Source organism: Amborella trichopoda, chromosome 5, assembly GCF_054954075.1.
Source record: "Amborella trichopoda isolate Santa Cruz 75 chromosome 5, AtrichopodaSantaCruz75HAP2 v2.0, whole genome shotgun sequence".
Classification (NCBI taxonomy): Eukaryota; Viridiplantae; Streptophyta; class Magnoliopsida; order Amborellales; family Amborellaceae; genus Amborella; species Amborella trichopoda.
Window position 1 is genome coordinate 5426750 of NC_142340.1, and position 72089 is coordinate 5498838.

At 34.7% G+C, this 72089-nt stretch overlaps 2 protein-coding genes across 4 annotated transcripts in view; both read right to left on the reverse strand.

Moving 5' to 3' along the window:
• Nucleotides 1-22875: 22875 nt before the first annotated feature.
• Nucleotides 22876-43831, reverse strand: LOC18443489 (acid phosphatase 1). 2 transcript variants are annotated; one of them, XM_006853678.4, is made up of 5 exons: nucleotides 43524-43831; nucleotides 43186-43381; nucleotides 40870-41691; nucleotides 29864-30073; nucleotides 22876-23248 (listed from the first exon to the last, which is right to left on the reverse strand). In XM_006853678.4, the coding sequence occupies exons 3-5, from the start codon at nucleotides 41343-41345 to the stop codon at nucleotides 23071-23073; spliced, it is 864 nt and encodes a 287-aa protein (XP_006853740.1). In that variant the 5' UTR covers nucleotides 41346-41691; nucleotides 43186-43381; nucleotides 43524-43831; the 3' UTR covers nucleotides 22876-23070. The 2 variants fall into 2 exon arrangements, with proteins under 2 accessions (XP_006853740.1, XP_088723196.1); XM_088867070.1 differs by having other exon boundaries at nucleotides 43209-43381; nucleotides 43524-43730.
• A 26286-nt stretch (nucleotides 43832-70117) lies between these two features.
• The window catches only part of LOC18436530 (NAC domain-containing protein 75), a 5504-nt gene continuing 3532 nt past the window's right edge, over nucleotides 70118-72089 (reverse strand). Inside the window, exons 5-7 of one of the 2 annotated variants that reach the window (XM_088867073.1) lie at nucleotides 71096-71194; nucleotides 70691-70773; nucleotides 70118-70424 (exon numbers count right to left, since the gene is read on the reverse strand). In XM_088867073.1, the coding sequence (XP_088723199.1) occupies nucleotides 70421-70424; nucleotides 70691-70773; nucleotides 71096-71194 (186 nt within the window). In that variant the 3' untranslated portion in view covers nucleotides 70118-70420. Of the gene's footprint in view, nucleotides 70425-70568; nucleotides 70774-71095; nucleotides 71195-72089 lie in introns of those variants that run through there. The other variant, XM_088867072.1, reaches the window with a different exon arrangement.

Genomic DNA, 72089 nt, shown 5'->3' on the forward strand with positions numbered 1-72089 from the left:
TTTGTGATTGTTTATTAGAATAAAAAGAGTGTATATTTAAAAAATTGGATCATACAAAGGGCCCTAACATGGTTTTTGAAGATTGTTGCATTATATTATTGTACAACTGTAGCATGAAATCACTACCCTTTATTTATTGCTACTATAGAAATAATAAAATTAATTGAAAAAAATTGTCTAATAAAAAATCAAACTAAATACAAAATGTTTTATTCCAAAACATGCATTATACTAATTTAATTGTGCTCAAACTAATTTATATAACTAGAATCCATCATTTCATCTACTCTTGTTACATATGTTAGTTTAGTATCACTCCTAGTAATATTAGATTCGCATTTTTTTTTTCTGGAGTTCATACATTTTCATTTCTCTTAGCAATAATCTACCACATTACAATAAAAACCAATAATAATAATAATAAAGAAGCACTTAGTATAGAGGAGTGGAAGTTCTAAAAATGAAGTGACTGCATTAGAGAGAATTTTATTCAAGGGAATGGCAATTTTTGGAAAAAAAATAATTCTAAAGAAAGGTGTAGGCCAAATGAGCGAAGTACTATATGAAAAAAACACAATACTAAAAAAAGATGTAGGCTAAATGAGGGAGGTCCTGTGTGAAAGTTATAAGCTGATAGATTTTTGCTGGTACTGCTTTATACTCTTATGGTGAATATACAATAAACGATTGATATTTTTTATTTTTAAGAGATATTTTTCCATTTCTAACTATCTCATATGCACTATTGTTTTTATAAGATGGGCTTTGTGCTGCCTAAATTTGAAAGTATTTGTAATACTTTTTTTATTTTTACACAGTCATGTCGACATCTCAAAAGAAAATTATTGATTTTTTTTTCAAAAACAAATGTTGAGAGGAGATAAAGTTGATGCTGTTGAATGCAACAGGATTACAACAAATGATGAGAGGAGATAAAGTTGATGTTATTGAATGCAACACGATTACATTGGTAGCCTTTTTTTAGTCTCCTCCAAAGAAATATACCTTATCTTCTCACATCCATAATTTACTTATCACTATTTGTTTTTAAATAAATGGCATTAAAAATTTAACATCTCTTATCTGAACATAAATTACTTAATGGTGCATAACAAAAGAACTTTATTGTCCATCTCTTCACGATCACAACAAAAACATGTACAACCACAAGTTCATAACAAATGTATTTGATACAACCATAAGTTCATGAGACTTTACTCTCAAATGAATGTAGGGAATACTTTCATGAGGAGTAATACACACATACACGCACACTAGTGTGATGTACCGGCTTCGCAAGTCCCATTAAAATGCTATGAATGTGGTTTCTATAAGGTTGTAACTTTAAACAATCAAATTAAAGAGCACCTCCAAATTTTATCATAACATGTAATTTTAGTGTAAATAATTCTTAAGATTATCTAAAAATCTATTTTAATACCTAATTATAAAATTTTAAACTCCAAAAATGGTTAATATCAAGTAGATCTATAAACATATGAAAATCTTGAAAATGGACGGTCTAGATAATGTGTTGCAAGATGTTCTAGTTTTGAGATTCAAATTTTTTTTTTTTCAAATTCAGATATCTCGATGTCAAGATGATCAATTAGAGGGTTTTTCAACATTGAAACAAATGGATTTTTGAGGTGCATCTTTAATTCTACATTTTAAGTTTGCTACCTTATATAAACTTTTTCCAAATGCTATTTGTACAATGTGATATTCATATAAATAGTTTGAGAATAATATATGGATGAGAAAATATGAATAGGTCTGTCTATTTATGCTATGGAATTGAATATTAGAAATTATCTAGCAAAGTAAGCACATTATCTATGTAATGTTTTAAAATAACACATTAAAATTAGAAAATTATCAAATATATATCTTAATCTTCGCCTAATTGGAAAAATAACCCTAAATTTCATGAATCTCATTCACAGCCTTTTTCATCAATTTTGGCATTTTTTTTGTACCAAAATACCTTTCAAGGTATTACTGTAATGACTACTATATTATTATACTTTAAGTACCGTCATGACCACGTCAAGTATTACGGTACTTTAAAGACTGCAATGCTCAAATTTTCAGTATGATGTGGCAAATGAGGGAGAAAGAGACCTAGAGAGCATTACGGTTTTTAAAGTACCGTAATGTTTAGCTTGGTCAATACAGTATTTAAAATACCGTAATGCTTAGCCTAATCATCATGGTACTTAAAATATTGTAATGCGGTAGTCACTACGATAATAAGACTACCGTGAAAGTTATTTTGATAAAAAAAATGTCAAAATTGAAAGAAAGGGGTGTGGACAAGGTTCATGAAAATTGAGAAATTTTTTTTCCAATTAAATAAAAATTAAAGCATAATTATGATAATTTTCCATTAAAATTTGATGCCTAAGATAGGCTCTATATACCCCTTTTCGGGATTTGAACTCCTTTACGTGTGGCCAAAAACATTTTTTTTGTGGTGAGATGACTAAGTTGGGTGGGCAGGCTTTACTGCTTAGATCCCCTCCACCTCCCTTTCTTTTATTCCCCTTTCTTGTCACTTTTGCCCTCACCTGAATCTCTTTTTTCTTTTTTCTTTTTTTTCCCTCTTTTATATCCCACTTCTTTCTTACCCATTCTTTAAAACCCTACTTTTCGGTCGTTGGTTGTGTGTTGCTATGCTCTGATGTGCCGCAATACTCTTATTGTTTTTCTTTTAACAACATTTCAGAGCAGGTTGTGTGCCACTCCAACCCCGGTGATTGTTGAAGGGAAAACCCTAAATAGGGGTACTTGTTAGAGGTTTTTAGAGGTCTCTGAGGTGGAAGTATTTGGAGATTGCTTTGTGTGGCGTTCTTTGAGGTTAGGGTTAATATTGTGTTTGGTAGCCAAGGTTGGTCATTTATGAAAGTAGGAAGTACATTTTTGGCGGTTTGAGGAGAGATTTTAGAAGGCGAATTCTTTCATTGCTCTTTTTTCCTCCATTGATTGTATACCTCTCCTTCTTTCTCTCTTTCTTTATTATTGTACTTTTGGAGCTTTGCTCTTTTATTTTATTGAATGTAGTTAACATTAAAAAAAAGAAAAGAAAAGCTCGATATATTTGTTACATGCCCGTTGCATGAAATCACTGCCCTTTCTTAAACTTATTGTTAAATGTAAAATGTCACAACTTTTACATCCACAAAACTGTATATTAAACTTGATATTTTCCATACATGACCTATTTAATTTTAATGTTTTAAAAATTATTAAAGAAAGTATTTAAGCAGACCTGCTTACCATTGGAGAGAAAAACAAAAGGCATCCCAAACCGTTAATGTGAAATTGGACATAAGCCGTCTATTGTTGACAACCATCAATGTCCTTAAACAATTTACCTTCGACTTTGTGCAGAGCAGTGACGGTCAGATTTCACATTTTACCTTCAAAGATAAACAATCTCCTTGTACTACTAAACGACAGACACGGTTTTTATGAGATAATGTAGAAAAAATGAGTCACCTCTTCAAAATTTATTTTTGAGATGGATTTATGGACCTAATTTTTGAGGACATCTAATATCTAACATGGAGATCATCAGTATGGAAAATGAATAAAATTTGAAAAATAATATTTCTATTAAAAAAATATTTGGCCCGTTAGTTTCAATTGCTTTTAGATAGACCACTTATTTGCATCCATCTTTAAAATGAATGCAAAATATCTTGGGAACCGCAAATATAAAAATACGATCTCCGTCGCATGAAACAATTTTCCTTGAGTGAAATGTGTGATACATGTTTCAGTTATTATAATTACAATCGATAAATGTGTATACTTTCTTTCCAAAACATAATCTCCTAAAAATATATGGCATGATTGGTTGGTAGTTGGTACACAAACATTTCCACGGGAATTTTTTTTTACATATGTATATACTCTGCGAGAAATTTTTTTGCAAACTTTGTTTTTTGCATGCTTGTTAATACGTTGATGTTTTGTAACTTGTTTGGTAACTTGATTTAAATATATTTCATAAATATGTTAAATATAGACATACATTATTTAATATAATTAACAATATATAATTATGTTTATTTAAATACTATTTAAATATTATAAGAATATTATATATGAAATAATATTCAAATATTACATATATATTAAATATAAAATATTATATAATATATATTATAATTATAAATATCTATTATATAAATAAATTATAAAATATAATAAATTATACTATATAATAAATTATATATATATATATATATATATATATATATATATATATATATATAGAAAACTCTTCTTAATACTTATAGGAAAAAATGAACAGTAATTTCGCCTACCCTCATCACTATCCAAACTTCATCGCAGGGTCACAGGTGTCTGGTAGTATTTCAATTTTCATTTTGTTTCTACAAATCCAAATTACTTGAAATTTGGAGCATGTATATATCTTAGTAAGGCGCACCTAATAAAAATATGAAAAAAATAATTCGTAAAATATAAATAGACCAAACTACCCTTGAAAATTTACAAGGGTATTTGGTCAATTTATATTTTACAAATTATTTTTTTTCATATTTTTATTAGGCGCGTTTCACTACGATGTACATACTCTCTAAATTTCAGATCATTCTTATTAGTAAAAAATAAATGAAAAATAAAACACTACCGGACAATTGTGACCGTACGATGAAGTTTAGATGGTGATGAGGGTAAGGAAATCACTGTTTATTTTCGCTTATAGGCATTTTGTAGTATCTTCATATATATATGGATTATCTAAACTTCATAACTCTTCAAATTACAAAGGTTCAAGATAGAGAGAGTTGTGAATGGTAGATTTATTAATTTTGTAGTCTATTTTTTTAAAAAAGTTACTTTTGTAGGGCAATTTTGTAAATATTATTACAAGACAAATGGTACTTTTATTATCTCCATAAGGGGTAAAATTGAAATTTTAACTAAAAGACAAGGACACTCTACAAATAAAATTTTAGGACACTAACTTTCAAAATGCCATTGTATTTTGGTGAAAATTTCAAATTTGATATTGTTTAATGGTAAAGGTACCTATTTAAATAATTTTTTTAATAAAAAAATAATCATTGTTTTGATAAATACACCTATCAGAACCCCTTCTAACTTGAACCTTTGTATTTGAAGGGTAATTAACTCTAGACAAACCCACATACACACCATCACCAATATATTTGTGCATTAAAACATGTTCAAAATGGCAATAACTTGTTAAATTAGGGCTGGTGGACCGCAAGTTGAAGCATCTTTATTTAGCTCCTCAATGGGTTTAGGGCTGGTTTGGATGTTAAATGAAAAAACCTTTACATTGAAAAAACTATAAGTTTTTTTTGTCCTTAATTGAGAAATATAATCATATTTTTTAATTGTTCTGTTGGAGTGTTTGGGTGATGTGTGATAAAAGGAGATCTTGCATTCTACCCTTCCAACATTATCTTGCCATTTAAAAGGTTTTTTTATATCCCTGCCATTAGTAAAAATAAATCTACTTTCATGCGACTTTTTTTCTCTCTAAAAAGCTAAACACCTCAAAATATCCTGAAAAATTTCCCTTTTGAAAACCCCAAAAATCAAGAGAACCATGAAACCAGCTTGAAATTAAAAACCATTACCCTAAAACCTGCATTGAAGTAAATTGTGATTTTAAGTGTTGGATTTGGTGCTATCCAAAATCGCCCATATTAAAAAATCCCATATTATGTGAGATTAAGATATTATTGTGGGAGTGAGATATTTACATATTATGTAAGATTGAGATATTGACATATATGGGATTGAGATTGATATTGATAAGTTTCCTAAGGGAAATATAAATCCAAAAAGATTAAGACCTTTGGATATATCTCTTGGTTTTGAGATATATGTAAGATCTATAAGAAGTTTCCTATTTAGTATGGACTTTTAATCTTATATATATGAGATGAAAGTGTAGAGAATTCGTGTGCCCTATTTGAGTCACCATATGGGAATGGTGGTTTTTGTAGAGAGAGAAAAGAGCAGGGGCTCCTGTGCATAAGATGTAAGGATTCCTCTTAGAGAGAAAAGAGCATCTTATAGAAAGAAACATTGTGATTATGCCTCCTGAAGATTGAGATACTTGTTTTTTATAAAGAAGCGGTTCCCATTGAGATTTTGGGTGGTTTTTCTTTTTTAATTAGAGAAAAAGTCAGTTTCTCGTTGCTCTCGCGTCTCTATCTAATGTTATCGATAATGGTTGCCAGAAGTAAAAGAAAGAAATGAGAGTGGTTTAAAATGGTTTGCTCGACTTGGGTGTTTGTTGAGATTTAGAGAGGCAACTATATATTCCAAAAGTCGAGGTTTAGAAATGTAACTCTACATTTCAAAATCTTTGATGTAATTTTCATTGATACAGTGTATTTCTGTTTGCCATCCCCGTAGATATAGCCTTTCTGGGGTGAACCACGTAAATTTGTGTCATTATGTATGAGTATTTAATGTTTTATTTCTCATATTTTATTTGCAAAAAATCAACCGATCAGGTTTAGAACTTATGTGCACAACTTTAAGTCCAGCCTTTTCTTTTGGAGCAATGCCATTAAGTTCAACCTTTCTTTTGGAGAGAAGACACTAAGGGGTCAAATTTGCATGGATAAAAAAAGCCATCGTTTGCAAAGGTACATCTATTTTAGAGAGAAAATAAGCCCAAAACTTGAAAGAGGGTTTTTGTTATTTTTCAGAGAAGAAGAGCCGCTGCAAGAACTTGTCTGTATTGCAAAATTTGGGGTTTGGTTATTGATGACACAATTTGACCAAGAGAGCTCCATTATCGGCATCACTCTAACTGGTCTATCTCTTCTACTATAGAAGAAGCCATTGCAGTATGTTCTGTAGACTATGAAGCCTCAGAATCTTTGTCCTTCAAGGGGCACCACAGATTTGGATTCTGCAACGCATGCGTGGTGCCACTAAACCATTAGCAGCGCCAAAGGGAAAGTTTGGGTTTGCAATGAGAGAGAGAACCCAACAGAGTTGGGTAAGAGAGCCGCACATTCATAAAAAAAAAAAAATCAAGAATCTTTGTCCTTCAAGGGGTATCACAGATTTGAATTATGCAATGCATGCGTGGTGACTAGCAGCACCAGAGGGAAAGTTTGGGTTTGCAATGAGAGAGAGAACCCAGCAGAGTTGGGTAAGAGAGCCGCATATTCATTAAAAATATTCAAGTCTGACTTGAATTTTATTTTACAGTAACTTTTGCCTTGACAATGCAGTATTTTTTATTTTAATATAAAACTCTAGCAAAATATAAAACTCTAGCAAAATCTTGCCATCGTTTAAATGATTCAAAGCTTGTTTCACAATATTTTGATTACAATATAAAAATATTTAAATTTTGTGTACATCCAAACTGGCACTTAATCTTTTAATTTTAGATACATCCAAACTGGGACTTAATCTTTTATTTTAAAGAGGTCAAAATTTTTCCAAGTGTAGTAGGTCAATTTTGGGTACTCCTTTTCAGTGACATTCATTTGGGGCCACATGCTCAAAACTCGTAAAATGAGAGTTTTTATTGTTTCTTCTTTTTTTACTTGGCTGCTGAGGTAAATCAATTGGGTTCGGAACTTTGTGGTATGAAATGATGGTCCAACCTGCATAGTCTATCTTAAGACTACCAAGAAGGCGACTATGTTACTCTTTGCTTACTTTTGGCATCAGAGACAGTATAATCATGGGCGTGGTTTGCATAAGGTTGCAACCTTAAATAATGCAATTAAAGCATATTTTTAAATTTTATTATAAATATAATTTTGATATAAAGTTTTTTTTAAGATGGTTTGAGAATCTATTTTCATTTCTAATTATAAAATTTTAGACTCTAAAAATGATTCAAATCAAATAGACGAAAATCTTGAAAATGGATGGTTCAGATAATGTGTTGCAAGATATAATATTTCGTGGACTCAAAATCTTTTTTTTTCTATACATCTCGATGTAAAGATGATCAATTAGAGGGTTTTTCAACATCCAAATAACCTTTCATATGTGTTTTTGAGTTGCACCTTTAATTCTACACTTTAAAGTGACAATCTTATATAAACTTTTTCCTATAATGATTGCAACTGATACCCTTGCCAAATAAAAAAAAAGGTCCAAATGTTGCCCGAGTGTTTGGTGGGTGGATGCACTGTCCCCCATATGAAAAGGGAGACCATCAATATTTTCTATATAACTATCATGAACCCCCCATCCACAAAAAAAACAAATTGAGCCCCAAGGACATGGAAAATTAAATAATTTACTAAAAAGATCAATGTTTCAAAATCTACGTCAGTGACCTGAATCGACCATCCAGAAAATCGGTTCTGATCTTAGAATCACCGATCTAGATCAACAAAAAGGCCGAGAGAATCAGCCATTAAAAAAATTGAGGAAATTTTTTTTTTTTTTTAAAAAAAAAAATAAAATAAAGTGAGGTCAGATCAGCTAGTTCCTTGATTGTCAGAGAACCTGCGGTTTCCTTATGCAAAAACTCAATTCCTAATATATAGAGGGAACCAAACCAGCAACCTCCAAAACTGATCCGGATGTGATTCCCAACCAAATTAGTGTTTTTTCAAACATTATTGCAAAAAATTGAAAAGTAAAATTGAGCAAACATGCTCTCTCTCTTCCCCACTAATATACAAATGCTCCCATGGCACCACCACTTCATCATCAATTTAGAAAATGACTACCCCAGACCTCTAAACCATCAATTAAGCTTTTGAGGTGTGCGGGACATCTTTCACTTTGATCAACAACCATGAGCCAAACAATGAATTTCTGAGGCACGCCGAGATTGCTGCATCTTTCAATGAACCACACAGTGTGTGTTCTCATGCTTGGTCCATGCAATGATTCCGGTGCCAAAAGCAAAATTGCATTCACACCAGCATTTTTTTTTTCTTTTTTTTTTTCTGGAGAATATTTTTTTTGGCTAAAAACTTGACAGTTTCGAAAATGCTTTTTATTTAAACATTTATTTTAATTTGAATTACTTGTGTAGTATAAATTGGCAAGTGGCATGGCCAACAACCTATGCTTTATTTATTTATGTGATGTAGACCCAATACAACACGTATTAGGAGGTACGAGTAAGTTCAAGTGGATAGCTCAAAAAAGATAAGGGATAAGCCAAAAGGACATAATTAGAAATAGTGAGAGAAAATATGGAGATTTATGACCTCATTGAGGGTATGACTCTTAATGTAAAATGACAGACTAGGATACGTGTAGCCGGCCCCAATTGATTGAAAAAAGGCTTTGACAATGATGATGATCAACTTGAAACTTTTAAATATTGAATGAGTGAATATACATTCTATAAGGACTGAGACAAGTTAAAGTCAAAATTACCATACACAAAACCCTCAAAAATAAAATCAAATCTGGGGGTATCAAATGCACCTGAGTTATCAACCATTTAACATTTTAGTAATTTTCAACAATTTCAACTCGTGACTATGTTTATTTTGATGGGCTTTTTGGAATTAAAATCAAACAAGAAAGGTGTCACACTAAGTAGTTCATCTATTAGGTGCATTTCGATAAGGGAAAGTTTATATAGAGCCGAGGCTCGAAACAATCAAATTAGAGCTCACCTTAAAAATTTCACTAGAAGAGATTTTGATGCTCAAATATCTTCAAATTGATCATCTCGACATCAAGATGCATGAACATGAGTAAAAAATGGATTTCAAGTATCGGAAATAGTGCATCTTGTAACGTATTTTTAGACCGTCAATTTTCAAGTTTTTCAAGTTTTCATAGATCTGCTCGATCCATACTATTTTTTAAGCTTTAAATTTTATAATTAAAGGTGAAAATATATTTTAAGGCTATCACAAAGATTTTTAATATTGAAATCACATTTCTCGATATTGTTTGAAGGTAGGTTTTAATTTGATTGTTTAGAGCCTCGGTTCTGTACAAACCTCACCCTTTTGATAAATCCCTTAAATCTATTTACTAAAACTTAGTCCAAAGACACCTTATTTCACCAGTGCATCAGCCCCTTGGTTGGATTCCATAGGATTGTATAGAATGTACTATCTACCTGCGGTTGGCCACTGATCTCATTAAGAACCTGGAAGAGGTTCCAAGGTGCTATTTGCTCATGCCTAAACCATCGTAAGACATTCACGAGTACTTTCAATCAAAATCTTTCAGGGTGATTTGTAGCAACTTGAGGAGCTCTGGCAATGGCAGCAAATCTCCACTTTATTGGCCGAACTAGTACCACGAGGTCCTGAGTATGATAACAGAGGCATCCCCATGCGATCCCTCAATATTTCTCCTACGGGTTACTTAAGGAGTACCCATCAAAATTCAGCTCAAGTGACCTAGTCATGAATTCCTATGAGTTCTCCTTTTATTTCTCTTAAATTTTTAGTTTATCTGCATTCTTTTGTGGGCCAACAGTATAACCCTAGGTTCAGTCTAGTGAGTTTTTGATAGACTTTTAAGGATGTTTTATCCTTAATGAGTTTAGTCCCCGGCAGAAACATATCATTAATATGATTGATCACCACTGGAAATACATTTAGCCTTTTGCAAGGATATTTTTGTCCCTAGCATGTTCAAACATCATTGGAGACATACTTTGGCATAAAATTACAAAATTACAGCCAAGCCTCTCATTTGGGTTGATGCATGACTTCTACGGTAAACCCTGATGACTCACAAAAACCATGGGAATCTCAATCACCCATTCAGCTTGACCTATTATCCCTGAAAGTCAAAAATTACTCTTTTCATTAAAATTCTATCCACCAGCCTAAACATCACCGGAAACCATCCTAGAAACTCCTTAGTTGGGCTTCACTTAAAATAACTCCATTGTCCCCATGGAGTTATACCCTACTCATTGAGCCTTCATGATACCCCATGGGTAATATCATGCCCGAATAGTCACATGAACACCTGATGGTCTTCACCCCTAGGGGATCACTACTTCCAGTAGACCATCACCCCAGAGGTCCATCACCCCAATGGTCTGTCACTTCATTGATCTATGATTCTCAGTGATAGGTCATCATCCCCAGTGGACACTGTTTCCAATAGGCCATCACTCCAGGCTCAATGGTCTGTCACTCCATTGGTCCATGATCGCTATTGATAGGTCATCATTCTCAGTGAGTCACTACCCCCAATGGTGCGGATACACTATGACCAGTCTCTAGAATATGTTATACCTTCATCACCCAAGGGAGCCTTTCAACCCCCAGGGAGGCAACCATTTCTTTACCTCGAAAACACATATTATCCCCAATGAGTTTTCATACATCAATTATGCTCTAGTCCACCTAAAACCCCCACACCCAGCAAGTGTAAGTCATTCATCAACTTGCACAACTCAAAGTCATTTCCAGTGATGTTCACATTCCTAATAAAAGCTTCACTCATGATATTTGTTACCCCAGTGAGCCTTGTACAATTATAACCCCTCTATTCTATGCATCATCAAGGAGGAGGTTTTCACTTAAGAAGAAAGAAGCCGGGCATGATGAGCATCCGATGAGGATCGCCATTAGTAAAAACCGGAAAGGGCACCATGGGTAAAAACCCGAAAAGTCACCATGGGTAAAAATGAAAGACGGGTGTGGTCATGAAGCCACGAGTAAAAGTGTTCTTAAAATAGAAAACTGGACATGGTGAAAACTCGAAAGGTCTCCATGAGTAAAAATGGAAATAAAAAGTGGACCTGACCTCGAAGTCACAAATAAAAGAGCCTCAATAAAAAGAAAAATTTGGTGAAAACCGTTATATGGTAACACTTCTATCAGCATAGGTAAAAACTTGAAAGGGCACTTGGACTAATAAACAGGTTGATGCAACATTCGGCCAAGGCGTCTTCAACCAATTAGAACAAAAGCTTGATGATTTGGGAATCAATACCCTTCACGGATACCTTACAATCAAGACCATAAAGGAGTTTAAGAAAAATCCAGCAACTCAGGTCAACCTTATTGAAGTTCCCATGAAGATAAGAAGAATTATCAAGATGAAAAATCAAGATAGCCATTTGTTGAAGAGATTCTCCAATCCAAGACGTCAACCAAAAACATGAAGAGCATGTTGACAGTTCGAGATAGAAGTTCTTATAAGGCACTTGATTGCTTAGCCTGGATCGATGGTCGGGCTCTAAGGGTAACTGTCTTACTAAGGTTCCCATTGCCGATAGGTTTAGACTTTCAGGATGGCCACTAAAAAGCCCCTAACTAAGCCCGTTACATTGGGTGTAAGCCCCCAAAGAGATCGTCTTACTAAGGCTCCTATTGCCGATAGGTTTAGACTTTCAAGACCGCCACCAAAAAAGCCTCTGACTAAGCCCTGTATATTGGGTGTATGCCTCTAAAGAGACACCCCTTGTGCCGTCAGTCAAAGTCTTGGTAAAGCAGTTTATATGCCCCATTCAAAGCTCTCCTCGGTTGTCTATCTAAAGAAAAATAGACAGACAAAAGGTTCAACATAAAAAGGGAAGGAAGCCCTTAAACAAGGCCACCCCCACTAGCCTTTCAAGAAAAAGATCAAGGGTTCAGTGTAAAAGGGGAAGGAAGCCCTTAAGCAAGCCCCTCCGTCACTAGCCTTTCAAGAAAAAGATCAAGGATTCAGTGTAAAAAGGGAAGGAAGCCCTTAAGCAAGGCCCCTCACCATTAGCCATTCAATAAAAAATTCTGACGGATTGGGAAGGAAATCTCCAAGCAAAGCCCCCAACTGCCAGACACATCTGGATTTTGATAATATTTGGAAGGAAGCCCTTAAGTAAAGCCCTCAGTTGTTGGAACCAAAAATACCACTGGATTCGGATCAAGCCCCAAAGGCACCCACTAGTTAGCTCATTAGGAGGTATTGTTGAGTTGGGAAAGCAAGTCCTTCCACAAGGCACCCACTAGTTAGCTCATTAGGAGGTATTGTTGAGTTGGGAAAGCAAGTCCTTCCACAAGGCACCCAGTCAACATGCCCCCCCCCCCCCCCCCCCCTCAGAAAATAGATTCTAGCAGTATTGGGTTATCAAGCCCTCAAAAGTGGGCGACCTCTGAAAGTGTTAGAATGACCTCAATTGCATGAGAGGATAGTTTTGAATGCCCTAAGCACACCCACAAAGGTTCTTCGCATTCTGACAAGTTTTGATATGATCAGGATGAAATTTGGTTCTAAAATCCAGTTCCTATCATACTGAAAATAGACCCTATAACTATAGTCCTATTTTTTGGGTCTCAAAACAGTACCAGATCACTGCCATTGGATCTGAAATGTCGAAAAATCCACAGGTACCAAATTTTGGCTCAATCGGATCCTTCGAGACCATCCTAGGCCTAACTTAATAAAAAAGGTGGGCTTTAAACTATTTCAGTGCAGCCTTGGTGAACAATGAAAACTGTATTTTCTCATTTTGGGATGATTTTAAAATGCTCATAACTCACTCATTTTGAGTCCAATTAAGCTCAAATTTAGACATATGCTAGATGTCGACGACCCGATTGTTTTGATATATGGCACGTATCATGGCGTAGCCTGAAATGAGAGAATTTCTAGAGAGAAGATGGGCTCAAAACATGAAAATTTAGATTTTATTAAGAACTTCCAATTCTTTGAGAGACCACAACTCAAGATCTCGATGTCGGATTGTTGCAAGTATGAGTTCATTGCAACCGGGCTTCGAAAAACTACAGTTTCGTATAATTTTTATATATGATTGGAGGTCGAATGACACGAATTTTGAGGTTGAAAATAACATACTTGTTCGATCATTGGAAACCCATTTTCCGACGACTTCCCAAAATTGGAATATGCTCAAACAGAGACCAAAATGGACAAACTTTATTGCAATATGATCGTGATAGTATCCACTTTGATTTTGTGATCAAAATGAAGGCTTGGAACGTAATAGATCGTGCCAGATTGGTGGTCGAAGAATCACAAGTTTATAGAACTTAATCGGAATTTTAAGTTCTTCCTAAAAAATCCGTTTCAAGACGATCAAAGGGTATCAAAACATGCGCAAAAGTTCAAGCATCGATTCTATGACGATTGTTTACCCGAATTACCACTATAAGCATTCGAAAAAGCTCTCGAGGTCTAGCAATGGCAAGAGGCCTCTCATGGAGGGATGGTTTTGTCATTTGTTGAAAAGTGCTTAGGGGTATTTTGGTCATTTGGTCAAAAAAAGAGATTAATATTTTAATTCATAAAATGCGTATTTTTTGACAATTTTGGGTGGTTTTGAGCATTCCACCATTGTCTTGTGGTTGTTCTATACAAAGAACTCGTCATTTGTAATAGGAGATTTTGGAAAGACTCTTAAACTTTTGTCATTTATAATCTCTCTTGAGAAATTGTAGAAATTCTTGAGTTTTTTAGCTTATTCTTTCACTTTGCTTTCAAGTTCAAGACTCAAGATAGGAGGAGAGACAAACATTTCCTAGAGAGAGAAAATACCCCTAGAGCCCCAACTACCTTAGGATTCTCAACTCTCAATCCCATACTCCCTAGAATTCCTAGCTTCCATACACCTTAGAATCCCTAGCTTCCAATCCTAGTCCATACCCTCTACACCTTATTTTAGCTAACCTACACCATACACCTTCCCCTAGCCCATACCATACACTCTACACCCTACACCTTAGCCTATCTTATACACCTTAGTTCCTATACACCAGTTTAGCCCAACCCACCCTACTTAAGCCATACACCTTGACCCTTAGACTCTAGTCTTGACCCACCAAACCTAATCGTCTCTCTCTTATGTGCATGTAAGGAGACTGATGGATGCACACCTAGGCTCAAGCTCATCCTAGGTCCACTCTCTTTCTATCTTTTCTTTCTTTTTTTCTCTCTTCTTCTTCTTTCTTTCTTTCTATTTCTCTCTCTCTCTCTCTCTCTCTCTCTCTCTCTCTTTCTCTCTTTCTCTTCTCTCGCTTAAGCATGGACCCGTGCCTCAGGCGGGTTTGCCTCTCACTCATCCACCCTTATCTCTCTCCCTCTCACTCATCCACCCTTATCTCTCTCACTCTCACCCATCCTCTCTCACTGACCCTCTCTCACCCATCCGCCGTCATCTCTATCCCTCTTGCCGATCTGCACTCACTCATCCTCTCACCCATCCGCCGCCCTCACTTACTCCCTCTCCCCCATCCTCCCCTCTCACTTCATCACGCCCTCACTCACCCTCTCACACCCTATCCGCCCTACCCTCTCATATATCCCTCTCATTTCATCATGCACTATTCGCCTCTCTCACCCCATCTATCCCTATCCGCCCCTCTCACCTCGTCATGCCATATCTGGCCCTTTCTCATCATCCCCTGTCTGTCACTATCTCATCTAAACTTCCATCCGCTTTCATCTCATTTAACCTCCATCCGCCTCTCTTTCATCTCTATTCCTTATCAGCTCTACTTTCATCTAGCACCACATTCTTATAATAGTCCTATACACTCTCCATTTTCACATCCTCCATTCTCATTCCTCCCCTTAGAGTCCGAAACCCACACCATAAGCAGACCCATCATTCCTTAACCTCTATCCATCTTATTTTCTCTTACCTTAAACACTCTCTACCCTCTCCAAATCATATCTCAACTTCTCATTTACTTTATTCTATTTTTATTCCATCATTCTTCTCTCTCTCTCTCTCTCTCTCTCTCTCTCTCTCTCTCTTTCTCTCTGCTTGTTGCTTCTTTCACTTCTTGAGCACTTGAATTTGAGTCATTCTGAGATAGTGTTTTAGGGTTTTAGCTCTCGGTTTGCTATTCTAACCACCATCTCGTACAGTGAGGTTGGGTCATAAGAGACATTGATTCTCTTACACATAGTCACTTAGGTGGGGTCATATTGAGTTAGCTTTTTATAAAGTTCCGACTTTTTTACTACTCTAACCATCGAGTCACATAGTGTTTGGGTTGTGAGAGACTTTCATTCCCTTCGCACTCTTTCTCTTCGACTTTCTTCTTTTATTTGATTACTTTCAAGGGGCTCTTTGGTTTAGTGACATAGTTATAAGCTCAGCCATGTAACTCCACTTTCCAAACCTTATGGGTACTAAAACTTTAAGCTTGGTACTTTCCTGGTCTCCGGTAATACCTCTTAGGAGAGGTTACGTTGAGAGGCTGCCCAATGTTGTTTGGGTCCTCTCTTCACTTCTTTCATCTTCTCTTTTTTTCTTCTCACCTTTAAATTCTCATTCTTATTATCTTATTCTTCATCTCTCTTACTTCTTATATCTTTAATCCCTCTACCTCCAAAACTAGAACCACTCACTTATAAAAAGGTACATTAGGGAGGCGTACATCATAGTTGGATTTCATAAGCAGTCTTCAATAAAGAGTCCAAGTGAAGTGCTGAGTTTCAAGGGGGGGCACATCCAAACCTCGTTGTTGGACAGCCGGAGGGATTTCGTTTATTGATCTAAGAGGGTAATAGCCTGAGCTTAACCCGTGAACTCTCAACCATGGTGAGGTAGACGCTCGAGTCCATCATTTCATCGCATTAAAATCCCCTCATAGTTGGACATACCTATCCACATGTGATATATGAGCCGCACACACGCTTGTGGAAAGATCAAGGCGGTTGTTCGAGAGGGGGTCTATCAGACCTGGGTCCTCGAGGGAGCCCGGGCGAGGCAGATCCAAGCCCGACCACCAATTTGTCCCTTACTTTATTTTATTTTTTTTCTCTCTCTCCCTCTTGTTTCTCGTTTCCCTCTCTTTCTCGATTTTTCGCTCACTCAATCTCTCTTTCTCCTTTGTTTCTTGTTTTGGCCCCACTCCATCATCTCTCTTGCTCTCTCTCTCTCTCACTCCTCACCTCCTCCCTTGTTCTCTTGTTGTCTTTCTATTTTGAATGTATTTGTTGCATTCTATTTGGAGTATCTTTTTAGTTTGAATGTATTTGCTGCGTTTTATTTAGATGGTCTTTTATTTTTTAGGATTTCACTTTTGATTGTTGCTTGTTTTAGAGTAATTCAGTAGGGTAAAACGGTTTGTACCAAGACAAGAGTCTAGAGATAGGGTTTGGAGGGTAAAGATAGAGATTATGAGACACATGGCATTTGGTAGTAGAGAGAGATAGGGTTTTGTGGCAAAGAGAGGGAGAGAGATGGCATGAAAGAAGTGCTTATAGCCTGCAAAAAGTCTATATGACATCAAGGTCCTAGTATATTATACCCATGTCCCTCAATTCACTTTTGCAGTCTTGGAATTGTGCACCTTAATATACGTACCATATGGTCAAAGAAGGGTGATGACCTTAAACTTTTCCTTAATTCATCTCATGCGAGGGTAAAGGGGTTGGGTTGTATTAGGTAGGCAGCCAACATAAAATTTTGCTAAAACTCATCATGAATCTTGAAACTACAGTATCTGTTTATGCCAAGGCATTCTCCAAAAGCAACACATTGTACCGGAACCCGGGTACAGTGAGAAATAAGCAAGGGTAGCTAGAGCGTTCCCCAAAAGCGACGCACGGTATCAGACCCCAGGTACAGTGAGAAATGAGCAAGGTAGGGCATTTCCCAAAAGTGATGTGCCGCAACGTCGCCCGATTGTGGTCCTCTCTTCACTTCTTATTTTTTAATTTCCATCACCTAGTTCTTGGACACCTATTACTTTCACCTTTTCTCTTTTGTGTCTTTATGCAGATATCCATAATCACACGCCTCTGTTGGGTAGTTAAACTCCCTCCTAGGATAACTTTGCAGTCTTTATATGATAGTCGATCTACCTTCTTAACTAGGAAGAAGACTATTTGGCTTTCATGTGATCCACTTTTATAGGTTATTAAATGTTCATTTTACTTTTTAAAGTAAGTGTTTGTTATTATTAAATCGTAGGCTATAGCAAAATTTAAAATAGTCTCACCTATCTCATTTCTTTCCCCAAACCCGTATCTATGACATCCTAAACGAGCGTGGGTACAAAAGCTAATCTATGAGAATAAAATTCATCTAGCCACATAGAATGCAGGAACACTTACACGTAAGAGCATGAAGTTAGTGGATACAATGAGATAAAGGAGAATAAGCATAGTATATCTATAGAAAACTACATGGAAAGGAGAAAAAACTAAAGAAATAGATGGGTTTAAACTTTTGTGTAGAGGAAAGGATAATAATAAAAATGACGTAGGCATAATAATAGATAAAGATTTAAGATAAAGTAGTTAATGTCAAAAGAATAGGTGATAGGTTCCTATTAATTAAACTTGTATTAGGGCAAGAGATAATTAATGTAATTAGTGCTTATGGACCGCAAGTCGGGTTACATGATAAAATTAAGAGACAATTTTGGGAGGACATAAATGGAATAGTCCAAAACATACCAATGGAGAGATGACTTTTAGGAGGGAACTGAAATGGCCATATAAGGAACACAGTAGAGGATATGAAAGGGTACATGAGGGATACGGGGTTTGGGGAAAGAAATGAGCTAGGTGAGACTATTTTAGATTTTGCTATAGCCTACGATTTAATAATAACAAACACTTACTTTAAAAAGTAAAATGAACATTTAATAACCTATAAAAGTGGATCACATGAAAGCCAAATAGTCTTCTTCCTAGTTAAGAAGGTAGATCGACTATCATATAAAGACTGCAAAGTTATCCTAGGAGGGAGTTTAACTACCCAACAGAGGCGTGTGATTATGGATATCTGCATAAAGACACAAAAGAGAAAAGGTGAAAGTAATAGGTGTCCAAGAACTAGGTGATGGAAATTAAAAAATAAGAAAAATGGATCTCGGAACATAATGTCAAATATAATATGGAATAAGATGACTGACTGTATCAAGAAAGTGGCAAAAAAAGTTTTAAGATAATCTAGAGGAAAAAGAAATTCCGATACGGAAACTTAGTGGTGGAGTGATGAGGTCCAAAAGGTCATTAGCGAAAAATAGTCGCGTTATAAAACTTGATAGTGTAATAATAGAAATGATCCAAACTTAAAAGAATATAAAAATGCTAAAAAAAATGATAAACAAGTAGTAAGCAAAGTAAAACTTAAGGCATATGATAATCTATCCAATAAACTGAGAACAAGAGAATGTGAAAAAGATGTATTCAAATTAGCAAAAATAAGATAGAAAAAGTATAGGGATCTAAATCATATTAAATGCATTAAAAATGAAGATCAAAGGGTTATTGATGAAGGATGACGAGGTCAATGAAAGGTGGAGAGTTTATTTTAAAAAATATTAAATGACAAACACAATAAGCATATAGTGATAGAAGGAATTGTTGGTATAAATGAGGGCAAAAGTCATAGATAAATTCGTAGGATTAAGATATCACAAGTGAAAAAAGTTTTGAAAATGATGAAGATAGAAAAAGACTTTAGGACTAGATGATATCCCGATAGAGGTTTGGAAGTGCATGGAGGAGATTGACATTGATTGGTTGATGAAGTTGTTCAACAAACTGCTGAGAACAAAAAAATACTAGACGACTAGAGAAAAAATATTGTGGTACCTATTTACAAGAATATAGGAGATATACAGAATTGTGTGAACAATCGAGGGATCAAACTTGTGAGCCATACTATGAAGCTATGAGAGAGACCGATTGAGCAACGACTAAAGTATGAAATGAGTGTATCTAACAATCAATTTGGGTTTATGTTAGGTAGGTCAACAACCAATGGTATTTTCCTACTTAGGCAACTAATTGAGTAGTTTATGGCGAAGGGAAAAGACCTCCACATGGTCTTTATTGACCTAGAGAAAACTTATGATAGAGTACCTCGAGATTTGATTTGGAGCGTGCTAGAAAATAAATGAGTCTCTAGATACTACATCGACTTGGTGAAATATTTGTATGATAGAGCGCTAACTAGTGTGCGGACAACTAGTGGAGAGACGGGTGAGTTTTTAGTGACAATAGGTCTACATTAAGGGTCAGCATTGAGCTCGTATCTTTTCGTCTTACTTATGGACGACTTAATTAGGCCCCTGCAAGATGAGGCACCATAGTACATATTGTTCATAGATGATATAGTTTTCATCGATGAGACCCGAAACGACGTAAACACAGAATTAGAACTTTGGCAGGACGCTTTAGAATCCAAATGTTTTAAAATTAGTCAGACAATGACAGAGTATATGGAATGCAAAGTTAGTAACAACAGGAGTCGAGACGAGGAAATAATTAAGATTGACACGCAGAATGTATGAAAAAGAATGTACTTTCCAAACTTTGGATCGATAATCTAGGAAAATAGAGAGATTGAGGAAGATGTTGCACATAGAATTAGAGTTAGTGGGCGAAGTGGAGATGTGCAACTAGAATTTTGTGTGATTGCCGCATACTAATGAAGCTAAAGGATAAGTTTTATAGGACAACTGTGAGACCAGTTTTGTTTTATGGGGCGAAATGTTGGGCAGACAAAAATAATATACTCTATAAAATGAGTGTATTGGAGATGGAGATGTTGAGATGGATGAGTGGCAAGACATGAAGGAATAAAATCTGAAATGAATCCATTCGGGAAAGTTTAGGTGTAGCACCAATAAACGATAATATGAAAGACACTAGACTTAGGTGAGCTAGCCATGTGTGACGTCTACCAAATACAGCACTTGTTAGGAGGTACGAGTTAGTTCAAATGGAAGGATTGAAAAGGGTAAGAGATAGGCTCAAAAGGGAGTAGTTGGAAGCAGTCCGAAAGGATATGGGGACTTATGACCTCACTGAAAGTATGGCCTTAAATAGAGTTGAAAACTGCATCAGGATTCGTATAGCCAATCCCGATTGTCGATCCCAATTAATTGAGAAAAAGCTATGATGATGATGAGTTACTTAACTCCATGCTCATGAAAAGATTGGTGACAAATATTGTGTAAGATTAGTTGAATACTATACTCATAAAAAGAACAATGCCCAGTCTCCTTTTCTTTTTCATATTGAATACTATACTTCATATGTGTATACCATGTGCGACTGGAAGATTATATTTGATGATCCTTTCCAGGCATCTATTGCCGATACATAAGTAGTGGAACCTATTTTCTCAAACTTGGCAACTACAAATGTGAGCAACAATATCACTAAGGATGCGGTTTCTACAAGGCTTAAGACTTTTATGAAAATAAAATAAGGTCACACCTCAAATCCTTGTCCGGAAAGCACTTTCAACAACAAAAATCTCCATGATGGCTCTAAAATCAATTTCCAACACCGACAATGAAATTTGAAACTCAAAACATGGTACAGACCTTACATATCTATGAAAACTTATTTTTAGGGCGAAATGAATGATCAAGATAATTTGTTATCATATATACTATTTTTAGAGTCTGAAATCCTATTTTTTTTCACAACCATAATGTTCAAGCCAAGATGATTGATGTAAAGGTTTTTTAATGTTTGAATTGCAATTTTCAATGAGTTATGAGGTGAAGCTTTACTTGTTTTGATAGGGCTGCAGCCTTATCAAACCATTTTCCATTTACTAGTCGCCCTTGGATAATACATAGATGGTGGATTTGTGGTCTAAGTTCCCTGTATGTAGCCGGCATGGAGTAAATTCCGTCTTTTTGAATCATCTGTCGGGTGAGATGGACTATACATCAGTCCTCGAGGGATGTTGTTCTACAATCCTACGATATGTCAGTTTGAAACCATTTCCTCCTTTCTCATTCTCTCTCTGTTATCGTTAAGCTGGAGAATGACGTAGAACAAGGGTTGTTACTATGGGAGACCACTAAAATTAGAGGAGAAATAATAAAAGAAAAAAGACAAAGGAAGTATTCAGCCTCTTTTGGCCTAGGAGGAGTAACAGGTTTAATGTTAACATTAGCTGTGCAACCAAAAAGGAAAAATCGGCCTCCTGACCGCTGTTATATGGGTAAAATTTTGCCTTGTTGATACTTTGACACAAGTCAATACGATCAGACATAGTCTGTCGACAGTCCATGTCTAAATACTGATTGGACAGACATGTCAACACAATCAGATGTGTCTTATCACTATTTTGACACCCACATCAGACATATCTTACAAGAAGTATCTACTCATCAGACAAGGTTTATCTTGGTACGCGTCAATCCAAACATCATCAGACACGGGCCTAACACTTTGCCTGTACATACTTTCCATACATGTTGGCATAGGATCGTCTAATACTAAGTGTCAATTTGTCAGACATGGTGTGTCTTGGCATAAAAAACCAGTAATGGGATATGACTCCACAACCACTTAACTTCAAATCATGTAAGTTGCCATTAGAGACGAATGAAAACTACTGTGTAGCTTCTAAAAATTTTAAACTAATAGCCATTACAAAAAGAATAATTTTAGAAAATTAAAAATTCAATTTGCATAAATTAAACTTCTTACCTAAACTAATTTCTTTTATGTTTTTTATTTTTTTGATGTTTTATATATATTTTAAAAAATTCTTACATGAATACTTGCAAATACATGTTGGGGCCGTAAACTTTTTGACCTCTCAAGTATTAGACACTTCAGATGCACTGGACATTTGTGCAAGTGCCCATTTAACGCTACTCTTGGGTTAATGGTGAACACACTAAACATATATTCCGTTTACCACACACTTGACATGACATCTGAACATCTGATACATGCACTCCAAAGACAATAACCAGGTAGATAATTATCAGACTCATTTGGATATTTACCAAGCTCGGCATTTTTCAAAAGAATTACTCAAGGGAAACCAAAAAACCATTTCACATTGTGGTACAGGGTTCAAAGCATAGATTTCGCCTTTTGACAAAGATCGTTGTCAAATGTTCTCAACCCCTCTCTCCACACACACAAAGAGGAGAGAGAGAGAGAGAGAGAGAGAGAGAGAGAGAGAGATAATCCTCCAAAAACTCTTGGTGAAGCAAAAGGGATGGCCTGCTATAACATATGGTTACAGGATGTGTCATGAATGATGGGGTGGTTCAAAGTACGCTAAACTGAACATTCCATTGCAGCTACCGGCTATGCATTCATAATGGATATGCATGGAGAGAGAGCATGACATTGCATGTTTATTTAAATAATAGACGGTGGTTCATTTGGTGCCACAATTCAACTTATATAATACATGGGATTGGGAAGCTTGAAGGATCTGTTACCGATGGCAAATCCCAATAAATCACTCCATTGGTCTCCAGAGTTGCCATGAATTCTATAACCTTCACCTTCAATCTCCATCCTCTTCTCTGATTTATAAACCACGGCTGGCTTCCCACTATCCTTGGCCCCCCTGATTCACAAAAGTAGCATTAAGTTTTGCAGCAAATGAACTAAGAAATTAATGGACTTGCTCAACAATGAAACAGAACTTTTCAAGTAAGTATTATAAATTCTAAACATCACATATTCCGTGAGAGAGTCACATATCTTCTAGGTGCTTATAAGTCCACATAGACTAACTTTCAAATTGTGCAAAATTTTGTGCGGGCGCAGTTGGTTAGAAAGCGTAAAAGAAGACTGCTGTAAACTATTGTATAATGGGTACTAATGTAATGTCCATATAATTGCAATCACTCGAGTCTTTTTGTCTAGGATTATTTCTGTAACTGTCCCACTTTCTTACAACAATAGAAGTTCGTTTCAATTCAACAGAAGCATCTTTTTATCACTCTTCATGAACAAAGGGCACGGACACAGTTGTTCAAATTATTTTAATGTAGGTTGCTTCACAAGCTGAAAACAAAATGGAAGAGAAGCATGCAGCAAAAATAAAGAGTTTCAAGGTATTTCAAAGCAAAAGGACTCCTATAACCAGAAATAATCTTTAGATATTAGGGGCATCCTTTTTCCCGACAAGCACCGTGAACCATTCATTCCTCAGCGGCTTTAGTTTGATAACTAACTCATAATCAGAGGTTTTCCTAAAAAGGTGAGTACTCTAAACTTATTTATAAATAATAATAAAAAGAAAAGAATTCTGGCGTTCACTTCAAACTAGTCATTCTTCAGCTACCTCAGCTTAATTTATGATTTCATCTCCAAAAATTTTGTTGAACATATCTGCAATCTGATCTTTGTGTTTGCCACAATTGATTTGTTATTCAGATAAACAATGGCAACATTAATCTTATGAAAGACAATTTGCACTGTTGATCTAGATCATTTCAATTTCAATCATTCTAACACCTTTCCCTTTATATTTGCGATACGTGAATGAAATCCAAGAAAATCGATCACTGAATCCAAATCATTCGCTTGGATATTATTTTTTTCGTCTTAGAACAGTGGTCTAAAAGAGATTAAAAAATCCATGAGAACGGAGAGATTCAAGAAGATATAGTACATAGAATTAGAGTTGGGTGGATGAAGTGGAGATGTGAAGATATTGTGCATAGAATTAGAGTTGGGTGGATGAAATGGAGATGTGCTTCTAGAGTCCTATGTGATCGTCGCATACCAATAAAACTGAAAGGGAAGTCCTATAGGACAATTGTAAGATCAATCATGCTTTACGAGACGGAATATTGAGTTGTCAAGAAACAACATACTCATAGAATGAGTGTAGTAGAGATGAAAAAGTGGCAAGGCAAGAAAGGGTAGAATTCGGAATGAATATATATGAGGAAGCTGAGGGAAGCTCCAGTAGGCAATAAGATGAAAATACAGTAGAATTAGGTGGTCTGGCATATGTAGTGTTGACCTAGAATAGCACCAGTTAGGAAGGGTGATTTGGTTCAAGTGGAAGGCTCTAAAAAGGGAAAGGGAAGAGCCAAAGGCCATAGATGGAAGTGGTGAGAAGAGATATGAAGACTTATGGCCTGACTAAGGGTATGGCCTTTGATAGAGCGGAATAGTAGAACAGGGTTGTGTAGCCGAACCCAAATAATTGTGATAAGGCTCTGATGACGATGGTGATAATGGACAATGCTTAAAAACACAAGCCTAGGTTAGGACTTGATAGGGTCCTAAGCCTGAATAAGATGAGTTGACTCGACCGAGTTTATCAAGAAAAAACATTGTAAGAGCTTAAAAGGGCCAGAGTTGGGCAAGTCTCATGATATTTTTACAGGACTTGCCAAGCTCCCAAATTAAGCTGACTCGGTGAATCCCGAGTGAAGTTGCCTAGTTTAAAATGGTGTTGTAGAACAAATCTATTATCATAGTACATTAAACCATACTTATTAGGACCTTTTTTTTGGGAAACATAGCTATATTATGAGAATATTCTAGTAAGTACTTGTGTTGATTTAAATCTTACACTCATATGAACTACGATGAGCAACTTCCTTGATTGCTTTAAACATTTATGGGCAGATCCCTCCAAAAACCCAGGCTAGCTAGCATTACAAAATAAAGTAAAAATTATAAACAACAGAGGCAACCATGAGCTAGAAAGACAAGTCTGCATGAACTTCCAAACTTCTTGGGGTAGTTTTAATTCATACAAAGCCTTCTAAGGTCTTATCTCGACTTTTATGATGAAACCTTCTAGTAGGTCTAAACAAATGTCAAACATGAAATCATTCAAAGAGGCAAATCTGACATCTAATTAGGAGAAAAAAAAAAACGAAGCTATTTTTCTCTGAAGCACTTGAACAATAAAAACAACTAATGTTTAATTCACGTGAGGTTTCTACTTTATAAACTCAGGCAAGTAACTTAGAATAGTTGATTCCACTTCTTTGCCCGTCTCCCCTCGCAACTAGCCATACTTCGAGCAATGCACCATTTCATCTAATTGGTGATTCTCCCATAAACCCATCCAAGCAACTGTTGTTTGGGCTTCGGGATCGTCTCTTAAGTCAGTTTTGCAAGGTCTTTTTCACAGAAATTATTGATGTCAAAGTTTATGTGCTTAGCAGATCTGAACTAGTTGAAGTAGTTCATAAGTTGACAACATCTAAGTATATGACCAATGAGATTCACTGACTTCATAAATATGACACCTTGTTTTTCCTTGTTAGAAATCAATATTGCAACTTTCTATTTAAACAAGTTTGTGACAACCACTCTTATTTGGGAAATTTACCAAAATACACATAAGAATTTAAAGGCTTTTAAATTTGCTAGACTAAGACAGAATATATGGAATGCAAGTTTAGTAATAATAGGAGTAGAAATATGGAAGTAGTTAACATTGATGCCCCAGAAATATCTAAAAGAGATTTTTTTGATATCTTGCGTCGAGAATCCAGGAGAATGGAGAGATTGAAGAAAGATGTCGTGTATAGAATTAGAGTTGGGTGGGCAGAGTGGAGATGTGTATCTGGAGTTTTATGTGATTGCCACAAACTAATAAAACTGAAGGAGAAGTTCTATAAGACATCTGTAAGTCCAGCCATGCTTTATGGGACCGAATGTTGAGAAGACAAGAACCTACATACTTATAGTATAAGTGTAGTTGTGATGGATGAGTGGCAAGACAAGAAATGATATAATTCAAAATTAATACATTCAATAGAACTTAATTGTAACTTCAATAGGAGGAGGGAAAGTAGACTTAAGTGGGCTGGTCAAGTGCAGCGTAGGCTCAAGTGGAAAGCTGTTCCGCCATGCAACACCGGTTGGGAGGTGTAATTTGGTTCAAATGAAAGGCTCTAAAAGGGCAAGGCGAAGGCCCAAAAGGACATGAATGAAAGTAGTGAGAAAATATTTAACGACTTATGGTCTTATTGAGTATAATGGCGGAATAAGATTCGTGTAGCTGATCCCAAATAGTTGGGATAAGGATCGGATGATGATGGTGATGATCAAAATACGCATAAGGGATAAACTATTCAACATTGAACCCACATCTTTTGATTTAATTTTGAAATACCCATGACCATGAGTTAGAATAGTTTAAAAAAGGAAAACGTTAAATTGTTGAAAAATTAGGTGTATTTTGATAAATTTCCCTTTTTATTTTGACTAATAAAGGTCAAGTTATATAAACTCTACTTGATATATGGTTAAAAAGGCAAGGAAAATACAAGAGCAAGTTGGAAAAAAAAAAGGCTTGAGAAGTTGGTACCACTAGACTTAAGTGCTTTCTCCACCCATCATCATATTATATACCATCATACATCGACACTGATACCCTTGATAGGCCATAGCGAACCATGACCCTGAGAGATGGGTGTCGGACCTCCATTGAAGGACTACATCCGTTCCATATAATAGGGAATTAGGAGAAGCATCTGTCGCAACTCTTATTATGGTACGGTATGCCCATAGAGCCTCAAGAAGTTTCTCCTGCCAATCTTCTAGCTCTTCTTAATGGTTTTCTTGAGGATTGCATACAAGATTTTATTAAAAGCCTTGGCCTAACCGTTCACTCTAGGATTTTACAGGGAGGGGTACTTCTAATCAATGTGAACCTTGTCGAACAAGTGGTTCTTGAACAACGAACTTGTCAGACATGATCTTGTCAGAGACACCAAATCCACGTTTGATGTGACTCCTGAAAAAATCAGAGACAATTCCTCTGTCCACTTGCTTCAGGGGGATAGTTTCTGCCCACTTCGAGAAGTAATTAGCCGCAACCAATATATAAAGATGGCCTCCTGCAGATATCTAGTCTATTGGGCTAACCATATCCATTTGCCATTGGGAGAGGAGATGGCTAAGATATTGTTGTGGGACAAAGTGGCTTTGGTGCCTGGCGCACGAAATTCCCATGCATCTTGGCATACATGATACCTTCTAGCATATGTCATGGAATCCGTCACCATAGTTGGCCATTAATAGTAACTAGAATACAATTGCGTGTACTTCTACGACTGATTGTTTCTTTTCATGGAAAGGCTGCACAACATGACCCCGTCGTATGACCTCCTGTATAGGACATTATTGATACATGTGGACCTGGTGGCCTGCCCTCTAAGGGCATGGTTTTCGTTTGGGCAGAAGGTTCCCATGGAGGATATAGATGAGAAAAGGTTGTCACCAATCATCCTCAGTCACATGTGATAGCAACAACTTGAGGTTGATGAGAAAGTCTCAAGGCCCCATAACGATATGGTGAAAATACATCGAAAAGGTCATGTTCCTGGTCTCCTTCTAGCTCCCTATCTAGGGTAGAAGGTGCCATTCCTAAACCAATACATGGATATGCTCCCCAGGTGCAAGAATCATGGTAGCACCCAGCTTTCCTTGCGCATTAGGCTGGACATTTGGCCACATGGTATATGAGTCAGTATGACCTCTCGAAGCCCACATAAGAGGGACTTAACTGTCTCCGATAAGGTATCAGTTCTGCCTTGCAAACTTCATAGATCCGCTTTAGCTGTCGAATAACAAGCTGGGAATCTCCAAAGACATCCAGGGTTTCAAGGTCCATTCCAGGGCCATCTCTAGGCTTGATGAGGGCCTGATATTCCACTGCATTATTCGAAGATTTCTTTCGCAGGGAAAAGGTGTATGGCAGCAGACCTTTATAAGGGTACGAAAAGAACCCAGTTCTGGCCCGCTGCTATTCCTAGGCACCGCCAAAGTACAACTGCCAGTTGGGATGGATCTTTGTGCATATGATACTTTTCATTGGGAAATCCTCATTTAGCGGAGATCTTTCTGCTAGAGGATGGGCATCCAGAAAATCAAACAATGCTTTGGCAGGCATTGTCCCATACAAAGGGGAGGTCCTCTTTCATAAGCCCTGGAAAGGGCTTCCATCTGCCTGACAGGTTAGAGAGCTAAGTTACATTAGCTCAGTTGCCTTTGGAGGTCCTTTTTCACTAAATTACATTAGCTCAGGTGCAGTATTTTTAGTTAGCTTTATGATATGTCTGGTAGTCTCAATCTTCATATTGCAAACAAGCTTTTGGATGCTGTCACCGGAATTCCACTTGTGAGCTTATGACTGAACAACTCAAAAACTCCGGCAGGCCTTATAACTAGTACAAATTAGCCATAGAAACGTTTCTATATACGCAGAAGAACATCTCAGATGCAATGAATGAGCAGTTCTCACAAAAAGAAAATGTAATCCACATCTACCAATTCACATTGCTAGTCTCAAAGGAGGGAATCAAACCCTACCGATGTTTAGCAAATCACCTAGGCCAAGGTACTCGGCCCTTGGCCAAGGCGAGTAACTCCACTGCATACAAAAAAAATAAATAAATAAATAAATAAAAATAAAAAATAAAGTTCAAGAGAAAGTAAAAAATAAAAAAAATGTAAAAAGGATGTATAAAAAAAGGAAATTTTAAAAAATTATTTGAGTGCATTAAAATACTAAATTAGATGGAAGAAAAAAAAACTAGAAATGATAGATTATTGAAAAGCCTGATTTATTTCATAAAAAATTTAAAAAGGAAAAAAATATGAAAGTTCCCAAAATCAACTTAAAAACTATCAAATCATATACAAACATATTACTAACGAGGATATTGTTGATTTCTAACTTTTTTTGTCAGGTTTTTGGGGTCGGGCGAGTTGGACACCCAACTCACCCGAAACTCGCCTCGCCAGGCCGCGTTATTCACCCAAGTCGGTCTCTGGCAAGTCCAGTAACACTAGAGGACCCAAATACAATGAAACTTCTTTTATGATAAATACAGTGAAATCAAATTACCTAACAGCAAATGTGCGCAGACCTGATGTTTTGCATAATCCAATCTCGCAATGAAACCGAATAAACAAGGTTCATATGATAACGTTCAAAACAATACACAAGGTCTAACCATGTTTTTAACTAGCTCATCTTGAGAAAAGCTATCACAAAAACGTATGGCCAAAATTAATCACCAATTTGAGATAGTTCTGAAACATGACATCTAATTTTTATTTTTTAAAAAAGAAACCATTCTAATCAGATTTCTCTTAAAGATACGGATGAAAGAAACAGCAATGAATTCAGCTATTTTCTACATAACATGGAGAAAATAAACATAAAAAATACATAGAGTTTGAGCTCAAATACCTCAAAATAAGCCTCTCCCATGAATCGTAACCAGCTGCGATCAAATTCTCTGCAGTCACAGTCCTCTGACTTTCCTCCCTTCCTGTTAACAAGATGACTCGAAACCCAAGTTTCTTGAGTTCATTATACAGCTTTAAGCTGTAAGGTAAGGCAGGTGCCTCGGCTTTAACTACCCATTCATTAAAGGAGTCTTCATTGAAATCCTTTGATCTGCAACCAAGTATGTTTCAGCAATTAGGTCAATGAAATGCATCTCTCTCTCTAGATCTCGATGGGTTAAATGCACCTGATGGTGAATTAAGAGTTGGGGCCGTTTAAACAGGGCATTTCAGGGTGGAAGTAATTTCGTACTGCATTTTAAGAAAGAAGGAAAATTGTTTCACGCGGGCTGGACCGTGTATCTACAATATGCGTTCCAAACGTATAAAGCATCTATCTTTAGGAAGGATGCAAATAGGGAGTCATTTAAAAACAAGTGTAACTAACTGTCTAAATGTTGTTTTAATATAATTATTATTTTTTGTTTTTAAATTATTATTATTATTATTCATATCCTTATTATTTCATATTCCTGATCTCCACGTTAAAGATTATACAATCTTTAAAAGTTGAGATCAAATTATATTTAAAAAATATGTTTATTACGAAGCCCGCTTTTCTACAATATGCATGCTGGCCACATAAAAACTGTATCCTTTTAAGAATGAGAGAGGAAACAAAATAAAACAAGAAAAGAGTGATGGGCAAGAAGCAGGAATCTCTCTCTCGATTGAGCTCAGGCATGACCTCATTGGGTTAAGGCCTAGGCCTAAGCTAGGGTTGCTTGGGCTTAGACTAGACCTAACTCAAGCCGACTCTAGAGGAATGAGGTTAGAGGTGGCAACAAGTCGGGTCCGAACAAAAAAATTTCAATATTTAAGTATTTAATTATATTTAAATATATTTCATATATTAAAATTTGAAAAATATTATTGGACCTAGACCCGGACTCGATCAGATCTGAAATCAAATAAATAGTATTTGAGTCCAAGATTTAAACCCGAACCCAACCTTCCAAGTCCAATTTTAGGACTCATACTCGAACCTGATCGGATCTACTCCCTCATGTCCCGGGTTGGGTCTGGGTCCATTGCCACCCCTAAATGAGGGCCGGGCTCAATCCAAGTCTGCCCCTTCCGTTGCTAGCCTTAGAGAGTGATGTAACCTTCACTTGACAATCTTTGCTCTGAATTAATGGTGTTTATTTTTTTTATGTACACACGGATGCATTTAAATATTTTAGTTTTTGTGAGTTGATCATCAGCGAAAGAGGTTGGTCTTAAATTTTAAGGACCTAAAATTGTTCCTAGTTAAATTTTAGGAGGGAATGGTGAAAATACTCCTGTACAAACGCATAATCTTTTGGGTTGATGACAAAGTTAAAAAAAGATTAGGATTTTAAGTTTTAAAAATAGTATATATTGTAATACATTATGTAAGCCATCCATTTCACCCCATGTTCACAGATCCACAAGATTTGTGTTAAAATTAATTTTAGATCCATCGTGTAGAGTTTTGATGCCAAAAATGAGGCTTTACTTTGTTTTCCCTTAAGCCACATATAAATTGCATCTCTTTATCTTTAGAACATGTTTGAAGTAAAGAAGCGGTGACTTTCCAAACAACATTAAAAAGCAAAGTATCCGTTTCCAAGCCCTGCTTTTTCTAAGGAAATCACAATTATCTTTTGTTTCGTGTTTTCTTTTTTTGGGTAAATACAATACTTGTTGAATGTGAGATATACATACTGGTCCATTTTATTTAGTTCTAAAAAGTTTTTATGCAACTTTGTGACGCACCTCATGGCATTTAATTTTACATCAAACTACTAAAACCTATGTTCTCTCGAGAGTCCAATTTTCTTCTACTTCCTCGGTCAGAAACTTACTTGGGAGGATCTTTTCATTCTAAAAATTTGAGAACCATTTAAGAATTATTAGATTATTATTATAAAAAAATTGAAATTTAAGTTTTCCATCACATGGATCTCATTATCTAAAATTGGATGGTCTAGAGCAATCTTGATACATTTTTTCTTTTTTTTTTATGTGTAGGAACAATTCGGAAATTTCTTTTGTTGAGCTTAATTTATGGGTTGAAGACGTTACATCCCCAAAACTTGAGGTCTTAATATTAATTCTACGTGGGGTTTTACCCGAGAACGTAATTGCATATTCTACTCCCGAGGGAGTAGAATATCTTCTAGCAAATGATGACCTCCTTTTAATCATCTTGTAGTATACCGACCTTATTTTGTTTTGGCCATTGCCTCAACAAAGCTTCTTCACCTATATTAAAAATGCTATAATTCATATAGGACCTAGTTTTGGTGAGTTTGACTCACCTATTTTCGTGAGTCTCCTTGTGCATAAAACGCCCCATCTCTAACCTCCATGCGGTGCTATCTACTAAAAACCAAAATAGATGGTGGAAGAAAAATAAAACAACACTATTTTTATTTTTTGTGTAAAAACATATTCATGATGATCACCATGGTTGAGATCAATAAATGAAAATTCGGCTGCCTTACCACCTAGGTGGCTTTTTTGACAAAATGCCTAGTCATGGTCAAGGCGGCATTGCTCTAGGCGGGTCCATTGAATAGGTAACCAAAAAATCCTGAAATTTTGGATCCAAAATCCATCTTTTAAATAGATTTTGGAGGTGAGACGCACATGAATAGGTGAGTGGGCTTACTCACCAAATAGTTTTCCATCCATATATAATCATTAAAAATCATTAAAAAGGGAAATAGTTCGTATAAAGTTGCAACCTTACTTGTAAAAATACAATTGCAGTAATCTACATCGATCGTTTTATTTGGATTATGTATATCTAAAACTGTCTTAAATAACATGCAAATTGTTAAAAATTGTCTTAACTAAAATGGACTCTGAAGAACATCACAATCTTGCTTCCACTAGGAAGGTTGCAACCATACACAAACCACACGTTTAAGAAAGAGATGAGCATAAATGTAATCACCATCCAACCTACTAACTAGAGGTCCGGACGGTGTGGACAGCAAAGGGTCAATGTCGATCTAAGTTCATAAATATAGCATTTTTTATCAGATGCATCACGTTGGACATTTCGAGATAGTATTGAAAGCTCGGCTCGGGTCAAATAATTTGCCCAAATCGAGCACTGTTTAACAAATAAAAAAGATAAAAGAAAAAAAAAAAACTCAACATATGAAGCAAAAAAGGGCAAGGGAATTCAACCACGTGCCAAGCCATGAGACCAGCCTCCCTTAGGCCACGCAGCCCCTATTCCCTCTCGGGAAAAGGGCTGATGTCGTGGTGCTAGCACACTCTCCACCTCAGTTGCTAATAACATTTCAAACACCACTAACTAATTAACAGTTAAAAATTTAAAAAAAAAATTAAAAAAAAAAGAAAAAAAAGAAAGAAAAAAAAAAAAAAAAGAACCTGTCTTATTGAATTACCAAAAAAAAAAAAAAAAAAAAAAAAAAAAAAAAAAAAAAAAAAAAACCTAACCCCACTCTCTCCCCATAGGCCATGGGTCCCTCCCTCTCCCTTACGCCATGCAGCCCCACTTTAGCTCCCCCCTCCCAGGCCACGAAGCCCCTCGCCCTCTCTCCTACATCTCTCTCATTGACCCTATCTCGCTCCTACACCCTCTCAGCAGCCATGGTGGCCTTTCACCTTACACATAGAGAAGTGATTGAAGATGTACATCAAAATTGGGGCTATGGAAGGTGATATTGAACTTGGAGGGCTTACGTCGAAATTAGAGAGAGATGAAGAAAGAGGGAGGAGTACTAGAAACATATTTCACAAATTGTAATAAGATAGCAAAGATAGAAAAGTAAGAACAAATAAAAGTGTATATTGCATATGACATTATAGAAAAGTCACATGATAAGATCAGAATGTGTATAATTACATGATTATTCCTATATATACAATGAAAGAACCACTACAAAATTTATATAGGGCATAATTATTTTTTCAAAGAGTTCTTCTCTCTCCCAATTTTTCTTTAAGGGAAACTACGACTCTCTCTCTAAATTTTTCTTTTAAGGGAAAGTACGACGGAAAAAAGAGGGAGAGAGAGGGAAGGAGAGGATAATGGAAAAGGGTTAGAAATAGGTTTTTTTTTTGTGTTTTTTTTTTATTTGACAATTTTTTTTTTTTTCAAATTTTCTAGAACCCTAATTTTATGTGCAACTTAGGAGTAATGGGCACCAAGGTCACTCCGAGTAATTCGGCTTAGTCAAGGTACACTACTTTGAGATGCACTAGAAACACTTGCTATGGGGGTGGCAATGAACTCGGACCCAACCTAAGACCTGAGAGTTGACCTGATCCGGATCCGGGTTAAAATATTGGACCCATACACTAATTGGATTCGGATTCGGTAATATTTATTGGGTCTTAATATATAAATGAAAAAAGTTTATATAAGGTTGCAACCTTAAAATGTAGAATCACAAATGTACGTCAAAAACCTATTGGAAATGTTGTTTTAATGTTAAAAAACCATCTAATTGATCATCTCGATATCGAGAGGTATGAATACAAAAATTTGAGTCTCATAAATAGTGCATCTTCCAACACATTATCTAGACCGTCTATTTTTAGGACTTTCATATATTCATAGATCTACTTGATTTTAACAATTTTTTGAATTTAAAATTTTATAATTAGATATGAAAATAGATTTTAAGATAATCCTAAGAATTTTTTACGACAAAATTACATATTATGATAAATTTTTGAAGTACGCCTTAATTGGATTGTTTAAGGTTGCAACCTTATAGGAACCATATCCTATATAAATTATATTTAAATATACTAGATATTTTTAAATTTTTGAGTTGGGCTTGATCAGGTCTAGCCGGGTCTAAGTCTGAGTTGCATACTATATTTTCCGGTTTGGGTCGAACTGCCATATATTTTTTGGGTCCGGCTGGACCCGACTTGACCCGTTGCCACTTGGTGTCTTTTGAATGTCAGGTATATGCCGGTAAACCATTTTCATGTGGTTCAATCGAAAAGCAAACAACAGACAGAGTAGGTCCAAGTGGGCCCCTTAACGGAGTGATTAGGATACAGTAAAGTGTCGAGTTTAATTAAAAAAAATAAAAGGAGAAATATCCTATTATCCTCTATTTTTAACTTCTATATCTCATCAAACTCAAAATTTAAAAATATTACATGTAAGCAAAATCCCTTATTTTTAACTTCTATATCTCTTCAAACTCAAAAATTGAAAATATTACTTGTAAGCAAAATGACTACATCTTTTCTATCTTTCGACCCCCTAAACCCTTTTGACCATATATTATTGACCTCAACAACTTATGAAATGACTCTATCTCTCTCTCTTTCACATCATCATTGCTCTCTCTATAAAAACTCCATATCTCTCTAAAACCCAAACTCCATCTCTCTCTCACATCATCGTCTCTCTCTTTAAAACCCAAACTCCATCTCTCTCACACATAAAAAAGTGTGCTCTTGTTCGAGCTTAAGCTAAACCCCTTGGCCGGTAAACTCACCGAAAAGAGAAGAGAGAGAGAGATGGAGTTTGAACAGGGCGTCATTTTAGTATTTGTTTAGGTCAAAACTTTATGGTCAAAGAAGTCTAGGGGGTTGTAAGAGAAAAAATAGAGACATTTTGCTTACAAGTAATATGTTCGATTCTTGAGTCTCATGATATATGAAAGTTAAAAATAAAAGATAAAGAGATATTTTCCCAAAAAAAAAAAATACAGAAAGTAAGCCCAAAAGCCCTGCACACATTTATAAAAGGCTCATAAGGCCTACCTTCAAATAGTATCATGAAATATGTATTCAATATTGGGAAGAAAAATTATTTCATGCAAGCTGAACAGCATGACTACATATGCGCTCCAAAAAGTATAAAACATCCATCTTAAAGATGTATGCAAGTAGGTGTTCCATTTAAAAACAATGGAAACTAACAGTCCAAATGTTTTCTTACTTAAATTATTATTTATAGTTTTTAAAATTTACTCATTTTTTCATATTTATGATCTCCATGTTAGAGATTACATGTCCTTAAAAATTAAGTCCAAAATTCCATCTCAAAAATAGATTTATTAATAGGATCTCATTTCTACATATGCAGGCTTAGCCGCATAGAGACCGGGTCCTAGTGGAAATCTTTGTGATAGCTTTAAAAATATATTTGCATCTCTAATTATACAATTTAAAGCTTAAAGAATGGTATAGATCGAGAAAATTTATGAAAACTTGAAAATTTTGAAAATTAACGATCCAAAAATGCATTATAAGATGTGCTATTTCCAAAATTTTAAATCCATTTTTTTCTCATGTTCATGCATCTTGACGTCGAGATGATCAATTTGATGATAGGTATATGCTGGCAAACCATTTTCACGTAGTTCAATAAAAAAGCATACAACTGACAAAGTAAGCCCAAGAGGGCATCTTCACGAGAGTTCAATAAAAAAAAAATAATAATCACGAGAGTTCAATAAAAAAAAAAAAAAAAACGTAAAAGGAGACCCAAATTTATAAGAGGCTGCAATAAAGCGTACCTTCAAATAATATTGAGGACAGCATGACTACAGTTCAAAAAGTATAAAATATTCATCTCAAAAATAGATACAAGTAGGTGTTCCATCTAAAAACAATGGAAACTAATGGTCCAAATGTTTTTTTACTTAAATTATTATTTTAAATTTTTAAAATTTACTCATTTTTTCATATTTATAATCTCCATGTTAGATATTACATGTACTTAAAAATTAAGTGCAATTCAAAAATAGATTTATTAATTGGCTCGTATTTCTATATATGCGGGCTTGGCCATAGAGGGACCGGGTCCTAGTGGAAATCTCAGTGATAGCTTTAAAAATATATTTGCATATCTAATTATCTTAAAAGATAGTATATATTGAGCAAACTTATAACAACTTAAAATTTTTAAAAATTGACAATCCAAAAATACCTTATACGATGTCCTATTTTCAAAACTTTAAATCCATTTTTTTCTTATCTATACATTTTGATGTCAAGATGGTCAATTTGAAGATAACTATGCTCCGATGAATCATTTTCACATGGTTCAATAACAATAGACCAAGTAGGCCCAAGTGGGCCCCTTGAGGGAGTGTTGGGTATACGATAAAGCATCTTCAGGTGAGTTCAATGACAAAAAAACAAACGACGTACAAAGTAGGCCCTCCCCACATTTATAAAAGGCCGCGGTTTGTACAAACCAGCGTTTTAAAAAACGCCGAGTCGAACCGGACTCGCCCGGTCCGACTCGGAAATAGTGAAAAAGGAACCGGATCGCCCAAAAATCGGAAATCGTCAGGTTCTAGAGAGAACCGTACGATTCTGTACAGTGAATCGCCGATTCACTGTACGGAATCGGCGAGTCTGAACAGTGCATCGGCGATTGAGTACGGAATTTTTTTTTTTTTTTTTTTTTTTTTTTTTTTTTTTTTTTTTTTGGTAATCCATGATAGATTTTTTTGTAATCCATGATCGAATTTTTTGGTTTTTTGTAACCCATAATAGAATTTTTTGTAATCCATGATCGAAATGTTTGTTTTCTTTTCTTGTAATCCATGATCGATTTTTTTTTTTTTTTTTTTTTTTTGTAACCCATGAAAGAATTTTTTGTAATCCATGATCGAATGTTTTGTAATATATGATCGAAATGTTTGTTTTTTTTTTGTAATCCATGATCGAAATGTTTGTTTGTTTTTTTTTAATCCATGATTGAATTTTTTGTTTTTTGCTTTTTTTGTAACCCATGATAGAGTTTTTTGTAATCCATGATTGAATTTTTTGTAATCCATGATTGAACTATTTTTTTCTTTTTTTGTAATCCACGATTGAATTTTTTGTTTTTTTTGTTTGTTTTTTTTTGTAATCCATGATCGAATTTTATGTAATCCATGATTGAATTTTATGTAATCCATGATCGAATTTTATGTAATCCATGATTGAATTTTTTGAAAATTTATGATTTTTTTTGTTTAATCCATGATCGAATTTTTTTTTGCAATCCATGATAGAATTTTTTGAAAATTTGTGATTTTTTTTTTAATCCATGATCGATTTTTTTGAAAATTTGTTTTTTTTTTTTTTTAATCCATATTATTCAAAGAGAAAACGAGAGAGATGATGATTCTGAGGCCACCCTATCCCAGCCATATTATTCACATATCGAGTCCCAACAGCAACAGTGTAGGGATGAGCACGAAATACTGTAAATTAAATGCTGAATGGCGGTTCATGCAGGGAAAGAACATATCAATATTCGCATATTCATTCAAAAACATGAAAATTCTTAATGGAATACCCTCATTTTTTATTGAATTCCTAAAAACCAATATTTATAATGAATTTTAATAATTTTTTCGGATTTTTTTGAAGCTTTATTCTGACCGATTCACCCGATTCCGATCCGGATCGCCGATTCGCCGATCCGGATCGGTTTTTGAAAAGCCCGATCTGGGTCACCGATCCGGTTTTTAAACCATTGGTACAAACAATCAAAGTAAAATGTACTTTCAAATAGTATTAAAAAATATGCTTTAATGTTAGACAAGATTTGTTTTCAATAGTAGAAGAAAAAATTATTTCTTGATGCAAGTTGGTGATCCATTTAAAAATAATGGAAATTAACGGTCCAATTGTTTTTTTACTAAAATTATTATTTTTAGTTTTTAAAATTTACTCATTTTTCATATTTATGATCTTCATGTTAGATATTACATGTCCTTAAAAATTAAATCCAAAAATCCATCTCAAAAATAGATTTATTAATAAGCTCGCATTTCTACACATGTAGGCTTAGCCGCATAGAGACCAAGTTCTATTGGAAATCTTTGTGATAGCCTTAAAAATATATTTGTATCTCTAATTATATGATTTAAAACTTAAAAACTAATGTAGATCAAGCAAATCGATGAAAACTTAAAAATCAAAAAAATTGACGATCCAAAAAAGCATTACAAGATGCACTATTTCCAAAACTTTAAATCCATTTTTTCCTCATGTCCATGCATCTTGATCGCGATGATCAATTTGATGATACTTGAGCATCAAAACAACCTCTTCTGGTTAAAATTTTGAAGTGCGCTTTGATTTGATTGTTTAGAGCCTTGGCGCTATACAAATTTTTTCCTTTATTAAAACAACCTCTTATTGGGAAAAATTTTTGAGCTGAGCTCTAATTTGATTGTTTAGAGCCTCTGCTCTATACAAACTTTTTCTTTTATTAAAAACATATTTTATTGTTTTTCTATGTTGCTCTATTAAAATTGGGTATGGTTTGTGTAAGGTAGAGTCTCTAAACTATCAAAATAGGGTGCACATTTAAATAGTGCCGAAATATGTTGTTTTAATATTAAAAATCTTTATGACGACATGGAAATTTGTTTTTATCTCTAATAATAAAATTAATTTAAAGTTAAAAAATAATGTAGATCGAGCAGATCTATGAACACATGAAAATCTTGAAAATTGACGGTCTAGATAATGCATTACAAGATGCATTATTTTTAATTTTTGAAATTATTTTTTCTTATATGTATATATCTTGAGGTTTAGATGATCGAATTGATGGGTTTTCAGCATCAAAACAACCGTTTTTAACGAATTTTTGAGGTGTGTTGTAATGTGATTGTTTAGAGCTTCGCACTTACATAAATTTTTGGAAAAATTTCGTATAGAATCTTAATTCTTCATATTATTTCATAATAGACCATCATTTCGTTTTTCTTTCAAACGACATACGGAAATCCCTAAAGATTTCACCATACCCCTCATCTCCTATCCTTTTTTTTTTATTGATTTTTAACCATAAAAATTAGCCTCAACAAATCTTTTTAAACAAAATATCCTATTATCTCCTATTTTTTACTTCTATATCTCATTAAACCCGAGAATTGAAAATATTACTTGTAAGCAAAAAGATTCCATATTTTCTATCTTCCAATCCCCTAAATCCTTTTGATCATGTATTATTGTCTCTCTCTCTAAAACTCCATCTCTCTAACATTATCGGCTCTCTCTCAAAACTTCATCTCTCTTTCTAAACCCAAACTCCATCTCTCTCGAAAACTCCATCTCCCTCTTACACATAAGAATGTGTACTCGTGTTCGAGCTCAAGCTAAACCCCTTGGCTGGTGAACTCATCGAGAAACGAAAAGAGAGATGGAGGTTTAGAGGAAGAGAGACGGAGTTTGAATAAGGTATCATTTCTTGGGTCATATGAAATATGAGATATGGAAGTTTAAAAATGAGGGATAAAGAGATATTTTCTCATTTTTTTATACCATTTCAAATAAAAAACCTTTTCAACATGCGGAAGGGAAAGAAAGTGCTAAAAAAAGATTTTTGAATGAAATTGTATAAAAAAATTTGTTGGAACATGGTCAAATGTTAATAAAAGAGAGAGGTAAAAGATATGGGATAAGATGAAATGAAGGTCAAATTTTAATAAAAGAGAACGATATAAGTTGAGGGTCAAGATGAAATATTTAAAAATTTCCTAAGAAGCTTAAAAGGAAAACGGAAAGAGGTTTACTATGGAATAATACGAGAAATCACGTACTGTACCAAATTTTCCCTAAATTTTTTTCTCCAAAAAATTTGAGGTCCTAAACTTATACTTTTACCCGAGGGAGTACATGGACTGTGCTCCCGCCGGAGCAGAAAATCCAAAAACTCTGCAATTTAGCTGAAAGCAACCTTTGTTTTTTAAAAGGTCACAAATTTTAGGGCAATCGCCGAAATCAACAGTGAAGTACCCGAAATTTCAGCCAAAATTTCAGTCATTTGGCCTAACCGAGATATGCTTAAAAATTTTCGCACTATGTCCCCGCATTTCACCGCTTTCGCAGAACCGAAATTTCATCAAAACTCAATGAAACAATAAAACCAGAGGAAAAAAAAAGAAAAAAGAAAGAAAGGGAGGCCGAAACCCTTACCCGAAACCATTTTCAGCGTAATACGGCAAATTCGAGAGCAAAGTTTCGTCAATGTCGAAAACCCAAACGTCTTTTCCATCCCCCAAAATGCTAATATTTCGGGCGAAATTTTCTGCTTCTCCCGAAACAATCTCTGAATCTGATTCATATCTGTCCCCTGTCATATAAACACCAACATATTCCTGACACTTGTCAGGGACTTTTTTCCATTCTCGGAGATTGTTAGTTTCAACAGCGAATCTCCAGCTATCACAGACGAACCCGGTATCCTTTCCGGTTTCCCGGCCGCCGGGAATGTCGTATTGGCGGTTTCTCAGCATGATTTGGCGTATTTTCCTGTCATCGGTGAAGTCGTCGGTGAGGGACTGCCAGTTTCCCGCAAGGCCTTCGAGGGCTTCCTTCACGATTTGGCGGATTTCGCGGCCATTGACGGCTACGAAGATGGCCGGGATAAGGAGGAAGAGGAGGCTTTTCATGACGGAAAACCACGTATGGTATTTTAGATATTTGTCTAGGGGTTTCGTGTGAAATCATTGAGGAGGGAAAAGGTTTATAATGATTTCATTTTGCTATGGGTAAAACTAAATTGGAACAAATTTAGTGCACTGACGGAACCACCGTATACAGAATGATCTGGAACTCACAGTTGCTAAGTTCTCAAAGTTCTCAAACCGTAGGTCCGAGTAGGAGTGTAAATGGCTCGGGTCGGTTCCAAATCCTTGAATCGGAAGCCTACCTATCTGGCGTGTCTGGGGCTAGATTAAAAAAACTGTATTTTCATATAATTATTTTATATTATATATGGACTGGTTTCCATGCAACCTGTATATGTAGAAATACGGGATTATTAATAAATCTATTTTTAAGATGGGTTTTTGGACTTAATTTTTAAAGGCATATAATCTCTCACATGGAGATCATGAATATGAACAAATAAATAAATTTTAAAAACTAAAAATAATAATTCTAGTATGAAAACATTTAGATTGTTAGTTTCCATTGTTTTTAGATGGAACACCTATTTACATCCATCTTTAAAATGGATGTCTTACATTTTTTAGACCACATGAAACAATTTTCCATTATATATATATATATATATATATATATTGACAAAATGGGTTGTTATACATATAAAGAGATAAAGACTATTGACAAAATGGGTTGTTATACATATAAAGAGATAAAGATGATACAGAGAAAGAAAGTGGGTTGTTAAGCATATGGGTAATCAAGAAAAGTGGGGAGCTCTTATGTTTGCTCTTGCTCTTATTTGTAGGCCTTGGTACTTATTCCCTTGCCATGATGGTATTTTGAGTAGGTTTTGCATCGAGCACTGAGTATTTCTCCCTGCTTATGTATGTGGTTGTCTTCTATCTCTATAACTCTCTCAATATAACTAACTCTCTCAATATAACTGTGTAGGCTTTTATTCCAATATGGCAAAAAGGAAAGAAAAGAAAGAAAGAAATTATGAAAAAAAATAAAACCATTTCATAAATCAAATAATGTTACAAAAGCACCAATAGACATAAGAGAAAAGGACTATGATAATTAATTGTAGTGATAAGGCATTCTTTATCATATTCTTGTTGGGCATCCATCCCATGAGGGAGTGATACCAATGAAATTGTTCATTTTGTTAAAAAAGTAATTTGGGAATACGGAAAAAAGTGATTTGTTGACTAAGTCTTCATTCCATAATAATAAGATCAGACATGATAGTTTTTATTACGATTTAAAAAAAAAAAAAAAAAAAAAGATCTCATATGATAGTTATTGTTTCGAGAAAATATTTTTCGAATCTTCTTCAAAAAAAGAAATAGAGATGAAACACCTTTTTAGGAGCAATTTTCCCTTATTAATATACCTTATCACGTACTCATTTTCTCTCATTCTACATGAATTATATTTTTAAAACAAAAGTTGAATAAAGGTTTCCAATATAGGTTCATATTTTTTCATCAATGCTTTTATAATTAATTTAGAGGCTTCGTAATATTTGAATACCTTAATCAAATCGTCTGCATGAAAGTAGGCAATGTGCTTTTTTGCTAGTTTGTCATCTTCTATCTATTTATCAAATTGTCTTCTACTATGGGCAGTAGGGCTTTAACCCTATTCACATTTAGTAAAGCACAACATAGAATCAATTTTATCTTGAATTAAAATATAATTCATTTTCTTTTTCTACATATTAAAGTTTGTCCAGTTAAGTTTTTCTGTTTTAGACAATTCACTCGTTACCATTCTCGCAGCTATATTACCAAACTAGTACATAAATATCAATGAAATTCAAGGTTTTGAACAACTGACCACTTTCTTGGTAGATAATTTACCGACTTTTCAGATGGTGAAGGCGGCAGGTATTTTTCGATGGTGGGTCACCGATCCCCTTGAGTCGTGCAGCATTGTAGTAGGCTCAAAGGAATCACCAATGACTGGGGGTTAGCTGTTGTTTATATGGTTATGGCTTTATGTCAAACAATTGGCATACCAGGCGAAAAACAATCTGTGCAAGAAAAATGTTTTGCCAAATTTCAGCCCAAAAAAAATAAATTCTTTCTCTATGATGGACTGAATTTCAGCACAAGTAAAATAAGGTTTATTTTCTTTCTAAAACAAGGATTTGATTTCTTTATTGTCTCAAGTACCTATATCTTGAAACGAACAGTAACAGGTGTTGATGGAGCAGGAATAAGTAGTGGATGACGGGGTTAGAGAGAGAGAGAGAGCAACATGAGCGTAGCTTCGAGAAAAAAGACTATGAGACTCGGTGAGTCGTAGTCCCCTCAAAGAAATAGAATAAAACTTGGTGACGGACATGATCATGGAGTGTTAGCATCTTGTTTTTTTTTCTTGTTTTTTGAGTCATCACAATACAATAAATTTTATGTTTACTCATCCAATCAGCAACTCAAGGCGTGAGCCCCGGAAAAATCATAGAGAGACCAATCCAATCGTGCTCTCATAACGGTGATGGAACTGAACTTAGGGTGGAGAGAAAGAAGGTCCGGATGAGTGTAGGAAAAATCCAACGGTTCAAATTGTAACCGGTGGTTAAAAAAATTTTAAAAATACTTCTAGACACAAATCCATTATTTAAAATCTATTATTTTGTTTAATCATTTGAATATACTTTATTTTTTGTGTTTTTTTAATATTTTTGGTACTGCTTGAGATTTATATGGTTAGGCCGGTTGAACCGCTTCTAATCTCATGTCCAGTTAACTGTTCTGATTCAATTTTTTCTACACCGGTATAGATAGAGAAAATGGGTTGTTAAGCACATGAATAAATAACCAAAAATGGCAAGAAGCTCTTGTGTTTGCTCGTATATGCTTTACAGTGGGGTAGCTAACTCCCGTTTATAGGCCCGGGTGTTTATGTTTGCTCGTATATGTTCTACATTGGGGTAGCTAACCCTTATTTATAGGCCTTAGTGCTTATTCCCGCCTTGTAGGAGGCCGCTTTTGCATGGTTAAGCCGGTTGAATCGTTTCCTGTCCAGTTAACAGTTCTGATTCGATTTTTTCTACACTGGTATAATTATTAGATTTTATTTTGTATTTTTTTATGTTTTTTTAACTTTTTTTTTTTTATTTTGCGTCCAATTGTTGATATTTCTCCCTGTTTCGATCTTTGGTTAAAACCTTCCATCTCCATAACACTTTCGCTCTTAGATATAACCATTTAGGCTTTATTGAGATGTGGCAGAAGAAAGGAAAGAAAATGCCATATTCTATAAGAGGTGGCCAAATCAATTATGGGAAAAAAAGACTATACTAGAAATCAAATCGTATTATTAAATACGCCAACAAAAAGAAGATAGAGGTGCAATGATAATTAATGGAGTTTTTTTTGCGTATGCCAATGGGGGAGAAAGCCCTTAAACGTTTTTCATTAATAAAAATGGAGAAAATACAACTCAAAGGGTTACAACCTTCGTTAATAAAAATGAAGAAAATACAACTCAAAGGGTTACAACTTATAGTAAGGCAATTGTGCCAAAGATAGTTAATGGTGTTCATGAAGCCTTTATGGCTATACTCCAACAATGTATAAATTTAGGATCTAGTTAACCCCAACCTAGACCAAATTTGACCCTATAAGATCTCGGATGGACCTTAGACCACAAGTGTATTGGGTTTAAGTCAAATGGACCCAAACCTATCTTGTTGGGTCCAACATCTATATCCTGGCCGACATTTGGGAACAACATCAGTGTTCAAACCCGATTCAGCGACCTGATACGATTGTCATCCCTAGTGCATTAAAGTTTGTAAATGGTCACTAACAAAGATACGAAACTTTTCAAATAACAAAATAACCCTTGGTCTCGGGGTGGGCCATCAACACTTGAGAATGGTCTATTGAGACCACTCTAGCCATATTAGGGGTGGTAATGGGTGGGGTTCCGGGTCCGGGTCTAGATTCAAATCTCGGTCGGACCTAGATCCGACTGAACCTGATCCAAAAATTAAAATATCTATGTAAATAATTATATTTAAATATATTTCTTATATTGGGACCTGAAAAATATTACTGGACTCAATCTCAGACCTAGACCAGGACCAAGACCCAAATAGTATTCAGGTCCAAGATTTGGACCCTGATCCGACCCACTGAGTCCAACTTTTGGACCCATACCCGGACCTGGATCGGGTCTAGTCCTCTGTTCCAAGGTCGGTTCTGGATCCATTGCCACCCCTAAGTCAATAACCATTTAAATTGGTTGGGAAAGTCGGTATTCCTTAACTGGAAGGACATGGGAGGTCGAAAATAGGATTGATTGGTAGGTTGATTTTTTGGTACCTAATGAGGAGAGCTTCCATTTTTTAAATAAAATAATAATAATCAAAGAAATATTTTGACCCAACTAGGACCATCCAAATGATCCAATCAACAATTCCACATATATTTCAAATTTGTGCCTCTCTCTCTCTCTCTCTCACAGAGAATACACGATCTTTGAGTGGAGGTATTCGTACCATCCCAACTATGATCTGACTGTTGATGAGGTGCTAGCATGCTGTGCTCTACGAGAATAGAATGTAGCATAATGCAGTGACATAAAAGATTAAGAGCACAAATACCATGCTTTTGTGATCTACTTCTTGTAGAACTGGCAGTGGAGTTGGGCCAACCATGTTGCTAGTCCCTCTATGGTTGGTCAAGCCCGGTCTGGTCCTAATTGGGCCAAGGAATCCCTAGCCTTGGCCCGACACTAGCCTTGCTTGGGCCTAGATAGGCTATGCTGGGCCTAGTGCACTAAAAAAAAAAAAATATCGGTTGGGTAGGGTCGGGTTAAGCTGGCCTTGTCATGCCCCAAGCTCAGGCTGGCTTGGCCGGGCACCGCCCTCAGGTCACCTGGCAAATTGCCAACCCTAGGTCTATGAAAACCGGTTAATTGCCCCTAATTATTATGGATTTGAAGTTTTTAGTATTTTTCAGGGCTCTTTGTTAGTTAAGCCGGGAGAATCGACATATTTAACTTCGGCCGTTGCATGAATTTTAAAAAGAAAAAGCTTATATAGAGCTGAGGCTCTAAACAATCAAATTAGAGCGCACTTCAAAATTTTCATTAGAAGAGGTCGTTTTGATGCTTAAATATCCTCAAGTTAATCATCTCGACATCAAGACACATAGTCATCAGAAAAAAAAAAAAATGATTTCAAGTTTTGGAAATAGTGCATCTTGAATGCATTTTTAGGCCATCAATTTTCAAGATTTTCAAATTTTCATAGATATGCTCGATCTATACTATTTTTTAAGCTTGAAATTTTATAATTAGATATGAAAATATATTTAAAGGCTATCACAAAGATTTAGAGTGTTGAAACCACATTTCTCAACACTATTTGAACGTGCGCTTTACTTTGATTATATAGAACCTCAGGTCTATACAAACCACACCCATTTTAAAACACTAATTCCAAATGACCTACTTAAGTGGATTTTCTTTATCCATAATTATGAGATCCACTTAGAAATTAGCCTAAGAATATTTGTAGGAAAAACCATTAAGTACCTAAAAATGTGAGTATCCACAATTTGAGAGCCCGATTGCAATCCTTGGGCATGATTCTCTTTTTCTTTGTCCCCTTTTGCTCAAGCTGTTAACCGCTTCTCTATTTCCAAAATCAGTGTACAACATAGTGTTCCAGACAAGACATATCCATAGTTTTAGTGAGGTTGTCTTTGAAAACTCTAATTAGCTACATCTATATTGTCAAATTCACTTCTCTTAGGCCGAAGAGGTCAGAGCCTTTGGATTTTAGGCGTAAGCTGAAGTGAAGCGCAGCGAAGTTTGATATTACGGCATCTATGAGCTTCGGTTTACATCAAGCCGATTTGGCCGAAGCAAAGGATATCTATATAAAAGTAATTTTTATTTTTTTATAGTTTGTATTTTTTATATATATATATATATATATATATATTAATTTTTTTTATAAAAAAATGGAAATTTACGTATAGATTATATTGGGGGTCAATTACAAAAAAGGATAATGTATGTCCCAAATTATGGGCGTCACCCTCCTCTCAGGGGTTTTTTTTTTTCCAAGTTACCCCATGTTCAGAAATGCGAACACCGGACAAGTGAAGAAGCAAAAGTTGTTCGGTATTTAAAATACCGGATAGCTATCTGCTATCTCCAAAACCAATAAGCCTTCTTTTTCATTCCAAACCTACTGGGAAACCCTATGATATCGTTGGGAACCCCAATAATTCGCCGGAAAACCCCCATTAGGGGTGACCTATTCATCCTCTTTGTATTGTGTGCATCGTTGGGAACCCCAATAATTCGCCGAAAAACCCCCATTAAGGGCAACCTATTCATCATCTTTGTGTTGTGTGCGGAAGTTCTAAACCCGACAGGTTTATTTTTGACAAATAAAGTAAGAGAAATAAAGCATTAAACAAATACAATGAAAACACAAAATATTTATGTAGTTCACCCCAAAAGGACTACATCCACACGCTTCGTAAACTAAAATCTACTATTCCGATGAAAGTTACATCAAAAATTTTTGAACATAAAGTTACATCTTTAATCTTGACAAAAAACCCACGTCGAGCAAACTCTTTTTAAGATGCTTTTCCAAAATCTCCATGAGAAAGGCTTCTCTACAAGAAACAAACATCTCAATATTTGAGAACCTACAAAAAGCATCATCACAATGTTTCTATTCATATGAAGCTCTCTTCTTTAAGAGGAAATTGCATCTTATTCACATATGTCGTGCCTCTCTCTCTAGAAGAATATCATTATCATATGGTGATCCAAATAGGACACAAATTTTTTTCAATTTATCTCATATATATATATATATATAAAAGATTAAGAATCCATATTAAATAAAAAATTTCTTTTAAGTGATAGATATATCTCAAAAGAACCCAGAGATATATATTCACGAGTCCCGATTCTTTTTACTTTTAATTCTTTAAAAAAACTTATCAAATATTAATATCAATCTCACGTAACGAAGATATATTTCAATGCACCGGGATTTTATGATATAGATGATTTTGAACGGCACCAAATCCAACATTTTGCAGTTTAGTCCAACACTTTGATATATCCTGTTTCTCACTCATCCAACGTCATTTTCTCTCTCTTACGGTATCACAATTTGATGGAGTTTTGCAACTCATCCACGACGTTTAGAGAGAGAAACTTAGAGAATCTGGGTCCAGAGAGAAAGAAGTGGAGATTTACAGAGAGCGATGAATGTAGAAAGAGAAATAGGCGGTTTTTAACTGGGGGAGCAGAGGTAGTTTGCAGGAGGAGCGTGCATCTGGGTCATGGAGAATTGGAGTGAGGGGCACCACCATTACTGTTAATGAAGTTCAGGCATTACACAGCCATTCCCATTTCCTTTTAATTTTGCATGATTGAGGTGTCAAAGTTTATCCTTGGGTAGAGAGTGAGCGCCCTGCTGGGAATCTGTCTCAGAGCCATCCCTATTGTTTTTCACTCCTCCCACATAGTTTCTCTCTCCTCCTGGGTACATCAGATAGAGCTGCATAGCTTGGCTATTAGCCCTCAGGTTATTGCTCCCACTGCTGAAACCGCCATTAAAGCTCGGGGGTTCCAGGTCTTTTTCTTCTGCGAAATGAAACCGCCATTAAAGCTTGGGGCATTAGTTTCTCTATCATCCAACAATTAAGATTGACGTGTTTTCTCTCTCTACTGGGAAATGGGTTCTTAGCTTTTTCTCTCTCTTCCAGAGCAATGAAAGAGGAGGGATTATGTTGGTTTTTGAAGTCGGAAGGAGAGAGAAATTAGCTGTGCTTCTGTAGAGAGAGAAAAAAAAGCGGCTCGCTGGTTTTTTGGGATGGCAGGTCGGGACAGCTCTTTTTCTCCACACTCCATAAATATTAGCATTATCGGACATGATGAACTTGAAAAAAAAAAAAATTATTGTATTACGGGTGAAAAGGGGGGGGCAACCTGTAATTTATGACAAATACTATCTCATTTTGTAATTAACCTCCAATATGATTTATACATAAATTTCTCTTAAAAAAAATTTCTCTCGAACCGGCTGAAATTCCAAATTGCTTTATTTTTCTTTCCAAACCAAAGAGTTTCCGAAATGCATTTGACAGCACTGAACTACACTGTACCGGCAAATGCCTAAGACCTTTTTTTTCTCCATGCGGCCCAATGAATATTGTTGGTTGAATTTTGTTCTATTTTTAATTATCCCCTTCCCCCTTCTTGAAGTGCATGATTGAGCTAAAATGGATGTCTAAACCCACATTGGGAATGAAAAGATGACTGGCAAAAAGTCGGGCCTGGGCTTGTTTGGCCTTGACTCGGGCTTGGGCTGAGTCCCTAAACAGCTAGCCCTATCCCTACCCGCAAAGGGGTACCTGGATTAGGCCAGATTCGGGTTTGGCCTAATAAAACATAAAAAAAAAATTTAAAAACAAAGAAAATAAAGGTTGGGCAGGGTACCCCTGTTGTAGTGGCACAGCCCTAGCCCAGTGCTCGCACCATGTTGTATGGCCCAAGCCCTAATTTTCAGGGCCGGTCAGACCAGGCCAGGGCTGGCCCCCTAGCCCAGCATCAGCCCTATTACATATGAGTGTTCCTGCAGCACCCCAGGGCCAAGGTTCCTCCAATTTTGAAATTTGATAGCAAGCCAGAGCCATGCATATCCTATATCCTATAGCCCTTCATCCACTTCAATACATGATATATTGTGGCCAGAATCTCACCATTAACTAAGCTATGTGGCCAGAATCTCACCATTAACTAAGCTATGTGCTATTCCTTCAAATACCTTAAAGTTTCTTTATTTCCACTATAACCCCAGAATCGCCACAGTTGCAATCCTCTACAATCTCTCTTAAGTTATGTTTATCGAGAGGCGAATGCTAAGGCTGATGCATTGGGCAGAGCAGGGGTGCTTCTTTCTTCTTTACCACATTACTGCGGTACCTGAATTGTAATGTCTTTGTTTTCCTATGATCAATAAAATAAAATTACTCTTGTCAAAAAAAAAAAACAAAAAAAAGGCTTCTTCCTACCTTTGAAAATAGTGGGCTTGAACATTGCGCCACCAGCTAGTAAATGGAGGTAGGTAAAATCCAGTATCATATATCTTTTTGCAAAGCATGCAAGAGAGTGGGCTGAGGCCTTGGCGGTACTGTAGGACTCACTTAATTAAATAAAACAAAATCCATTTCAATTGTTAATATATATGGCTGGGGTTTCTATGAATCAGCCGACTCATATGTACACATGCGGCCCCCTTCTAAAATCCATTTTAAAGATGGCATTTTTTGTCTTTTTTTTAAAATATAGATTCACCATCTAGCCAGGGTGATCATGAATACGAAAAGAAAAATAAAATTTTAAATTAAAATATAACTTTTTGATATTGTTTGATGCAATATCCATATGGAATTTGAGCGCACATTTTATACGAAGTTTATGATTTAATGGGACATATATATATATATATATATATATATATATATGAAAAACATTACGCAACGTCTATAGGCGAAAATGAACATTGATTTTGTTTATGCTTATCATCGTCCAAAGTTCACTGCATGTTACAGTTGTCCGGTAGTATTTCATTTTTCATTTTTTTCTACAAAATCGGAATGATCTAAAATTTGGAGCATGTGTTCATAAAAAATATGAGAATCTAATAAAAATATAAAAAAAATAATTCGTAAAATATAAATTGAACAAAATACCCCTAAAAATTTATAGAGGCATTTTGGTCAATTTATATTTTATGAAATATTTTTTCCATATTTTGGGGTTTATTTCTCTCTTTGCGAAATTGCTCCCTCTCCCTTTCCATCCACAGAAACATGATGAAGCTCTCTCTGGTACTTCTCAATACAAGGAAGCTAGCTCGAGGGAGAAGCACCATCATCTAAGAAGGTCGCTCTAGGAGGAAGCTTGCTCAAGGAAGAAGCTCACACAAGCCCTTCTCTCTCTCTCTCTTCAATTTTGGGGTCTCTCTCTTTGGTAGATTATAGGTTCTCTCTCTGCGAAACTACCTCTCTTTCTCTCTCTTCAATTTTGGGTCTCTCTCTGCAAAACTGATTTTGGGTTTCTTTCTCTCTGTTTATTATAGTTACAAAAGCCAACACATCGAGATTTTGAATTTCAAATTAGAGAGACAGAGTCTGTTTTAGTTGTAACCATGTAATATTTGTATCCCTATTCAATAGGGAACATTTTTGTTTACTCCTTATATATTTGCTTTCCATTAATAACAAGATTGTATTGTGATTCAAAACTCAATCCCACTTAACATGATATCAGAGCAATCAAGTGGGCGTTTTTCTTTTTAGTCACAGACTTGGAGAGATCTCAGGGGCCTTGGGCTTCTTTGCAGCAGTAGTCTTGGGCTTCCTCTCCTTTGGGACCTTTGCCTTCTTCTTTTTCACGGGGTTTCAAAGGTGGCTTCTCAGCCGCAGCTGCAACCTCCACGGGCGCTGCAGAGGAGGCAGCCATGTCAACCTGAGGCTCAGGGTTATTAATCGACGCCATTTTTGTAGACGAAATATTAGAGAGAGAAACGATTAGAAATTTTTGAAAAAACTTCGCTTGGGGATCTTTTTTGCTGCACCAATGGCCTCTACCAATCTTCCTATCACCAAAGACAGTACTCTTTTTCTCTCTTTTCTCTCTCTCTCTAGTTTTTCTAGAGTTCAGTGGACCATGGATCCCCTACAAATGTCATCAATTGAAAACAGAGGAGCTCTTTAATGCTAACTCTGTAAGTTTCTTTGCTTTCTTCATATGGTTTTTTGCTCTAGCCCCTGATTTTGCCATTTTTATTTCATGATAGTTTCTTATCTTTCTCAATTGGGTTTTGGCTCTTCAATACCTTGGGTTTTTCCTTATGACCTCAAGTTTCTCTTTCTTATGCCCTTTCTCACATAGAAATCATCTCTCATGCTTTTGGTGCTGAGTTTTATCTAATGTCATGCAATTTTTTTTTAATAATTGTTGCATTATGCACAAAAAAACTTGCATCTATACTCTGCAACAAACCGGCATCGCTGAACGTAAGCACTGCCATCTCTTAGAGACTGCGCGTGCTTTACGGTTTCAAGCGAATCTACCCATCAAATTTTGGGCTGAATGCATTCTAACGGCTTGTTACCTCATTAACCGAATGCCAAAAAAACCCTTATGAAGTCCTCATGCAAAAGCCACCCACCTATGTGCATCTCAGAGTATTTGGGTATCGTTATTTTGTGCACAACAATGGCACCCAACGACATAAGTTTGCTCTGCGCTCAAAACCATCCATTTTTATTGGATATCCTTTGGGGCAACGAAGATATCGTGTATTTGATCTAGATACTAAAACTATTTTTACCAGTTGAGACGTCATCTTTTGCGAGGAAGAGTTTCCCTTTAAAGCCATGCCATCTGAGCATAACCACACTCATGATGTCCTTCCAAAAACTATACAATAACTTAACACCAACAGTACACCTAGTCTGTCAAATGATGAACCTGTTGTTCCAAGTGTTTGGCACCATCCAATCTTGAAAAAGATGCTGGACTTCACCAACCCGTCAAAGAGCCTCTCTCTTCCCTTCGTCGATCTTCACATTCATATGTTAAACCATCCAAACTTAAGGATTACATTTGCTCCACTGTCGACTATAATCCATCACAGCAAGAACTTTCTTCCATTAAGCCACCTTCAGGGAAAGCGTATCCTATCCAACCTTACCTTGCTTCACCCAATTTTTTTTTATCCCACAAGGCCTTCATTTCTACTATTTGTTCAACCCACAAGTTTTTCTTAGGCTGTTGACAACCAACTTTGGCATGAAGCCATGGCAACAGAGATAAAAGCCCTTGAACTAAATAAGGCCTAGACCATAGAATCTCTACCACCTAAGAAACAGCCCATTGGTTGCAAATGAGTATTCAAGATCAAATATAAGGCAGACGGAACTATTGAACGGTACAAGGCGTGCTTAGTTGCAAAAGGGTATACCCAAACATAGAGATTGGATTACCATGAAACTTTTGCACCCGTCGCTAAATTAGTTACCATCAAAGGTCTTCTTGCAGTTGCAGTATCTAAGCAATGGCCTCTTTTTCAACTCGATGCCAACAACGCCTTCTTGCACGACGATTTACATGAAGAAGTATATATGAAAATTCCACGGGGTTTTTCTCGAAAAGGGGAGAACAAAGTCTGCCGGCTACGAAAATCTCTATATGGGCTAAAACAAGCTTCAAGAAACTGGTTTCAAAAGTTCTCTCTTGCTCTTCTAGATGCTGGGTTCAACCAACCAATGGCCGACTACTCTCTATTCACCTTGAAGTCTGGGAATCACATCACTATTGTCGTGGTATATGTTGATGATATCATCCTCATAGTAAATGATGGAAATCAAATACAAAAAGTCAAACACTTTCTCATGCAACACTTCAATATCAAGGATCTAAGAAAGATAAAAAATTTTCTTGAAATTGAAGTTGCAAGATCATCTCAAGGAATTCTACTCACCCAACAAAAATATGTCCTTGACATTCTACAGGAGACGGGTTTTCTGGGGGCCAAACCCTTATATCTTCCAATGAAACAAAATCTAAAGATTTCCTCCGAAGATGGAAAATTGCTAAGCAACCTAGAATCCTATATGAGACTAGTTGGTAGATTGATATATCTCACCATAACCCGTTCAAATATCAACTTTGCCATACACATTCTCAGTAAATATATGCATCAACCAAGAGAGCCACACCTTGCAGCGGCACATTGAGTTCTTAGATACCTCAAAGGCACTCCAAACAAAGGGCTCATTCTTTCATTTAAAAACTCATTCCAAAGTTTTGCATATTGTGATTCCGATTGGGCAAGTTGCCCTACTACCCGGCGTTCAACAACTGGCTATATTACCTATCTGGGGAATAACCCGTTCTCTTGATGAACAAAAAAACAATCTACAGTATCTCAGTCATCCGCAAAGGCTGAGTATCGTTCAATGGCAACCACTACTTGTGAATTAATTTGGCTAAAAACTCTATTTTCAAATTTGGAAATTCACCATCCACAGCCAATGCACCTCCATTGTGATAATCAAGGCGCTCTACACATTGCAGCCAACCCTGTGTTTCATGAAAGAATGAAACACATCAAAATTGATTACCATATCATCAGAGAAAAAATTCAAGCTGGTTTCATATCCATTTTTTATGTCCCTACAAAGCATCAACTTGCTGATATTTTGACTAAAGCTTTAGGCAATGAACAATTTATATTTTTGTTAAGCAATCTGGGTATTCTTTTGTCACACATATCAACTTGAAGGGGAGTATTGTAGTTACAAAAGCCAGTACATTGAGATTTTGAATTTCAAATTAGAGAGACTGGGTCTCTTCTAGTTGTAACCATGTTAATATTTGTATCCCTATTCATTAGGGAACAATTTTGTTTACTCTTTATATATTTAGTCTCCATTAATGAAAATATTGTGTTGTGATTCAAAACTCAATCCCACTTAACAGTGTGGAACTGCCTCTTCCTCTCTTTTTTTTTATTTTGGGTTTCTTTCTCTCTCTGTAAAAATATCTCTATGTTGAAACTCCCCATCGCAGAAACCTAATGATCTCATTCACATTACAATGGAAGTAGTTTGTTTCAATTTTGTATTACAATGTAACAAAAATGTGAATCTCTCTCTCTCTCATGGTTTCTAAATCGGAGTTTGGTTCACTTGGATCATCTGAAATCAACACAATCAAAGCCTGATGTTCTCGTTTATATTATAACGGATTAAGTTTGTTTCTACATTGTATTATAATGTAACAAAAATGTGAATCTCTCTTTCTCTCATGATTTTCCATTTTGGTGAACTCCAAATGTTAGTTTGGTTCACTTTGATCATCCGAAATCATCCCAATCAAACCTGATGATCTCTTTTTCAATGCTCTATTCATTCTAAAATTAGACTTGCAGAAAAATTTTGCAGCAAGATCAGGACTCAAATTGATACAAAGTCAAATAAATTGGTGCTGATTTTCTCCACATTTTTTCTGCTGAAATTTTCAGCAGAAAAATAGCGTCAATTGATGAGATCCATGCTCATGTTTGTGATAAAATACAATGATGAGAAATTCTTTTCTATTATCTTGTCATCAAGCAAACTCATATTAATGTTTTTTTTTATGAGTTTTATTGTCATCAAGCAAGCTTGATTTGATTTAAAATTATTTGAGACTTATAAAAATATTTGCAGCAAGATCAAGACTCAAATCAATACAAAATTAAATCAATTGGTGTTGATTTTCTACAGCATTTTTGTGCTGAATTTTTTTGCGAGATCCATGCTCCAATTTGTGAGAAAATCCAATGATGAAAAATTCTTTTTAATCATCTTGTCATCTACAAATTCATATAAAAATTGAGCAGCAGTTTTTGACGAGTTTTATTCATTTTTGTGATTTAAGATCAGTCAAATTTGATCACAAAAAGCGTTCATGTGAATTGCCCGCTAGTTTTTCTAGTTAATTGATTTTTGTTTGCATAAAAAAGTGGCTGCAAATAGGATCTATTGAATTTTGTATTTGTTTAGAATACATGATGATCAATTAAAATTAAAATGATGCAAATAAGAAAAACAATTGGCTCATGAACTCCAAATCTCATTTCCTGAAAATTACTACTTCGAATTGAAAATTGCAGCCAAGAATGGCCGAAGAACAATCTTGGTCCCCTGAAATATTGGGTCTTTAGTAAGGAAAAAGTTTATGTAAAGTTGCAACCTTAGAATTAATGATGCACCTAAAAAATCCATCAAAAAAGGTTGTTTTACTATTAAAAAACCCTCTAATTGATCATCTTGACATCGAGATGCATGAATATATATAAAGTAATGATCCTATGAGACCCTCCCACGCGTAGGACCCCAAAGGATCACCATTAAATTTAGTACATATCTCTATAAAAGTCAAATCTCATACTCGTGATAACTTTTTTTAGAGATACGTATCAAATTTAATGATGATCTTTTGGGATCCTACACACATGAGTGTGGAAGAATCTCATAGGATCATTACTCATATATATATATATATATATATAAGATTTTGAATTCCAAAAATAGTGCATCTTACAATATATTATCTAGACTGTCCATTTTCAAGATTTTTCATATGTTTATTGATCTAATTGATTTTAACTATTTTAGGAGTTTTAAATTTTATAATTAAATATAAAAATAGATTTTCAGATAATCCTAAAAATATTTTACACCAAAATTACATATAATGATAAAATTGGAGGTACACATTAATTGGATTGTCTAAGGTTGCAACCTCATAGAAACCACACCCTTATTTTAATCCATGTTGCTTAAATAGAAAAACATACCAAGCATCACTCGTACAACCCAATACCACCATTAAACAAGGTACTTCCAATTGAGAAAACCGATATGACCAACTTTAATCAAGCCCAAGAAGCCCCCAATTCTTAATCCCCATTCCAAGCTTCTAATCAATGTACTACCATATGAGAAAAATCCACAATAATCCAATGCTTGAATTCAAACAAAAAACAGGAGAAAATATAATGCCCAAAAGCCAAAACTTTTGATATACAATATAAAAGTACAGTACACATTCATAGTACTGGAATGCTAATTCAGCATCATAATTCTAACTAATCACCACCAAACAAGATGTTTGAGAACCAAACAGGTCAAATATGGATAATAAAGGAAGATCCAAATTTGACAGAGATATTGAAATGAGGCCATTTTGGTGGTTTTCTCAGCTTCCCAAATCACATAACTCCATGTCCCATAACCTGTAACGGCCAATTAAGCTCCCGGAGAAAAGAAATGCAATTCTGCAGAGAAAGAAAAAAACCCAGAATCGAAAAGACAGAGGGAGAGACAGTTCTATAGAGAGAGAAAGAGAGGTAGTTTTTCAGAGAGAGACCCAAAAATCGAAGAAAGATAGAAGGGCATGTGCGAGCTTCTTCCTTGAGCGAGCATCCTCCTAGAACGACCTTCTTAGAAGATGGTGCTTCTTCCTCGAGCGAGATTTTCTTGGCATTGAGAAGTATCGAAGAGAGCTTCCTGGTGTTTATGTAGAGAGGCAGGGAGAGAGAGTAATTTCGCAGAGAGAGATAAATAGACCCTAAAATAGAGGGAGATAGGGGCTTCCTCTTTGACCCACCTTCTGTAACGATGGCGCTTCCTCCGCCTTCTTGGTATTGGGAAGTGTCTGAGAAAGCTTCTTGGTTTTCCACAGAGAGAGTGAGAGAAAACAATTTCACAAAGAGAGAAATAAACCTCAAAACTGATAGAGAGAGGTGTATCCTCGCAGAGAGAGATATCATTAATAATGTCAGGTGGAAGATTACAAAATTATAAATTTGAATTGAAAATCATTAATAATGTCAAGCGGAAGATTAAAAAATTATAAATTTGATTTGGGAATGGCTGGGATGGAGAATGTTTTTTTATAAAACTATAAATTTCACTTCAACCTCGGCCATTGGATTGTAGATAATCTCAGGGCTTAAATCATGCCAACACATAGTTACATGAAATCACTTATATATATATATATATATATATATATGAAAAAGATAGGACTTCATGTAATGATTATATAGTAATATAATGAGACCATATTCAAAAAAACATATTAGCGTTATGTGTTTGACCCAAATTTTAAAATATACACTCCTTTCATTCAAATAGAAAATCACAAATTAAGAAAAATTTGAAAACAAAATCTAAAAAGTGCTTTTTAGATTTTGAAGATCATCAATGACAGTCTAGATTTATTGTTGGAGGGGACTCATTTTGACCATATATAGAGTGCAATTTTTCTTTTTCTTTCTTTTTTTTGAGATTGATTATTGAGATGAAGAGTGTGTGTATGCAAAATTTTAGATCATACAAATACCACAAATATGGCTTTTTAAAAGTGTAGTTTCTATCTTATAATGACATGGTGACATTTATTTTTAAACTATGATACTTTGGCATAATTTTCTAGTATGTACAAATACATAGAGAATGGCCTAACATTATATTAAGTATAGGAAACTATATTAATAGTTCCCTTTTTTTCTCAAATTCTTTATTTATTTATCTTTTCTTACATTTCTACATGCAATACAAGTGAATCTATATTTTTACATGCAACACACGTAAATCTACTTGCTTTCCAAATATACTACGATTAAAATCATATATATTAATAGGGAAAGCTTTCTATGCTCCCCCTACAACATAGAAGTTCTTTCCTCCCCCTACCATCCAGCCGTCTATTTTTTATCAAAAGAGCCACTCACCGTTTGATCTTAGATCCGACATCTCAAAGTATTTTATTTTAAATTTTTTTAATATAAATTTTTTTAATGTGAAATGTGTTATGTGCCATCTTCTCATTGGGGTGCACCTATCAAAAATATTAACAATAATTTTTTGATAAAATATAATGACCAAACCCCCTTAAAATTTTCAAGGGTATTTTGGATATTTTATATTATCAAAAATATTTTTTTATATTTTTCGTTGGTGCAAGTTTAATAGAGGAATAGATCATCCAAAATTTGGTATCAAAATAGGTTATAGAAAAAAATTTTAAAAAAAATAGTGTAGAGACGTGATGTTATGATTGGAACAATCCTAGCCCTCCATTAAAAAATGAACGGTTGGATAAAAAAGAGTATAGAACTTGTATGGTGTAGAGGAAGCATAGAAAGCTTTCCCATATTAATAACCAGTATGTGAAGAATGGACCCACCAAATATAACATAGCCCCAAATAGTAGGCCTCTTTTCTCTCCCCATAAAGGTCCATATAGTGAATAGGTGATTCCGACCCAAACGGCCTCAAAGTCTCCAGGGCACATGGATTCTAGTATGCATCCATTTTTGTTAATTTACATGATACTTGTATGTACTGATCCGACTCAAAATCACTTCAAAGACAGACAGAATGTGTAGTTCTGATTTGAGAAACAAACCCCAGAGTCTCTGCTATTCTCTCAATTTTTAGTTTTTATTTTAATTTCATTGCTAAATGCAGCCTGATGCAACTCAGGAATTGCTAGATTCAGATTGGGCAAATGAGAATTGGACCTTCACGAATTATGCACATGATATATATAATTATAATATTATATATAATTGGGCCCATAAAATGTGTCTTACCACGTATTCTTGATTGAGGACTACAGAGGTTAGCAATTTTACCCAGGGTTTTGAAAAATAGATCAGTAGAGTAGATCCCGCCTCCACCAATCCCGATCCAAATAGGTAGGATCCGTGACCCAAAAATACAAAAAAAAAAAAAAAAAAAGATATATATAGAGTCTGCACTAATTTTATAAGGGAAATTAGTGAATCAAATAAAATGGTTAACTCTAAGGCTAGCAATGGGTTACAACCGGCTTTGACTAGGCTCTACAAGCGGAGCTGAACGGGCTTTTGGCCCAAGCTCAATCATTATCAGAGTTTTTTTCCAACTATTTGGGGTCCGCTTAACCCTCATGCTAAATTTTGTAGTCAGAGTCAATTTTTTTAGGCTGGGCCATTTGGCCCATTGCGGGCCTAGTCACCTATTATATATATATATATATATATATATATATATATATATATATATATATATATATATATATATATATATATATTCTATCCAATTAGAATTCTATCTCTTATCTCTGACTGCATGGTATTGGGTGGGGATGGGGAAGGAGATTTAGGATGGGACACGGTTTCTATGAGTCCATATAGAAATAAATCAAACTCTTAAAAATCTATTTCTTGAGATGGATTTTCGTACCCAATTTTTAATGAGATATGATCTTAACAATCTCTAACATGGACATCATGAATATAAAAAAAGAAAAAGAAAAAAGAAGAAGTAAGTTTTAAGAAATAAAATTAATTTCTTTTGGACCCTTAGTTTCAGTTGTTTTTAGATGGATTACCTATTTGCATCTATCTTTAAGATGGATGCTTTATACATTGGGACCACATATTGTAGAAATGCGATCCAGCCCGCATGAAACAATTTTCCTTCAGGTTAGGGTTGAGAGAGAAAGGGTAATGGGTTTCTGGGGAGAGGATGAGGAGGGCGCTAAAAAGGACATTAAAGACTCCGAATACTGGCATGATTTCTCGCTCGGGGTATGTTTGGTGATTGGAATCTACGTATTCCTAAATCCTAGAAGTTATAATTTTTTGGAATCTAAAACTATTGATATATGGAAGTTTTATAAGATATATAGATCCAGCTTCATAGTAATCTGACACAGCTTCACAGATATTAGAACTACACAGTAATCCACCGTATGTGTGGGTGTGATCTTCAAGTATCCCAATGATGAAATGGTAGGGGGACAGACTTCTATGTTTACTGTGCCCTATGCCAAGCCATCGAAATCGAAAGCATTGGCATGTGAAACAATTGACAGTGGTGTGGCTGATTCATGGTATTCCATTTAATTAAGGTACATGGAACTTGCTGATGATGAGATGCAGTACATTTCTAGAAAATCAAGTTTATGGTATTTGTATGATTTGAAACTTCTAATGCCTAGATCTAAGCATCTCACAAAAATCGACAGCATATGTTAACTGTACTAAAAAACACGTTTTAGGTTGTATTTTTTTTTGTTATTGTTCACTAGAATGAAAAGAGTATATATTTTAAAACTTTGGCTCAAATAAATGACCCTAATATAGTTTCTTAATATTATTACATCATATTACTATACAATCGTTATATGAAATCAATATAGACATGATTTTTTAAAGTTTTAAAAAACACTGTATTACAAAAAAAAATCATAAACATTGAATTGAAATATATTTTGTATTAACAATATTCACGACATGGTTTCCTATGTCCTATTTTGTGGAGTAAACTAACTTTTAAAAATTACCCATAAATAAATTTTAAAGGATGAAAATCTAAGGATATGATAACATTAATTATTTTTATAAATTTCCAAAAGCATAAAGTTTGTCATAAATGTAATTCAAAACCATTAAAAAACAAATGATTTAAACCAGTACTCCTTTTTGGTATAAGTTAGAAAAAAATTTTATTTTTCAAAAAAAAAAGGTAGAAACAAATTTTATGTTATACATTTAAGATATCATGACAAAAAATATTGCATTTAAAAATTTCAGTAAATTTAATAAAATTAATTTTTACAAGCTTAAAAACCCACTAAAAAACATAAATTTAAGTAATTGAAACAGAAGAAACTTTGATTTCATTTTTCCTACTTTCTATAGAAAAGTCAAAATAATTTTTCATGGTGCGTATAAATGTTTGTATGTAAAATTTGGAAATCAGTCATAAAATATTTTCAAAGAATGAAAATGTTGTTAAAAAATAATATTATCTTCTATTTTTTGAAATGTTTTAAAAAATAAATCAAATGATGCATCAAGGAAATTAAAAAAAAAATTGAAAAATTGAAAATTTTCAAAATATAAAAGCCTTTAAGTGATTTACTATTTTTTGTAGCAAATATTGCATAATTTGTTTTAGATATATCAAATTTATTAAATTAAATTTGTGAAAATATTTAGCTTTTAAATAGCATATTATTGTCGATAACGTTGAACTAATACAATAATGAATGAGCATAGGGCTGCATGGATAACATACAACATTAAAAATCAAAACCAAAATAAAAATTAAAAATTAAAAGTAGCAAGTAAAAAAGTAATTTAGGACCAAAGAAAATAAGAACTTAAAAACATAGAAGGTTTTAAAATTGTTATTATATGTCTGTTATAAACCAAATATTTAAATTTAAATTTAAAACTGCTAACTAATTTTAACGTTAAAATTTCTAAATATTATTATCACTGAATTTTATAAGAAAAACTTTATTCTTAAAAACATAAAAGGTTTTAAATTTGTTATTTTATTTTTGTTGTAAACCAAATAATTAAATTTATAATTTATAATTAATTTTAAAATTAAAATTTCTAAATATTATTATCATTGAATTTATAAGAAAAATTTTAAAAATATTTTTTTTTTTAAGGAATAAAAAATTAATAAGGGATTTCTGTTACCAATTTTTGTTGGAAACCAGCACAATTTTGTGAAACATTTAAGAATTCTATAACAAATTTGGTAATTAGATATAAATTGTTTGTTATTAAAGCATACAACTTTTATTGGGAAAACAATTAAATTTTATACTTTAAATATAATTCAAAATTTACTAATGGGTCTTCAATAATATTTAACAGCATTAAAGTCTCGGAAATCGAAATATTGAAAAATTGTAAAACCATTCTTCTGATTCAAAGTTATAACTAGAATAGATACAAATTTTAAAATTATTAGGAAAAATAGATTGGACATAAATTGTTAAAATATACAATATTCATAAGTAAAAATTAAATTTAGTCGTAAGCTATAAAGTATAAATTCATGAAATCAGGGAAAGAAAGAAGATGATTTCAAATTTTTGTAGTTTAGCCAACATCAATTTGTTTTAGATCTCTAAAAAATGAAAATTAGTCAAAACTCTTTTAGAAAGCAAAAAAAATCATAAATTTAAAATTGTGAAATAAAAAACAAGGTTGCTATTTTAAAATAGGAAAAATTTACCAAAATACCCATGAGAGATGCACTATTTAACATTTTGTAAATTTGTCACTATTCCAATTTCCAACTCATGATCATATTCTTTTATGGGTTTTTAAAAATTAAATTAAATTATATAGACAAAGTGTTAAATTAAATCATCTCGCATGGTATTTTGATATATTTTCTTTTAAAATGTTTGTAACTTTTAGTAAATTATAAAAAATAATAGAAAATAAATTTAAGAACCATGTGGATAGTTTTTACTTAAACATTGTTAAATTTCCAATTAAAACTAAAAAATGAATTTTAGCAACGAATAACAATAAAACAATAGTACAATTTCTTCGAAGTCTTGTCAGTTTCTAAGATTTTCTCGAAAGCACAATTCTTTTCTAATTCAAAAATACAAAAATTTTAAAAAATATTGGTGTAACATAAAATCATTGGCAATTGAGAAATCTTAAATCAAGTACTTTGAGAAAAATAGAGATAAATAAGATCGTGCACTAAAATTGAGAAAAACTAGGTGCTAATGATTTTCAAATAAAATAACGTTTAAGGCAAAGTTTCTCTAGTATAAACTTACTCTAAACTTGTTCTACAATATCTACACTGTAATAAACAAAAAGAATAAGAAAGAAATACAACTTCCTGTCATTTAACAGTGCTTTACATATGTTAAGAGAATTAAGGATCAAAGAAAACAATTCATGCTATTTGTTAAACTTTAGGACTGAGAAGAATTGAAAGAAAAATGTTGCTTATCGTTACGGGTGAATTGAACTTTATTAACCTTCGTAAAATGAGAAACAATGCCGACACAAGTACTAGTAATTTTTAAAAAAAATTAAAGAGTCAATGAAGAAAACTATGAAAGATATTTTTAAAATAATAAAATAAAAACCTTATGGAAATAAATGAATGAAAAATAATATAGGAGAAAAATTGACGTAAATCTAGACTCTTTTCAAGATTCTAGGATGTTGTATTTAGATTATTCTCACAAAAATAGGGAAAATTGTTTCATGCCGGCTGGACCGCATGACTACTTATGCGGTCCAAAAAGTGTAAAGCATCCATCTTAAAGATGGATGTAATTAGGTGTTCCTTCTAAAAACAATGGAAACTAACAGTCCAAATGTTTTCTTACTAGAATTATTATTTTTAGGTTTAAAATTTTACTTATTTTTTCATATTCATGACATGTCTTTAAAAATTAAGTCAAAAAATCCATCTCAAAAATAGATTTATTAATAGGCCCATACTTCTACATATGGGGGCTTGGCCACATAGAAATCGTGTCCCAAAAATAGTGTTTGATGTAGAAAACAAAAGCTAGAGAAGCTAAAAATATGAGAGTAAGTGGTAAATAAATTTTAATACATAAAAGATACTAATAAAAAAAATACAAAAATTCCCCATAATTATAAAATAAGAAAATATGCCAGTGTGTTAAATTGTATTTTTAAAAAAATTTGAAATTCATGTGCAATAAAATGTAGTCACAATGGACTTTAATTCAAACAATAAAAATTCAAAACTAAGAAGCATAAAATTCCTAAAACACAACCAATTTTCAAATTTCATAAAGTATATTTATTATGCACTTTATCTTAATGATATTTACGTCCTTTTTGAATTTGACAAATTTGAATAGATGCAAATTCCCTTTTTAGGCACGTTTAAGACCTTAAGAAGAGATAGAAAGCAAAAGAGAGATCCACGTAATTCTAGACTCTTTTCATAGGAGGTTTGAAACGTAAAATTGGAAAGAAGTTAAAAGCATGGAAAAGAAGTCTTGAGAGAAGACTTGAAGGCACAAATGTTAGGAGAAAGGAGATTTCAAACAAGTAGGAATAAGGGTTTATCGAACCCACCCTCCCTACCCCATTTTTCAAAGTGTCATACACAACTCTCCTTTTACTTTTAAGGACACATGTCCACCTCTTAACTATGACTTAACTATAGTTGTGCTTTTAATAGGCCCAGATAAACCCGCGGGCTTTCAAGATTGGCCCAGTTCGGGCCAAGTTTAAGCCACGTTAAAGCCTGCAACCCAAAATATTTTTAGAGCAGGTCTAGACCACCAAAGACCATGTATTTTAAGTATATCTTCTCATATTTATACAGGCCCAGTACGACCCGATTTTTTTCAGTCCAGTCCATGCTTGAATTTCATTATTAAATTCATTAACAGCCTTGGGCTTAATCTCTATAGAATAGATATGTTGAATATTTTACACTTTGAAATATGGAGAGCGGTGGCATTCTTTTGCATGTGTTCTTTCCCTGAAAAAAGGTGAAGTGGCTATTGGGGAGCAATGGTTCCACCATTATAGCCAAAGGCCCATGCTCCTATGTTTGGTGCACTTTGAATGGAACCATAAACCTGGGGAATGGGCTGCCCATGTGGTTCTAGCTCTTATTGCAAGAGCATAAACTTTCTGAATCCCGTTCATCCTCTAATATTTTCCTTGAGAATCTTGTGATGACACATCAAAATTCAATTCCTAATATCCATGTCCTAGGTTCCAATTCCAAAATAAATACCCAACAAGTAAAATTAGTAATTGAGCATATGGGATAGAACAGGCTCTTAGGAAACCATCAAAGACTTAAAAAATTCATACCCCATTTTAACACATGCAAGTGGGATGGAAGCTGAAGAACCTAACAAAAACCCTAATTTGCTGCATGTTATTTAATACCTGAGCTAGGGAATACAGGAAGCTCCTTGATTCCATACAAAACCCTAGTTCCAAACATGCCTCTAGCACTTGAAACCGGATCAAAACTCTAGCCACCATAAACCCTAATTTACCCTTTAGATAAAATTTACTACTTGAACAAGGGAATATAGGAAGCTTCTTGCTGCCATCCAAAACCCTAATTCCAAAAAGGCCACTAGAACTTGTGACTGGACCAAAACCCTAACCACCGTATTAAGTACTTGAACAAAAGCGATATAAGAAGCTCTTGTAAACCATGCAAACCCTGATTTCCACAAAATTTAGTACCAGATCAAGGGGGAACATTCTTTTTCCATGGCAAAAAAGAGGGGCTTGTGGAAGAATCCAAAAAGATGGCCATGTTCTCTTATTCTCTCCCACTATTATAATGCCCTTTGCAATATCTTTATGGGACCAAATCTGAACAAGGAACCCTAGGACTGTGTAAGAGTGCTAATGAGCCCTTTTGAATGCCCCTCACAAGAGGAGTGGGCCAGGCCACAATCCACCATAAAGCAAAGAAATGAATATCGACTTTTTGGGTTTGAACAAGACATGGGCACTCTTTTATTGCATGTGTAAAGGGTTGTCTTGTGCACATTCTTGATACAAAAGAAGCATCACCAGGCCATCAACTTTAGAAAGAAAATGACCAAAATCTCCTTCACCCTCAACATCAAGGGATAAGGAGATTAACTCCCTTTCAATTTTACTAGTGTTAGATCCATCAAATTTGTTTTCTCTCTGTTAGTATCTTTGTTTCTTCTTTTCTTGATATGGGGAGGCTAGGATTCAAATCTTTGGTGTTGGTTGTAAGCCTTCCATGCCTTGAATACCACCAAGAACTCAAACCTCAAGAGATGAATCACAATAAAGTTCAGAAGGAAATTTGGAACCCAAGGCTAATCCAAATGACTTGGAGTAATCAATGATCTACGACTCTCTTTATTTGTTATTTAGAATTTGGGCTTGGGCTTGATTAGATGAAGTATTCATGATTGTAACGGAATGTCCCAAGTTTGAATCCCACTAGTGAACTATCTAAAAATGATATAGCTCATTTATCTCTCTTTTTTTTAAAATATAGTTAAGGACTATTTTATAATTGATCATAACTATATGAGCATTTATTTTTTGTACAAAGATGTCACAATCACACTTTGCTGTAAAAAATTTGAAAAACGTTTTTTAAAATTTTGAGCTATGTCAGAAGTATACCCTAGCGCCCCAATTTTTTATCCAAGGATCAAAAGCAATTGTGACCTCCTTATAGTCATGATAAAATGGTCTTATAGTACACTTTTCCTACTATTGAATAGGGAAATTTGATAAAAATACGTCTAAAGATATTCCATTTATCCTATTCTAAAGCTCTTATAGGGCTCTTAAGTGACCCATATGCATCGTGATTACTTTGTCACTGAGATCAAAGTGTTAGGTGATGAATTTTCTTGTCATCATGCAAATGAATAGCAATCCATGACCCATGATATCCTAAATGATGGGAAAGGAGCTGAGGTTATGGTGGTAGCACACTCCATACCTCAGTTGCACATTGTGGCTTTTATTCTTACTTACAGCTTTGAAAATCACTAACTAATTAAAAAACGGATAGGACCTATCATCCCCATTGAATTACATAAAAAAATATCCTAAATACGTAAACCAAAGATGCAATCCCACTAAGGTGTATGTATTTTCCTAGATATTGTTTTTGAGCTGCTTAAATTTCTATTTGAACCATGCATGCTGTTGTTGTGATCCTTATGATTATTCCCCATTACCCATTAGGCCAAACATAACCTTAGTACTGAAAATCATTGAAAAAAAATCTAGGAAATTCAAATAAAGAAAAGAAAAGATGTTTTCAAAACAAAAAAAAACACCAGGACTTTCTGAAATGTTGAGGATAGGATGCTCATCCAACCTTAATAGCTTTATTCCCTAAGAAACTACAATGAAGTTGCCTAAGGAATGCAAATCAAAACAAGTATAAAATGAAGGCGCCCACTCTTTCCATGCACGTCTAAGCATTGGTCAGGAGCCCCCACCTCCAAATGCCAAAAGGTAAAGGGGAAGTAAAGAGCCCATGCACGTTGCTCACCACCTTTAGAAACCCTAATTTGCTTTTTATCCTATGACCTTTAACTGATCTCCTAGTTTATGAGTAACCCTATATGGCTCAGCAGTAGAAACCCACATTTACTTGTTTATTCTTCTCTATCATAACTAGCATAAATATCTACTAAATTTAATTTATTATTCTTCTCTATCATAACCAACTTCGCCGATGTTGGTCCCAAACCAGCCATGCCAGTCCTAAGCCCAGAAAAAAGAGGAAGGTTGTTTTAGGCTGGTAACAAGCGTAAAACGTTTGCCTCATCTATTTCATGAATATTAATGCAATATTATATACTCAAGCTAGAGTGTTCCTTGTAAGTAACTTATGGTCTGACCCAAGGGTATGACACTTGATTGAACATGAATCACGTAGCCAACCTCAAAAAGTTGGGATAAGGCTCAAATGATAGTGATTCTTCTCTATCATAATAAATTACTTATCTATCTTATATTTTTCGTTAAGAAGAACCCTAATCTCCTTTTTTGAATGTAGAAGACATAAAATACCGCCCTTGAAACCTAATTTGATTAATTATAGTATATTTTTAGGGGACCATTATTTAATTAGCTTATATTTCGTTTCATAAGGAACCCAAATCTATTCTATTATCACCCTTGGAAACCCTACTTTGCCTTTTCTTTAGCCTTTTTAAAGTATAAACCCCAGCTTATTTACATTATACTAACTTATTTCGACTGTATTTCTTTGTTGGAGTGCCCTAGTTTTTTTAGGAAGGAGAAGTAGTCATCCACAAAGAAAGAAAGACTGTTAAAAACTGGGCCATACATCACTACAAAAGCAATGCATCTAGAATAAAGCAATAAAGAGCATTTCTTTCCTTCCTAAGGCAACAGAAGGGCATGACCAACAATGTGATTTGCAGTTATCTCGGGAATTCCATCCCCAAAAAGGCAATAACCCCAGATAAAGTTTGCCATAAACCCGGCATCATGTTCTAGAAAAAGTAGATCTGCCAAATGTACCCTTCTCTTCTCCTCAAAATATCTATTCTACCCTTATGACTCTTTTTTTGGATCCATGTTATCCCTAGGACTAAAAGAAAGGACCATGGGAATGAAGTTTTTCAATATGCTTTCCGTCGAAAAGGACGGTGTCTGATTGTGGCTATTAGATGTTAGCAAGTGGGTGTAGAGCTAACTCCTGTAGGAGCATATTGTACACTTACTCTCATGAATAAAAAGATGTAAGAGTATTTTTTTTGAGATAAAATTTTGGGGGAATCCATCAAAATACTTCTCTGAGATTAATAATTTAACACTTTACCCTTTTTTTTTTTTTTACTAGATTTCAAAATTTCCATTAAAAAACATAGGATCTTGAGTTGGAATAGTTGTAAATGAGCATAATGTTAAACAATTAATATTTTGTGGGTATTCAGATAAGAAAAAGTATACCATTAGACCATTTATCTTTGGTACAAGGTGGTCACAATTAAACTTGACCGTTAGATGTGAAATTGGGTGGTTGCATTTATTTCACTCACCAAGTTCATAATTCAAATGAAAATTTTTTGAACTTTGTAACACACAAAAGCTATTGGATTTCACATCGGATGTTTGTAAGTAATTGTGCTCTCCTTGCACCAAAGGTAAATGGTCTCATTGGATACAATCCCTTTTGTGAACTTTCCAAAAATTTTAAGATCAACTTTAGAATCACCAAATGAGTATTTTTAAAAAAATATATAATTTGATTATGGATCTAACTATCCCTAAAATTGGAGGTCTCCATTCAATCTAAAGACGTTATACTTTTAGGCACGTATATATGAATTTTTTTATTTTTTATTTTTTTGAGATTGATCACTAAAGTGAGGAGGCCACATCCCAACATGTCATAAAACTGCTCCTAGATTACGCATATACCTGTTGGAGCCAGTAATCATTTGGCTTTTAATAACAGAATAGGATCAGTAGGCCAAATATCAAATTACTGGGTTAATTTAAGTAGAGAAATCTGCATGGCCTCATATATGTATCGAGCTACTCATGTTGGTGCTTGGATCACGGACCTTTTCAAAGAGCCAGATCACCCTTTACATGGGGTTATTTGGATTTTATATGGCATAACAAACACTACTTAGTCTTACACAAGGAGATTTCCTATAAAACACTTAGGATTATATTGTGGTTCATCATTTCCTGTCACAATAGTGGATGTGGGGACCAACATGGACACTTTGAAGTCAATCAAGGGCATTATAGTCATTTTCTTTTGATGAGTACAATTTAGATATTTTGCTGAAAGAAGGGCAATTCCCCACACAATGAACAAAATTATAAGGTATTTTCCCTTCATAAAACAAGCAGGCACTTTAACTCAAGTCCCAAGATACATAATCCACAGTACAAATTCTAGTTGCTTGGACTTGCCTTTTTCCTTGAATGTCACAAATATTACATGCCAAAAAATAGAAAAATATATAAAAAATAATAGATATTGTCCTCTAAAGTTGGTTAAGATGGTTAATATATGGTGGGGAAATTATTTATATATATTTGAATATATATATATAAATATTTTTTCCAGTCACAAAGCTTCTCTTTGTCAGCACCAGCTTTTCCTCCACCTTAGCTTATTGTACAACAGATTACAGTTAGTGTTGATTGATCAATCACCTTATCCAAAAGCCAAAATAAACCAGATTAAAAACAATTAAAATAGAAGGGAAAAGAAAACTGAAACACAAAAGTGAAGGGAAAGAAAAAGAGGGACTTGTTCCTCTCTCTCTCTCTAACTCTCTTTACTCTCTCTAGAAGTATTTGCAGGAGCAGTTGTACCAGTGATGAGAATAATGACATAAATATTTTCACTTTTTTTATTGAATTTTTCTCTCCTACCCATGATGATCTGGATTGTCAGGGTCCTGCCAGAATGGGTACTTTAGCCATTCTGTCTCTTGGGCGCTTGTCATGGCTGAAACCTGCCAATCATAATATTTAGAAGAAATAGAGATGAAAAATTAGATAAAAAGGTAAGAGAAAAGGGGAGGGAGGGGGGGGGGGCATGGGAAGATTTATTTCTGTCACCTTGTTGAGAAGAATGAACAATTGCCTCTCTCTCTCTCTCTCTCTCTCTCTCTCTCTCTCTCTCTCAACATAGAACCCACAAAGAGCTTTGATTTGTTTCTCTCTCTCAGCTGAGAACCATCAAAGAATTTGCATTGGTTTGATTTTCTTTCTCTAACTCATGAGAGAACTCTCTCTCTCTCTCTCTAGAACTTTGAGAGTTTTGTGGGGTGTTACCTCTTTCATATCTGAAGGAGTGCAATCCATGAACAGCTCATCCAAGGAGATCTTGTGAGAACCTGGCCTCTCTGCTATCTTGTGTTGCTGCTGCTGATGCTGCAAAATTTAGTAGAAAACAATGGGAGGAATGAGTTTTAAATAATCTAGTTTTCCACCTAGTGAACTTATGATAATAGATAGAGATATGTTTTTTAAAACATTATTAATAATAAGTAAAAAGACTAAAATACCCTTGCTTCATGGTTAATTGAGAAAGGGTGAGGTTTATATAAGTTGCCCACCTTATATTTCTGAGTAAGGTGCAATACTAAAATTTTGTTAGAAGACGCAATTCCAGTGTCGGAAATCTTTCGATGGCTCGATACAACCCTTGTTGTGGATTAAAATTTTAAAACGGTGCAAATTGAATAATATATAAACAATTGGAAATAGATGTTTCATATAACTTATTACAATATAAATTAATTTTAAGACATAAAATTATTATTTTTCTTTATATCAATATATTTCAAAGTGGAGAAAAGATCAATCCGAAGGTTTTCCAACTTATAACACTCTTTTCTACTAGATTCTTAGAGTGCACATTACTGCTGTTGTAAAAGGTTGCAAATTTATATAAATATTTTTCTTATAAAAATGCCCCTCCACTCAAATTTTTAAAAGGTATTAGCTGCCACCCTATTTTTATAATCCACCAATATTTTTTTATTCTGAATTTCACAAAAACATGAATTTGGATAAAAAACATGAGGGATTTTCATTTCGCCACCCATAGTTTGGGTGGATTACTAAAGCATGATGGGCCAAAATAGGGCCCATCTAAAGATTGGCCCCTAAAAGTTGCATATTATCTTTGGGAGGGGCACAGAAGTAACACTCGTCATAAGCTCCGTCGGTGACCCAAATGAAGGGTATTTTGGTCATTTATCACAAGAAGCGTACTAACCCATTTCAGGAAAAGGAAATTTTTAGGGGAATTTTTTGTGAGAAT

Coding starts and splice junctions, on each gene's coding strand:
- LOC18443489 (XM_006853678.4), bottom strand. CDS start 41,345: ATGAAAAGCCTCCTCTTCCTCCTTATCCCGGCCATCTTCGTAGCCGTC. Junction 30,074..40,869: donor TACGCTGAAAATGGTTTCGG/GTAAGGGTTTCG, acceptor ACTTGGTTGCAG/ATCAAAGGATTTCAATGAAG. Junction 23,249..29,863: donor TGGGAGAGGCTTATTTTGAG/GTATTTGAGCTC, acceptor TTTGTGAATCAG/GGGGGCCAAGGATAGTGGGA.